General features: G+C 44.0%; 1 protein-coding gene across 1 annotated transcript; it reads left to right on the top strand.

Annotated features, from left to right (window-relative positions):
• The first annotated feature begins 20,749 nt into the window (after positions 1-20,749).
• Positions 20,750-49,166, top strand: LOC142767828 (uncharacterized). Its single transcript, XM_075870066.1, has 5 exons — positions 20,750-20,778; positions 39,954-40,176; positions 43,195-43,354; positions 43,452-43,604; positions 49,117-49,166. The coding sequence occupies exons 1-5, from the start codon at positions 20,750-20,752 to the stop codon at positions 49,164-49,166; spliced, it is 615 nt and encodes a 204-aa protein (XP_075726181.1).
• Positions 49,167-72,089: the final 22,923 nt, after the last annotated feature.

Here is a 72,089-nt window from a genome sequence, read left to right as displayed (position 1 = left end):
TGACTTTGAAGAAAACTTGCATGCACAATGTGAGATTTTGTAATCTGCCAGAGTTGCTTTTTATGAAATAATACACTGCCAGCATTTTCAAAATATGTTTCGCTGCTGTGTGGCAGGGGTGCGGTTATCACGCTGTTGTGTAGTTGCTGATGCAAGCACTTATAGTTTTGATGCGTTAATATTTCTCATCTAACTCATCAGGTGTTTGGCTGTTTCAGCACAAACAAGGCAAAGAGAGAAGGAAGACGGGTAATGACAGGACCAGTGCCGACTTTTGTTTGCAGGAGAATACCCATGTTGGTGTATTTATTGTGACAGCCTTTCTGTGTTGCTTTTTTGCCAGATTTATGCAACAACACAGTTGTCAGCAATATGAGAGACAACACTGAAATTAGCTTTTAAAGATCATGGTGACTAAATGCCTAGTAATTCACAGCGCAAAGTAACAACAAAAGACATCAGTATGATTAATGTGGACGAGTACAGTCTTGCATCTAAAAATATATTGTGCAAAATGTTGCCTAAGTAAGAAACCTGTCTATGTTTGCAAATAGTGTGACGTCACTTCTAGCGCCGTGCCAGCCATTCCCTCCCTCTGTGCAAGGGCTGGTTGGCAAGGAAGTTGTTTGGGACGTTCCTGATAGACCACTGAGATGTATGCGATTCTAAACCTGTAGCCTAATATATACGTAATCTATTGCGCAGTTACATCGCTGCATCTAACACCTACAACTTATTTGCATATTTACATTGCTCCCTTAGGACCTAACACACAAACGTGTTGTTTGCATTGTCACTTCATGAATATCGAGCGGTAAAGGCACTGAGTATATGTGAAACAAGAATCTCTGCCTATTACATGAAGACATATGAGGCCTTCGATAAAACGAGTTATACCTTTATTGGGATTGCGTACTCGTCGGGGTGATTCATACATGCAGCTTCAGCAAATGGTATCTTCCTGCCCGGTGACCATGCAATTTTTTTCTGCACACAGCGCAAACAGCGAGATGTACCCACTCGCAGATGGTCGCGTCAAGTGCATATTTACCTTGACTAAAATGTCGAATCAAGTTTTTTCATCGACCGGTCACTGCCATGTGTGCTAACGTCTTCGCAAACAAGACACATTGTTATTGACACTGCACGCACTACACACAATATTCTCAGTTCAACCAATATTCTCAATACCTTTCAATGCACACTACATGCCGCAATAAACAGTGCACATTTTTGAAGACTATGCCACTGTTCCTCGCACAGGCCACCACGTGTGTTCACTTCTTCAAGATAACCAGACAGCGTGGCAAATATTTCACCACACAGCTAGATGTTTGCTGATACATACTACAGCTAATGTCGACATTGTAACGTGAAGTGTAAGTTTTGAAAAATTAAAACTTGCCCCAAACACCGCACGACTGTACCGGGCTGAGCCACCAGCGGGAGTGTTTTTCCAGCCACACCTTTTACATGTGCCAGTGACATCATGCTGTGAAGTACCTCGGTAGGGGCCTTTCGCTGCATACTTTATGTGAATGAGGGTCCTGTTAGTGAAAGCAGGCATTGTTGATTTCGTAACTTGTTCATTCCCAACTGGACCTTCATTTGCACGAGTTGTCTGACTGATATTCAGGCGAACTTTTGTGCCATAAATTTTACAGTTGGCAGTCTGTGCTTGCTCCATACTGTTGTTACTGGTGTTTCTTGTTGTTACTTTGCACTGCTCATTACTGCTCACCTACAGAAACTATCCTATCTTGCTGCTGTTTTGGACAAGATGCAGCTGGCAAGTGCGATAGTGTTCATAACTCTAAATTCTCAAGCAAAAATTATCGTTTCATATTCAGTTAGTTGCATTCATATCAGTACATTATAAGAAATCATTGATTAAACATTAATCCGTGTTCCTTCTCATAATGCTCACAACATTTATATCAAATTGAATGGTGTTTATAAAAAACATGGGTTTTAGCTAAACTTCATGCTCTTTTCTTGAACAGCTGACAAAACGCTATTGGATGCTTACTTGCCATGAATTGGACTGTGTTTGAAATACATTGCAATTCTTCACCAACCTGCCAGTACACTTCACATTGGCGGAACATTTATTAACCATGGATTGCTTAATTAAGAACGGAAAGAAAGAAGCGGCAGGCCGGGATACTTGATATTGGCATCCGTTTTGCTGCCCAGCGCATTATCATGCAAACTTCCTATAGAGTGGTTATGCGTCTTGCATGTGTGTCTGTAAACCAAGAACTTTGGGTAGAACTATCTTTATCTTACAAATGGTTGCAGGACTGTGGAGGCTGTAGGGCTGCTTAGGAATGGTGGAATTCCTGGACATGTGTTCAACCTTGCTGCATCAGCTCCTTGGTGTTTTCGCGGCATCTTTACAGATGTGTTGGGTGAGTAAAGCAAGCAGGTTTCAACACATGGAAAAGTATAATATGGCAGCACCTCTTGTGCGTGCCTTACATCCCAAGTATATCAAATATTTATCTTGCACCTCGTGGCCTGTAATTTTTAAAGAGACACTTCTTTTTGCTTTATATTTGAGTCTTGATGCTTCGACAGCAATGTATTTGTGTTTGACAGCAAGTGTTCTTGAACAAATAACTGATCTTAATAATGACAAAACACCCTTCATAAGCTAGGTCCTTAGCATAAGCTAGCACATACCCGTAGCAGATTCAATTATTCATTTTTTGCTGGGATGATAATGGGCAAGTAGCAAAAGCAAGTTCCGATTGGAGTAGTCAATGACGTCTGTTTAGGCTCTGCCATATTGCTTTGCAACCAGACTTACTTGTGGCCACATATACAATGAAGCCACATCACGTGCATTCTAAATGAGATTATCATATCACATTTCGCTGCATCTCAATGTGTGCCAAACAAATGGAGATATCATTACCTTGCCACTATAAAGGAATACTAAACCAACACAAGGTTGAAATTTAGTCGTGGTGTTGCAGCTGTGTATGACTCTACAATGGATGCATAGCCGTGATAATTTGTCTATATGTTGTCGCATTAGTAATGTTACACACATTGTATGATACAAAAGAGGTCCTCGCTTATTTCGCTTTTTTTCGCAATGCTTCTTTCTTGTCTCTTCTTGCCATGTGCTCCTCCTCACTGTACAAGGAGCAAGAGTAGTGGGCACACAAACACGTATTTCAAAAAAATGTTGCAAGTTGAGCACTGAGAAGCTGAACACTTCCGAAAGGCTCAAAGAGGTAAAGGTATTGTTTCTAGCTACTTTTTGGGCACCCTCATCTAGTTGTGCTGCTGCAGTTAAAAATGAGTTAAATGTTAAAAATTATTTGGAGGTGGTTTGGCACTCATAATTGCAGTTACATACAGAACTAGGTACCAATGCGTAAGCAAAATCTGTTTACTCTAAATCAATCCTAATGATATCTAAAATTCAGGAAATATTCACAGAAAAGCACAGGAAAAGGCTAAGTGGTTGTCCCTTGAACGTGAAGGAGATACCCTTCTTCTAAAAGGTCAATAGACAGTCTAGTAGTCTGTGTATTACATGCGCTATAAAATATTCTGGTGTGGTGCTTTTCATGCATGTTATAATGAGAGGGGTTTTTAATAGAACTGTTGTAACTTTGCCCTGCGTTGCTGAAATTGTTCACATAGTTATAATACATGAATCACTTTATGCCTTTTGATTTTATGCAAATGGTTTTCTTACCCAGTCGGTTTACCTTGATTTGGATAAAAACATAAATGCTCTAAACTTTTTTTTAATATACAGCAGGTTTATTTTTAAAATACGCGGCCATTGATGTGAACACAGTTGGTGGCGTGCTTGATTAATCCTTCACTATCACCCCTCTAACTACACCTGCTACAGTGCATAGTGTGACAAAAGTAATGGTACTTAACATTACTGGCAGCATACACTTTTATGTCTCAAAATGTGTTAAAAAGCCTGGTAAAAATGTGTGTACGTTTTTTTTCGCTCCAACTAAATATTCTGGTCTACTCAAAATAGCTTCCGCTCTTTTAAGGTCCTCAAACTATTAGGTGTTCAAAAGAAGTATCAATGCCATATGCTTTCTTTGTCGGCCTACTCACCACTCCAATAATGATAATTACCCGACAACATTACCCAGTAAAATATAGGGATGTTATAAAAAGTAATGTCAATTCAATTGTCAAGAAACGTTGCCAAGTTACGTTTTTGTTCACTTTTCTTTTCATAATTTTGTTAAAGTTACTTTTGATAACATCCCCTATAGTTTGTTTGGCATCATTTTTGTTAGTTCTCATTAAAATGTGTTCAACAAAGCCAACAAACCCTTAAATTTATAGTTCTTTCCTTTACTCATGAATCTGAAACAGTGAATCTCAGTAATATTACCGGTGTGTGACTTGTTTTTTTTTTGATCAGTTGTGCATGTGTTCAAGTACATGCATTTAGGTGGGAGGGTGAACCATTGCCACCTCCTGTGACTAGCAGATTTTCTGAGAACTGACAGATGCATATTGCTGCCAAAGAAGTATAGGGATATTGGAAGTAATCGTAACGTAATTGCAATCGTAATGTAATTGCCAGTAGGCAAAAAAAAGGTGTCCCACACTCGCCATAATGGTAACAAGCAGCGCTGACTGACTCTTCCATGTATAAATGCACATATATACCGTACAAAATGGAAGAGGGATAGTCGCCATAGTAGCTCAGTTGATAGAGCATTGGACATGTTATTCGAAGTTCGCAGGCTCGGTCCCTGTACAGGGCAGGTTATCTTTTTTTCCCTCTACTTTTTTTTCTTCACAAGTAAGACACTTCTATTCTTCTTGAAGACTTTCTGGTGTAAAAAAGGTACCTTATAATCTGAAGAGCCAAACAGAATGTGCCAGTGCACGAGTTAGCTCTTGTAGTGGTCACAAGTAAGATATGTTTTGAAGAATAAATTATTCTGCCACTTGCCTAAAGAATGGCTACAGGACTTGGCACTGGATGCACTTTGTTATTTTTGAATCAAGCTATCTTGTATTCTATTTTTATAAATTACATGGGATACACATCACGGTATCACACACTTTAATGCCACAAAGATTATGCAGCGAACAATGTTATAAACGCGAAATTGCGTAAGGGTAAGGTGAAAACTGCACCCTCAACGAGAATGTACAGGGAGCACAGGGTGCAGGCGTCATTCCTTCTGCCCGTGCTTTTCAAGTGCGAGCTGTTTTCACCTTGTTCTGACCAACTAACTAAATTGAGATGTGTTGTTATAGTGCAAGAGGATGCTCCAGGGGAAACTAGGTTTGTCTCAAACTCTGTGTGTGTCTTTCAATCTATATGGTGCCCGGTTCAAAAGCTCATGCAGACCAGATCGTGTAAAACAGGACCGTGTAAAATGGACCGTGTCAATAAAATAAAATGGACCATGTAAATAAACAGGATCGTGTAAAATGTCGTTTTCGTGTGCAACTGTAGTTGTGGTTGTGCTGAATGACCTTTCTTTATATACACTACATAACAAACTTGCTCCTTTAGAGTCAAGTGCATCTTCGGATCGATTGTAAATGTTTGCATATGCGAGGCCTTAAGCTTTATAAGAAATTGCTCAGTGCGCCACGAGGAAACGTGTGTTCAGCGAAAATTTGCATATCATTATATACAACTCTTAAAGCCTCGTCTACAACTTTGTGCAGGTTGACCTTGAGCAAAAAACGAGGAGCGGCAGCAGCCCCCAGAAAAGAGCAAGCACCCTCCAAGCTCCCGAAGCTCTCTTCGACAGGAACATCATGGTCACTGTGTGGCATTAAAAGCCATTGCAAGGAGTGCCTTATCAGTACACTGTGCTGCTCTTTCATCGCAGAAGACGAAGTTGACCACTCCAGAGGAACTTCACGCTGTGTATTGTGAGTGCTTCTATGGTTTTGTTTTTGTCTAGCCAGCAGTTAAGAAATTATGTGTCAGATTCAGCCGGGATGGCTAGAGGGAGTCGGGCAGGCATGTTTGGACATTTGTCTAGCCAAGTAGTGCCAATTTTCGCACTGGTCCTGTTGGAGTTACTGCCACAATCACAGAAGCTACGTCACCTCTCTAAATGTACAGATGTGTCAGGGAAGATTAGCTGCATAAGGTTTTTCTATAACTGATAGCTGCCAACATTCTTCATTATATAGGAGTTTTGTTCCTCACTTATGGGTGTAAAGTCCTCCACCAAAAAATGCAACACGTCTACTTCCAGAAGGCTCCAAGGCCATACTTGTAGGTTTTTTCGGCATGTATCATAAGCACCTCGTTTGGGTGTACATGAACATTTTATAAACATGTACAACGAAAAATTTGGGTGGCCGGTCGTTTTGTCGTTATCATGTTCCTCGCAGTATTCTTAAGCATGTTGTGCATTACGTTGTCAATCTAGTTCGTGTGCATAGAAGACATTACGAAGTTTTAGGCTACAGTATAAAAAGCCTGGAAGCAAGCTATCAATTATTTTTTAACAGAGTTGCTTAATCTCTTACATGATACATCACTAAACTTTCGTGGGTATTCATCAATGTAAGCTCGTCTTAGTGTTATCCAAAATGAAGATGTGAGTCGACAGATGGAAACTTCTAGTAATCAGGGTGAACAGTGGAAGTGCCTCAGACAGGCTGGCCGACGTTGGGATAGGAGGACCTATTTTTTAGAAGTCACCTTGTCATCCTTGGAGTGTTAGTTTAAATAAGGTCAGTAATGACATCATCTTTTGGTGTAGGCGTGTGTGCCTGTTGGAAATGTTTGTCTGAAAAAAAAAACAACCTATAACGCAGAAGAGTGCAGCCCTTGCTTCTTTTCAAGTTAGGTTGCGCTGATACAAAGTGTTCTTCTGTCGGAGGTTGGGGGTAAGGGAAGCAAAAAAAAGATAAATGATAGAAAAGAAGAAAAAAAGAAAGAAAAGGGGGATGCAAAGTAAAAGTAGCGCTACACTGCTCCTACTTTGCATTCCCCCTTTTCTTCTTTTTTTTCTTGTTTTCTTTTTTCACCTTTTTTGTTACATTTGCATTGTCCCATCTAGTGCATGAATCAATGACACAAGGCTTTGCTATAGCAAAGATGCCTATGTGGTGTTGGATTGAACAGTACATTGTACTTCATTCAGTTAATCACAGACTGATCTGTCTTGCAATAAGTGCTTCCTGTCTATCCCCACACATGTTCAAATGAAAAGTTTGTGCTTGGCTCTTAGTATGCTGGTATATAGCTTGTGTCTTGGACTACTCAAATTGAATGTTATTTTGCTGTTGTTTATGGTAATGAATTTATCCAACATGAAAATATCTTGCCTTGCGAACTTTGTCGGACCTGCCTTTCTTTTTCTTTCCTATGCAGGCATTGTATGTGAAGGAGGCAGTAACAGAGAGGTGATAAGTTGAGCTTCGGAAGAATAAATGCTGGCAGTGAAGCGTTTACACATCAAACATTCCAGCCATTTTGCCAACCGTACTAAATGTATTATGAAAAAAAATATTGTGCTCGGTTACTGTATTGAAAACAGCAAAATGCTAAAATATATCGCAGAGAACAAAATATTAGGCCAAGTTGGTGCCTTCTGGACTTTCCAGGATGTCGTCTGGGTGTTGTTTGTAAAAAGTAAAAAGTGTTTCAAAAATACTGCCTCTTCTACACCAAATTCGGTCTAGGTATTAAGTAAAGGTGATCGTGCGTAGTGCATGAAGCTCATTAATATTAGTGCAATTTTTTTGCCACATCAAAAGCAAGGAAGCAGTTTTCTTTATATGGCAAGTTATATGATTACACTTTGTCTTAAAGTAGAAATGAATTTTTGAAGTTTTCTTATGATGGCTGTTTTCTGAATTTGATATACGACAGCTTCCGTTCCGAAGTTCTCCATGGCCCTCAATAGGATACTTCCAAAATCATTTTCCTCATTTAAACAAAAATTGTAATGATAACACTTGCCATATAACAAGAACTGTTTATTTGCTTTCAACTTACACATAAAAGTAATTTTCAATTAGACAAACACACAGCTCAAGTTGCATCTCAATGTGGACAAAAACGATTATATAGTGATATTTGTAATCTGTACCTAACATTATTTTTTTCGTGAAATATAACTCATGTGCAGTGAGTATTTGTGGCTCAAATATTCATACAAAGTGCAGTATTGCCATACAAGAAATGCAAACGATAAACAGTTTGGCTGAATCCTTCAAAGCCTATGTAGCGGAAAAATTGCACTAATGTTACTCGGCTTCAAACTCTTTAAGAAGCACCTTTACTTAATATGTAGATCAAATTTGATATGGCAAGAAAAAGCGGTACTTCGAAATTTTTCTCACAAATAACACCCGCAGACATTCTGCGAAATTCTGAAGGTACCCACGTGACCACTACGTTTTTCCCTTCAAAACATTTCTGCAAACAGCTATTTTCAGAAGAGTAAATTACCATCATTTTTTAAACTATACATCTGTGATGGTCGCCAGGCAGTATGGTTTGTATGTTTGGTGTAGAATAGCCCAGTGCGAAAAACAACAAATGTCTGAGCATCCTTTGACGCTCGGGCAATTTGAAAGCATTTGTTTGTTAGCAGCAATTCAGTTAGCCCTTGTCTTTATGCTTAGGCCCAGAAACAAAACACAGGTAACCAAAGTAGTCCTAAGAGTCATGCAGTCTCGCTGTTTCAAGGCTTGTGGAGCCTAATTTAGTGCAAGCTTCACCATTTTTTAAAAATTCAGATTCAACCAACAGGTTTCGGAGGCACAGTGCATTTTCAGCTAACTTGTTTCACACCAGTTACTTTGATAAAAAGCGGGAAGTAGAGGTAAAAATACCATTTTAAAGGCATTGTAGATAATAACAAAAAGGACTGCTGCCTTTTTTTGTGTGGTGCTTTGCCTGAACGCTGTGCTTTTTGTGGTATAGTTCATTCTCTAGTGAACAGAGGCCTTAATAACTAACATTAGCCATGTTGAGGTCGATTTTTTGGTTATAGTCATAGAAGCCATATTAAAAATATATGACTTCAAACTTGATTGTTCTTTTGAAGATGTTTTCTTGCATAATGGCATTTCAGAGTCTTAGTCAATTTTGTTATAAGAAAACGTGATGTCATAATAGGGTCACTTTTTGTAGAGTCGTTCAGTTCTACCTTTTCTTTTATATTCCTAATAGAGCAGTAATTTTCAATATTGGTATTTAAAATGGAATGAGCATGCTGTATGTAGTAAGGTGTAAACACTTACAGATAGCACATGCACCCAACTTTTCTGTTGGCAGTTTATTTCTGTTATTCTTGATTTATATGTGGGGTTTCACGTCCGAAAACCACGATATGATTATGAGAGCGCCGTAGTGGAGGGCACCGGAAACTTCGACCACTTGGGGTTCTTTAACGTACACCCAAATCAGCACACGTGCCTACAGCATTTCTGCCTCCATCGGAAATGGAGCCGGGATTTGATACCGCGACCTGCGGGTCAGCAGCCGAATTTCTGGTACTCTTGCTCCCCTATATGTGTGCAGTTCGGTTATAGTTATCTGGCTTGCACAGATTTTTAATGGCACCTGCCTTGTCCTGCTTGCTTTCATGGTGATTTTAACCTTCATAAGTTACATAGGTTTAACTGTCAAAATTGTTCAAGATGCCAATTTTGTGCACAAACTGTATAGTATAAAGGCAGCAGATATACATGCACACACTATTAAATGTACATTGAGAGCTTTCACTTGCAGTTTCTAAAGTTTTACTGTGCAGGAAGCATTTAAATCATAATTTCATAAGGACATAATAATGATTATCTCTACCATTGAAAATCGTGATAACCTAGTTATTTTCACTGTGATAAGCCTGCTGTTTTCTTTGATGTGGCAGAACTAATTTATACACTCATTCCTTCTATTATTCACATATGCATAACATGAAGGATTGTGTGCCTTACATTTTCAGTTTCATTCTGTAAGTTATATTTCTTGTACATGTGAACTAATGTGCTAACATGTGTCTCTGACATCATTTGTGCAAATATTTTCATTTTCAGGTGCCTATGAAGGACGCATAAGTTCTATGGCAGTGACCTTCCAAATTTACAGTGGTGCCGGAGCCTCAAGCAGCATTTCGCCGATCTCCACAAGGCGTTCATGATACAAACACAGCACCACACTTTCACAGTGCTATGATTATTATTTATGTTTAAACATTTCGTTCTAAAATTTCTGTTACATTGTGTTTTGTGCCACCATCCTGTGGCTTAGGTGGAGCTCGTGAAATTACGGTGTAGTCACCTCATTTGTGTACCATCAACACTGCAATGTCACCATTCACAGCTGGAGCACACAGACAAATAAAAAAATATATTGATTGTAGCAGGGCTGGTGTGTATAATAATGCTTCTCTATTGATAATAATAACTTTATAAGTTTTTGAGGTATTGCATAGAACACTGCATTATTGTGTTGCAATGTAACCACCATTTATGATCGCTAGCATGTTAATTTAGTCGTTTTGTAATGCATTTTATTTGAAAGGTAATTTTGCTTCCGCATCACGACAATTAGAAAGATGCCGATGATTCAATCCCTCATTAAGTAGCTTCTTAACACATTTGTTTCTTTCAAGCCTTTGTTAACTCATCAAGGCTGTTTCAGATAGCAAACATATTTCACCTTCATGCAACATATTAAGAGTGAAATATTCATATATATTTCTACACAGTACTTGCTTTTGCAAACAACGTGAATGGCCAATTATTTTTACTCGAGATCTAGGATGTCCATTTGATCTTTGCAAGATGCAGCAGATAGCTGCATAGTTTCTGCATTATGCTGATTTCCGTAAGCTGCTTATCGGGTAATTTAGCATGATATGGCACTTTCCGTAAGCTGCGGATGTCCGCAACTTTCTGCACGATATGGCGCTTTCCGTAAGCTGCGGATGTTCGCATCTTTCCGCATGATGCGGCTTTCCGTAGTCCAATAATTGCATATGTACGGATCCGTATATGCGGAACGTTTCAGTAGGGGTACCAAATATAAAGAGGCAATTAAAATTACACGGACAACACAGAGGATTATTTAAAGCTGCACTTCATAAAAGATATAGCGCACTCAACAGAGGAGGATAAAAAGGAAGCAGTTAAGCCTCAGTTCAAGTAGGAGATGCTAGGGGTCAATTAAGAAAGCACTTGTGCTTACAAACACACGTGTCACTTCAAGTGACACAAGTGTATATGAAGAGAACGACGATAGGAATATTTCGCTGCCGCAAGTTGCTGTCATCCCTTGTTCGCGTTGCACTGCGACAGTATGATTTCAAAAGCTTGATTAGCAAAAAAATTGAGAACGCAATTAGTGCGTTGTTAAATGTAGCACAGACAGTTGTCATTTCTTCATTTCCACACATGCCTCATTGATATTTTGATAATCAGTAGACTGCTTTTGTAGGTATAAACGCAATGTTGCCAAAGTAGTTCATTCTCATTAACGAAAAAAAATTAGCAGTGCCTACGATACTCTACTGGCAACAATATGCACTATGCGTGCTTCACGTAAAGCCATTACTCTTTCTTTAAATCGTGCTGCTTGATAATTAAGACACCCTGTATAAAGGAGCTTTTCAGATTCCTTGTGCTTGCTTCGCCAAATAAAGCGCATGAGAAACTTACAAGTCGAGCCCTAGCCCTGTTTCCCTCGCTTTGCAATTCGAGCTCTGACCATAACTTTCCTAGTTATTGCCTAAAAAGACGTTGTATTTCTAATACCAAGGCCGTTCAGTGTGCATGCGCAGGTACAAATCTGCTGACACAACACCCCGACAGCTGTAAAGTGTACACAGCCTAATGTCAAATGTCAACAGCCATCTGTTGAAAAGCTCCCTCCAGTGTTTATGGAGCTTCTCACGCAGATGTTCGTCACTTACCTCACCACGAGCTTCCAGTTTCGTCAATGAGGGGGAGGGGCTAAACACATTTTATTCGATTTTCAGTGACCCAATTTAGATTGAGCCATTTGCAAGAACATGTCCGCACGTCACACACAGCAGCAAAGTTCAACGTGAAGAATACCGTAATGAGGTGGTCTAGTTTAGATGGTAGCCTTGATTGCAGCTCCAGCGTAGTCTTCAAGGACTGAGGCTATTCGTTCATGCCTTGTTTGCCAGTGCTACGAGCATGAAAAAGGCGATCACAGTTATAATTTACTTTCTAGTATTTGTTGTTACGAATTATCGGGAACACAGTGCCCCTTTCCTGAGCCTGAGCTAAGCTGCTGCTTTTCTACGCATCTTTGACATTTAATTAAGTTATTATTGCTAGTTAGCTTAATAAGGCAAGTTATGATCGTACAGTGTGACTATATTGATTGTGGTGCCATAATGACTATCACAATTCAAAGCAATAGTGAGCCAATCAATATAATCCCAAACATTCTGCGATATTTCTGTACTGTACTACGCAATTTGTGCCAGAAATGTAATCGCGGAAGGGGATACTTCATTTGTCGTTCAAAATGAGAAATTTGTCGAGAGATTCATGTCGATGATTTATTCACAAATTGTGCGCTTCAGCTGAGATTTGTAGCCCCCTTTGCGTCACTTTTGATGTGATAATACGTGCCTGTCTGCAACACACTGCGACTGAACAAGAAATGCACGTATCTTCGTATTGTTTCGCATTGTTTCGTCTTTTCGTATTGTTCGTATTTTGTAAACACAAAACAATTTCTGTTGGAATTTCTGCTATGATCTGAGAGTTGCGTACTAATGTACCAAGTGTTATCAGCAATAACAATGAGCTAAAATAAACAAGTACAGTTACAATAAAGACGTGGTATTGTGAGAATATTATGTAGCGTAGTCCTCTTATTCTTACTACCACACGTTCCCTTGAAGTAATCGTGGTCTAAGTGAGGGGCTTAAGTGTATCTGAAGGCTTTGCTACAGGTTAAGACGGTATTATGCATGTACTGTTCCCTAGTGGTGCTGCTCTCTGTATAGTGGCGGGGGTACGCAGTCACAGCCGTTGCCTATGGGGTATTTATGCCGGCCCTAATGTCTAAATTGTGTAGAAGTGGACATTTTAGCCACCGTCACCAGCAGCGTGGACACCGAGTGACACCGGCATACGAAACGTCAGCATAACGCCGGAAAGACGCCGCATGTGTTTCGAGCTTAAGTCGCATCACAGTCATCAAAAAATGTTTTCCCAAGTGCGTCACGTATCGGCTACACATACGCCTGTTAGCGACTCAAATCTCAGTAAAACTTACTACTAAGGACGGAACCTTATAATATCAACTGAAAGAACCGTACTTTTCTTAGAAACAAAATTTTCCGAGCGAATGAATAGTTACTTATATAGTTGAAGCTTCGGTTAAGTGGCTTTTGCCTAAATACATAATACAATGGAAAAAACAAAGACGGAGAGAGACAAGAAAAACAAAGACGGAGAGGAGACACCTTATTCGCATATACATTTGAGTACAGTCACTCCCATACTTTCGATGTCTGAAAACCACTGCACTTGCGACCTGAAGCTTTTCGATACGATAGTGAAATAGAGGCAGCCGCTAGGCGTATGGCCCCGCGGGTAAGTATTACTGCCATCATTAAAAAATTGGCAGATGCCACGTACAGTGGGAATCGATGATATGCGAAGCACGAAGGAGAATATTCGATATGTCACTTACATGTCAAATAAGCAACACGTTATGAGGTGGAAGTGAATCATGCCATTCATGACTTCTGTGTCATGATAATCATGTTTGAATGTGTCGTTTACGTTCGCCACCTAATCGCCTTAAGTGATACCGAATTTAGTATATGTGGAGCTAGCAAAACGGCCGCGAGCACGCTATGAGCGTCGTATGTTGTCATGTTATTACACCACACGCATGTCAGGATTATCATGTTTGTACCAGTCACACACTTTGTCATCCATTGATGACACCTAACACCAAAACTGGTATATGTGGAGCTAGCCAAACGGCAGTGAGTGCACCACGAAGTGCCCAATATACTCCATTGTAGCGTTGACGCGCGCGCCCGCTGGGCACAGCGATGCTACGTTAGCAAAACGCGAGCAGTCTATAGTCTTACGCTAGGCGCGACCAGCGTCCGTCAGTGCGGCCCGACGGCCACCGACGCGAAATGCGATATGCTACGTTTCGCGCCGATGCGTTACCCAGACAACACTGCGTCTTCCTCTTTTCGTGACGATGGACATCGGGCGCACTTAAACGCGCATGCGTCAAAGCAATGCAGCGTGGAGAGCGCCTGTAAGCATATGGCAGGACCGGCGCATGGCGGTGAAATGTCGGTGTGACGCGACGAAATGAAGCCGGTGAGCACGTGCTCACGTCATGTGGAATTGTATTGGTGCCTTGACTATAGCATGTAGTCATGTTCCCACATGACACGCATCTCATAATTATCATGTTTGCACCAGTCACGTACCTTCGCCTTCCATGGTGTCACGTAATACTAAATTCGGCATTAGTGAAGCTAGTGAAATGGCCGGGAGCGCATCGACAGTGCGGCATGTAGTCATCTTGTTACACGACACGCATCTCATGTTTATCATGTTTGGATGTGTCATTTACCTGTGTCGTCCATTCACATCCCGCAATACCAAGTTTGGTATATTGTGACGCTAGTGAAATGGCCGCGAGCGCATCATGAGCATGGCATGTAGTCATGTTGTTACATGACACGCTACTCATGATCTTCATGTTAGGGTCTGTCGCTTGTGTGCGGCATGCAATCATGTCATACCCTACCAGTTTAGCAACGTGCCATGTGAACGAAACCACCGCAAGAGCTGCAGGACGATGAAATGTAAATCATGATATTCATGACATACATGTCTTGATTTTTTTGTTATGACTTGTCGAATATGTTCTTCATACGGTTATATTTTCCATATCAAAATTGGTATTGATCTCACTACCCAAACGGCCAGGAGATCTAAAAGTCGCAGATAGATAGATAGATAGATAGATACATAGATAGATAGATAGATAGATAGATAGATAGATAGATAGATAGATAGATAGATAGATAGATACGCTTAAAGTTGATGAAGTTCATGAAGAAATGCTTTGCAGTCGAAAGAAACCTCGTGTCATGCGCCTCCAAACAACCTATGTTTTTTTTTTAAAATCGAAGCATTGCTTAGCGAACTTCGGCGACTTTGAGCGTATATATCAAGCTGCCTACGACCTCTAGCCGCCACAATTCATAGACCCTAACTGGAAATTCATGACCTGCGTGTCTTGTAACAACATGACTACGTTCCATGCTCATAATGCGCTCGCGGCCGTTTCGCTAGCATCACATTTACCATATTTGGTATTACGGTACGTTAATGGATGATGAACGTCTGTGACTGGTGCAAACATGAGATTCATGAGATGCTGTCATGTAATTACATTACTACATGCCACGGTCATTATGCGCTTGCAGGCGTTTGTTTCACTAGCTTCACTTATACCGAACTGGTATTACGGGACGTGAATGGATTACGAAGGTATGATGCTGGAGCAAACATGATAAACAAGAGATGCCTGTCATGGAACAGCATGCCTACATGCTACGCTCATGATGTGCTCGTGGCCGTTTCACTAGTTTTACATGTATTAAACTCGGTATTACGCGGCGCCAATGCATGACGAAAGTACGTGACTGGTGCAAACATGATAACCATGAGATGCGTGTAATGTGAGAACATGACTACATTTCAAAGTCAAGACGCAATACATTTTGACGTTACGCGGTGCGCGTGCTCGCAGGCGTTCATTTTGTCGCATTATGCCGGCGCTCCTTCCCATGCCAGGCGCCGGTCCTGCCATATAGTCACAGGCGCGCCTCACGCTGCGTTGCTTTGACGCATGCGCGTTTCAGCACGTCCAGCGTCCCTCCATCCCGAAACGAACGAGACGCAATGTTGTCTTGGTAACGCATCGGCGTGAAATGCAGCATGTCGCATTTCGCGCCGGTTGCCGTCGAGCCCCGCCGATGGGTGGTGGTCGCGCCTAACGGCAGACTGTGAGTTCTCGCGTTTTGATAACGTGGCGTCGCCGTGCCCACCGTGCACTCGCGTCAAGGCTACATTGGAATATATTGGACCCTTCATGATGCACTCGAGGCCGTTCTGTTAGCTCCACTTATACCAAGTTTGGTTTTATGTGACGTCGATGGATGACGGGACATTTGACTGGTGAAAACGTGATAATCCTGGCAAGCGTGCCATGTAGAGGAACATGACCTTATACCACTTTCATAGCGTGTTCTCGGCCATTTCGCTAGCTCCACAAACACTACATTCGGTATCACGTGGCGTGCATACATGATGAAGGTAAACGACACATCCAAACATGGTGATCATAACACCCAAGTCATGTACAGCATCATTTACCTCCACCTCGTAGCGTTGTGCTAATTTTAAAATGACATATCAACATTTCTTATTCGTGCTTCGCATATCATCGAATCCTACTGTACTTACAATCTCATTTTTTCTTCTGCGTTGATCGTCGAACTACCCTAGATTAAGTGTTGTGCGTTAAAATCTCCAGTTAAAAACCATGGTCATATAGTTGCTGTCAGTATGTCTCGCAGTTCGTCTTGTTCAAATCGTCCTGATAACTACATGTAGGCATCAATAATTGTGAATGACGCTTTCTCCTTTTCAACACGTAGGCAGATTTATTGGTAGTCTGCATGCGGTTGAACTGCGTGATGCACCAATGCGAAATTCGTGTGAATGTATACGCAACCACCTTCCTGCGTTCCGAGCATGTGGAAGAAACGAAAGTTTCATACCCTAACGATTTGAAAGGTTTTTAGATGTTTAGTTCACACATAACAATTACTCGAATCCGATTCATGAATATGTACTGACGGAAGGTTGAGATGCGGAATCTCAAGCCTTTCGCGTTCCACTGCAGTGTCGACGCTTGTCTGACCTCGTTCCGAATAGACAAGATTGGCCGAGCGAGCGGGAATTCCAGACTGCTACACAGCCTTGGCATGGCATCCAGTAGTGTTCAGAACGTTCGGATGGCTTCTACGTCTTCCTAAGGCAGCTTGCCAGCGGCTGGTTGGAGGGGTGTGACTACCGAAGTGAACTTGGTATTTGCAGGTGGCTTCGAGTTCGCCAATGAAGGCCAAACTGATTCAACCTTAACAATGCTGTTCGTCGGTTTGTTTGGGAGGCTGGGGCGGTTGAAGAGAAGGGTGGTGGAGTCGCGCTGTCGATGCAGGGTCTGTGGTATTCTTTCACGAGAGGGGGCGACGATGAGGCCCCTTATGAGGGTCCTGGTAGCCTCTAATTGTGAGGAATGGTATCCTACCATTTCTTTCAATACCAATGTTTTCTTTTAATTTTGAGACGTTCTTTCGACGAAGCAGCGTTTGACCCATGACTATTCGAACATTTGAGGATAGTTTCTATGCAGTCATCGGCAGAATAAGCTTCCGAGCAATGACGACACACTGTGTTATTTTTGCATACGCGTCTCACGTGAACCAGTCTCAAACAGTTATTACATTGTAAGGACTTTGTTACGAAATGTCGCAGGAAAGTACCGGAAATGGCTTCCATCAAAAAGCGGGCACTTGTTCGTTTCCTGCCAGGCCTTCCGCTATCAAAACACAGCACATTGAAAGATTACAGCTTTGATGACATCAGAGTTACACTATTGGAAAACAACATTTCGAACAATCAGCGAATGGGAACAACGGGGCTTTATTTTATTTTGTCAACGAATTCAACACAATAAAAACGGAATAAACACCAACACACCAACTCCGCGTTACAATAACTAAGCGTATGCATTTGACAATGAATAATTGGTTGGCCGCTTCAAGTAAAGCGGGCACGCACAGACAAGTGTTTCCAAACGTCGTACGGTCATCTTTTTTTTTCATTACGCATCTTTTCTTTTCCCTCCCTGAAAGAAGGCAATGCATATAAATAATATCGATTGTGGTGCCAAATCACCAGCTTTTTTCATACCTTCTGGCGCCGCTGACATACACTGGAAACTTTTAAACTTGCCTCCAACCAATTCGCCGTAAATTTTAAAGATGCACGAGTCGCCCACTGATTACACCGGAAGGGACAATACCATACGCGGGTCGTCAGACTGCCCACTTGGGGGAAGGGTGGGTGCGTGGGGTGTATTGTTGTTAGTGATGGCGTGGCTTCTTTACTACAATGTTCACGCTCGCCTTACTCTTTTGAGTTGCCGTCCCTTCCTAATCCAATTGTCTTTTCTTTCTTCCTCTTCGTTTCTTTCTTTTTCCTCTTTCTTTTTTTCTCTCTTCTCTTTTCCCCCTCTTTCTCTTTTCGTTAATCTTTCTTTGTGTCTCCTTCCCTTCTATCTTGACATGCTGTAAGATGGCATGAAAAATCTGCATATATTGTTATGCCTTGAAAAAGACAGGGCTCCCGTTGGAACATCGGCTAAATAAACAGTTATGTGAAAGCGCCACTAATTTCATACTTCTAACTTGCGGGAACGGAAGTTATTCTTTAGCATACAATCTCTCTTTCTTTCTTTATATATATATATATAACCTATTTATTTGAGTGGTGTAGCTATCACTCGGATGTGGAGAGACCGACTCGATCACTTATTTTTATTTTCACGTATACTAGGCGGGCCTACTGTTAGTGTTTGTAAGAATATGTGGAAGCCGAAATGGCGAACCGCGGGCAAATTAAGGGTAGGACAAAAGTTGGCTTCGCAAAGTAAAAAAAGATGTCATATACACTGACAGTTACTGAAAAAAAAAGAAAAATTACTGCTATATAAGAAACAACGAGAAATATATGAGCTGAGAGTAGCTGAAAAATAATCAAAATATTTATACATCATAATACCTCCCATTTCAGTTCATTTGTATTTGCTTGCAACACTCACTCAACTTGCAGTGGCGCTGTAAGAGGCCCCCAGCTGATACTTTGTTGTTCCTATCAGACATATTCTGTAATTTGTAAATTAGTAATAACAGGAATCAAAATGAGACCTGTCTAGTGTACGAAGAATCTTAACAAAATGAAAAGTTCTTGCAGACAGGCTGTAAGTGTCACTAGAATACATTCGCTGAAGAATATTTTATCTCATCACTGGAATATATTACAAAAAATTATCAATATCCAATTGCTTTTAACCATTTTTATCATCATGAATGGAATCAGTTTGCAAGCCCTATTAAGGGTGCTCTAACTTTTGCGCTCATGATACGTCCACAAAGTATTACATATGCAGGCTTCATACATTTTTTAGCCATTGATTGATTGATTTGTGGGGTTTAACGCCCTAAAACCATCATATGATTATGAGAGACGCTGTAGTGGAGGGCTCCGGAAATTTTGACCACCTAGGGTTTTTTAACGTGCACCCAAATCTGAGTACACGGGCCTACAACATTTCAGCCTCCATCGGAAATGCAGCCGCCAAAGCACCTTTGTTAGCCATAGGGCAAGAAAAGCATAGATGAAAACACGAGTTAAAAATGGAAGTTGATTCCACGACGACGCTTTTTGTTTGGTCTCATTCTTTTCTATCAAGAGTGAAAAAATAAATAACGCCTCTATATTGAGCAATACCACTCGCCTGGTACATGCTTTCGTTATGAACCATATAACGTACGTCGCCTCCTACCTCAAGTGGCAGGCGACTGAACGCACCAAACTAGATTGTCTCATCCGCAAGGCGTACAAACGCGCAATCGGATTACCGGCCAGTACCAGCACGGAAAAAATTCTCGAGCTGGGGTTGCACAATACTCTAGATGAGATAATCGAAGCACACAACATCGCCCAGTACGAACGTCTGGCGAAGACCAGAACTGGTCGACACATCATCGAGACACTGGGTATCAACTACCATACGCAGCGCGGCGAAAAGGTCGGGATACCCAGACGTATTCGCGAGCGCATCGTCGTTCTGCCGTTGCCTAAGAACATGCAACTGACACATCACATCGGTCGGCGCTACAGGCGCGCCCAAGACCTTGAAAAGAAATTCGGCAATAGCAAAGACACAGTTTATGTGGACGCGGCCCGTTACGACTGCCACCACGGCTTCGCGGTTGCGATCACGAATCATGTAGGAACTTGTGTCACAAGTGCGACGATAGGCACGCAAGAGACGGAGGCGGCCGAAGAAGCTGCCACAGCCCTCGCGATAGCCACCACGGACGCCGAGGTTATAATAGGCGACTAGCAGGCGGCGATACGCAACTACGCCAGCGGCCGGGTCTCCCGCAAAGCGGCCCGCATTCTCCGAATGCACGAACGCAACATCTGCCGCAAAAACGACAGTTTCCTCGTAAGGACCCCCGCCCACACGGACCCTCCACTTGCGGGCAAGGCGACTGCCCACGCCGCGGCTCGAGGACATACACGCCGAACTGTGACGCCTGCCGACAGTCCCGATTTCTCGCACACCTCGACAGCGATGCGGGAATGGACGTGGGGGGATCGCATGACGACTTTCAGAGACATCACACAACACTACAGACTGAACAGTTGCAAATATCCACCACCCCACGCCAAACTAAACAAGAAACAGCAGGTTCCCTGGAGACAACTACAGACACACACGTACCCGAATCCGGTGATCCTTCGCCTCTGCTACCCAGGCATTCATACGTCCGACGCGTGTAAGGCGTGCGGAGCCAGAGCGACGTTGCAGCAGATGCTGTGGAAGCGTACCGGTAACGTGCAGCAGTCCCCTACGAACCCGCTAGACATGGCGGTCTCGAACTGCGAGGCGCGATGGTAGGCGGCTCTGCTCAGCCACGACCTTGCCGATCAACTGTGGGCCGTCCGGCATGCCCAGGATGCCGCATGGGTCCAAGGACTCAAGGCGGTCACCTAGACCGGGGTTCTTGTAGCCCCACCCCGCTCAATGACGCCGGACATGTTCAAAAAAGTTTTTACTCACTCACTCTATGTGCGCACTTTCTGATGTCTACAGAACAAGGAAATTATACGATGTGGGTCTGCCAACGGTACAGTCCTGCTAACGTACAAAGAAAGGCTCTCTTGTGTTTTTCCCTGATTTAGTGCTAAAGAAAACAAAAGTGTCCAATGCTAGTCTTTGTTTTGTTCTTGATTTGAACTCCCAAGAGAACACTTGCAATGGCAGCCTATAGTGCCACTATACTTCCATTATCGCGACATTTTCACTACTCGTGCACACGATCAACTCAACCTACACAAAGGTCGGAGAGCTGTGAAGTGGACGCGGTTCAACGTCATCAGTGCGCACTCCAATATCCTCTCCAATATTCGGACAGCTTCCTACCCAGATGTCCGTCACTTAAGTTCGCTTACAGGTTCCACTTTGCCCAATGAGGGAAGGGGTGGTGGCATGACAAATTATCTACTAGTGAAAGCGTGGGGACCCAATTTCAAGGAGCCGTTCGCTCGGACATGCCCGCGCGTCACACGCAGCCCCCAATGGTAACGCAAAGAGGGGTATAGCTCTGCGGCATAGTTCGGGTGGTAGGATTGATTAAATTCTCTTCCAAACATTCCAAGCTGAAAGCTGCTCATTTATTATTTGTTCTGTAGTGCTACTTGCTGTAAAGAATGTAGCCATGACTAAAGTCCGTCCTTCGGAAATTGATGTTGATTAGTTGTTGAGGACATGCTGTTATTTTCACGGCCCGCGCTAAAGTGGAGCTTTTCTCTTTCCAGTTGGAGCAACCAATCAAATATGGAGAAGTAGTCCGCTTTATATTACAAGGTATGACGAAAATGGTATGGTTATATTGAACAGGCTGCCGCAGTAACTGTTTAATCCAAGAGCAAAAGCAAAGCTTTTTGTATTATTTCAAATACTATGCAGCAGTACTTAGCCAGGAGTGGCAGAAGTATGATACCGCCCGCAAGTATTTATTTTTGTGAAATACACTATTGGCATTAATGCTGAGCGGTTATGGTCAAATGACACTTCTTAGCTGAAATGAACTTCTTGCTTAGCTAGCTCGCAATTACCGTTGTAAGCTGTTTTGTAATACACAACTTCTTACATATAATTTACTGAATTTCACTATTCTTACAGGAATTGTACCTAGCACTTGTACTAAAATTTTGAGCATCTAGCATCATCATCAGTGCCATTCATCATCATTATCATCAATTCTTAACAACTTCGTCGAGCGTGTGTGCTAAAACTACGCGCATCTTGCCACGAGCGACAGCATACAGCTTTGACGCTACCCGCAAGAGACGTTGAAGCCCCTATCTACGGCTGAACGTGCGTGATGCTGCGACGATGACCAAAACCCAGGCAGCACAGAAGGTTGGCCCAATATTGGGGATAGATCGGCATTGCCTGGCCCATGAACGGCCCAGTTTTCACAACGTACCGCCAAGATTGGCTATGCCAGCCAAATAGAACGGCGACGTTGGACCAGCGTTGACAACGTACCCCCAATATTGGTTCTGCCAGCCGAATAGAACGGCTATGTTGGACCAGCATTAACAACGTTCCGCCAATGATGGTTGTGCCAGTCTATTAGATTGGTTATATTGGGCCAGCTTTCAGAACTTTCCGCCCATATAGGCTGTGCCGGCCTATTAAAACGGACACATCGGGCCAGGTTGTATGAGTAGCAGCCAATATGGGCGGAGCCATCCAATAAGACCGGCATTATTTGCCTGCCGTTTGAACGTTATTGCCGGCGTCAGCTGAAAAGTCAACATCACGATGTCATAATATTAGAATATGAGCCGATTTCTGCGTGTGCTGCTTTTTGGCGCTGTTCTGGCCCCAATTCACGCGCCAATTTTTCAAGTTAGAGAGAGAGTAATATATGTGCCGGGCACAATATTAGAACTATCTTTTCGTCATTAAACCATGCCCCGCGGCGGTGGTCTAGTAGCTAAGGTACTCGGCTGCTGACCCGCAGGTCGCGGGTTTGAATCCCGGCTGTGGCGGCTGCATTTCCGATGGAGGCGGAAATGTTGTAGGCCCGTGTGCTCAGATTTGGGTGCACGTTAAAGAACCCCAGGTGGTCGAAATTTCCGGAGCCCTCCACTACGGCGTCTCTCATAATATTATGGTGGTTTTGGGACGTTAAACCCCACATATCAATCAATCAATCATTAAACCATGCACAGCTCGTTGAAATGCATAATCGTTGGTTGAAGTTGTACAAGGTAGACTTTTTAAGTGAGAAAAAATTACCGATCAAGTTTCTCTGTCAGACGCGACGTCCGATGCGGTGCTATCCGTACGTATGACGAAGCTGCTGCGGATACCGCTGTCTTACGCGTGCATGTAGACGTCGAATATCTGGCGCAAATCTTATCGTATCATGTGTCGGGCTAGCTATCTAGGCGACCTATTCGAATCTGTTTTGCGTTCACAGCACAGTACGGTTAACGGCACTTGCTGCTGCTTGACGTGTGGGAAGAGCGGGGGTCATCAGTTGCGTTATGGTGACTGAATCATACAACATATGCAGTTGCCGTGATCTAACACACAGACGCGCGTGCGCACGCACGCACGCGCTATATTCATGCAACGACCACACGAATTCCCAACAACATCGCAGCGAACGGTTGGTAAGGTGTTGCGGAGTGTGTGGGCGTCGTAGGGCACCCTGTCGGTGCCCAGCTCGTTGCGAACGCGAATTTTGGCGTGGAACGCATCTTTTTTATGTACTTTTTTTACGTGTGCCCAAAACGGTAGGCTGCTTGATACGAGAAGTACGACACACACAAAAAAAGAAGAAACGTGAATGCGTAGGGCAAATCGTTAATAACAAACAAAAAAAACACGCACGCTCACGCCACTGCAGTGGCGTGAGCGTGCGTGTTTTTTTGTTATTAACGAAGCACATGTGCTTCCATAAAACATGACAGCCAAGAATGATGAAGTATTCATTTACATACAAATTACTATGAGTTGCTGAAACTGACGCAAAAGAGCATAATTTTCTTCTTTGGATATTGATCGAGTGCCTTGGAATTATGCTATGTGAATTTGACACATCAACAGTGCATTATGATTCCCACCATAAGGGGCCACAAACTTGGCAAGTAATAGAAGTACTCTTCCCACCTGATGTGCACCTAACGTAAAGAGGCCTTGTTTCTCAAGTTAGCAATATATATGTATATATATATATATATATATATATATATATATATATATATATATATATATATAACCACTGGAAAAATATACCAGGTGTAACCAGAAAAAGGTGCACCTGCAGTTTTAAAGTATAAAAGAAGCAATGACACGCCAACCATCCAAAATAGAACGCCCGAGAAAGGAGCATCAATCAGTATTACAGCAGCTAAAAGCCTGCTAACAGCTGAAGGTAGTCATGCTGCTCTTCCATTCAAGTATAGTGTACACTGAGAAAAGATACTGAAGATACACCATCAGCAAATGACAAAAACAATACAGACAGAGCTTTCTCTTATAATACAAAAAGTCTTTAGCTGAGGAGGCAAATAAGTCATTGGCACACAATAAGTGCACAAAAAAAAAGCTGTCGCACGAGGCTGTCAGCGCTTAGACAACACAGGCAAAAAGACAGTAGACTGAAGAAGGGAAAACCCATAGCAAAAGTTACCATACTCCTGAGTTCTTGCTTTGCGTGCAAATGAAGCTAGCGTGAAGTTGAACACTAGATTTAAGCACCACAATCAAAGTCTGGAAGTCATTGCTTTAGGAATAATACAAAGTACTGAAGAAGCATGCAAAGAGCATTCCTGTGAAGGCAAATATAAAAAAAGACTGAAAGCTTTGTGGCCCTGAACAAGACAACACCACAACCAATCGAAGAGCCATTCGGACACACCAGCAGTTCTGGCCAACACTAAAAAGTCACAAAAACATACCTTTAATGCCTTTTTTACAAGAAAACTTCAAAAAAAATGTGCATACACCAATGCCAGAAGTATTGATGGAAGCTATTACTCATATTCAGCTCTTCATTGAAACACTGACAGAAGATACTTGTAGCTGGATGCTTAATTACTTTGGTACAACCCAAGAGCGTCGACGCCAAGTGGCAAAAAAATTATTATGGAAGACTACAATGTGATCAAATGCACACGTCAACCACCAACCAAGGTCCTATGCTAGAGTGAATATCGCAAAAAGTCTTGAACGCCTAATGTCACTGGCTCATACTCAGCGTTCTCAATCAAAATCTTGACCTCCCACACAGCATATTATTTCAACAACCTGCCACCTCTCACCATGTCATGAAACAAGCTCGAGTATACACAAACCCTCCTCACCGTTAGGTAGTTAGATAGCTCCACTAGTGCTTCACTCTCGGAACACATAGACCAGGGCCGTAACTAGACGGGTAGTGAGGAGGTTCTGAGCCCCTGAAGTATTTTCATGCTCTGACTTTTCGTCAACAATAGCTTAATCTGGGCAAGTTGGTTCATCGTGGTTGTGTTCTAGTAACAGTGAGAGAAGTTCAGGATGAGACAAAAAGGACAGGAAAGAGCGCTGACTGCCAACTAAATTTTATTGAAGGTACTACGCCCACTTTTTTACAGAGTACAAGAACAGTGCCCATGCACAACGACACATGTGAGACCATAATAATATAATCTTAACTGAGAAAAGAATACTCTCTCTCCGAATGGATGAGTGAAGGTATACTGATGCACTGATCCATAGCCTTCCTGACAAGAAAATGCTTTCACAGTCTCTCTTTCATTTCTTATTCTTGCTTTTTTCAAAAACAGTGTTTTATGAAACATAGAGCTGCACTTACATTCTTTACAGTGTATGGCCATGCGACTACCATAGCCATTCTTAACATTTTAAGCATGCTGTCTTGCTCAAACATTGGGGCATTGCCCAGTTTGTCTTATGTTTACGTTTCCACGTGTCAATAGTATCTCATACACAACATTATATTGGCATTCAGTATATCTATTCTCGTGACGAATGGTGAAATAATGGCTATTCCTGTTGCTTTTTAGTACCCACACTTTTGAAAACTTGCAAGGGATGGCAAATAACAAGATAAAATCATATCGGCTCGCTATTTTCTTTATATTGTGAAACACCTTATGTACGTACGGTATAGCATGCAAAGATCTTTGGTCATTCTGTTTTTATTTTGGTCCTGTTTTGTTTAACTTGACTTTCTGCAGGAGGGTTTAGCACACGGGTGTGATGATGCTGTTGGGATATCCAGCATCCTTTAGTCTTTTAATCTGGTTTTTAAGGCTTACCTCATCCTTGTGCTCACATGACTTCTGAAGGGTGGCCTCAATGCACGTGGTGGCAATTCCTCTGTGTAAATTGTGTAAATGTGTAATTATGTGTTATGATGTACTAGAAAAGATGTCCCAAGAATCAGAATAAGTGACAGTAGTCAAAGTTTTTGTCACTGCCTTTATACAAATACCAGTTTATTTGTTGCCTCCTGCAGTATTTTAGGGCCTCTTATATAGATAGGATGTTTTCTCACTTTTATTACATTTTTGTATTGATGATGCCATATGCTCAGGAGGTAGAATGTCGTTATGTTCTTTCTGATAACTTCTAGCTTCTGAGCAAAGATAATGTTTCAGAAAAATGAAAAAAGGCTAGCATAATATTAAGACATGAAAAGAAAGCAGAGTTTATCAAAAATGAATGCATTAGTTGGGAATGCGAAAAAAAGATGGATGACAGGACAGTAATGTCAATTAATTTATATTGGGACACATAAAATGTAGCAGAGGGTGGCAGGTGATTAGTTCCAATGAGATCAAGAAATTATCAGCCATAATATGAAATTGGCTCATACAGGACAGGGAACATTGATTGGGCTTCCACCCTGCAGTGGACATAATATAGGCTTAACGCTAACAATGAGCAAAGCCTCTGAAATTAATGCTCCATGAAATGAGCAGTACTGCACAGATTGCTGTGCTAGACTTCCCATTTTGCATGTTTTTACCAGCTTATCCTGCTCGCTGTTCAGCTTCACCAGAAAAACAATGTTATACTTGGTGAGGATAATGCCAGTGAATCCAGTGTTTTATCTGCACCTTTCCTTGCTTAAGTCCTCCTCCAAACTATACGATTTTTCTTGGAAATGTTCTGCTTACAGCACACCAACCGATCAAGTGAAACAACTTTATTGGGGTCCTGCAAGACGTGCCCTAGTATGCAATCACCATTTCACTTCACGTTACAACATACTGGTGGTAAAAATATTCTCTGGCAGGGTACAGAAGTGCATGCACTGAGCTAGCTTGTGCAGCGTGGTCTATTCCAGAAAGCTGAACCTATGCTTGGTACAGAATTTTGTAACCACACGATGCTTGCACAGATTAAATGTGGCCACACTTAGCAACTTCTGAGCTTTTTTATGAAATGATCTCGCAGTATCTGAAAACATTTGTTTTTTTGTTTACTTCATAGTTCCCAGTGAAATATTTCTCTTGTTCCTCTCATTGAATAATGGCATTTGGTGTGACTAAGGTGTTCCTAATGCCTCACTATGAGATCAAAAAAACGATTCTCCTTGAAATTGCTTCACAAGCATTTCCTAAGATATTGAATGACACTGCTTGCACATGTACAAACATTTGCTAGTTTTATTGAGGGTTGATGATAAAGGGAATCAGTTGGTGCATCCAAGCCGGACAGAGATTGACTGGCCCTGAAAAGGGCCGTTTAGTTATATATCTTGCAGCTTGTTCCAGGTAGACAGGGCTTCATTCTGTAGAAATGGTAACTCATCACACTGGTTCCCCAGCATGAAGAACATAACTTGATGCTAACACTGCCTCAGATGTTCTGAAATGTCATGGAGGGTACATGAAGGCTGGGTACATGAAGGTTGCAGTTATACTAACTGTACAGTCAGCATGCTTGTGTGATATGTGCATAGCTGCATCAAAGCCACGTGTGAGAATTGCGTGAACAGCTGAAAATCTCAATGGCAGCATAGCTTAAGAAGTCTGTCATCCCTTTTTTGCCAGTTTCCAATATCATCCTTCTCTTTTCAAGCATCTTCTTTCAATATATCTGGGGTTTTAATTCCCAAAACCACGATATATTAATGAGAAGCAAATTTTGAACATTCGGTGTTCTTCAACATCTTCACTTGTTTGCAGCGCAACACCAGAAACGCAGGACAGGGAAGGAGCAAAAGAGAAAGAAAAGACGGCGCCGACTCTGAAAAAGACGGCACTGACATCATGACACGCACATGTCGTGATGTAAGCTGCCCAAAGAGTGGCCTCCCGTGAGAATAGTGAAGAATTGGGAATACGATCTACCAGTAAGGGCTTTGTGTGCAATTCACAAACAGTGAAAAAGATCCACCAGGGGTGAACCACAGGTACATGGTGCACTCTGGTTGAGAGAGAGCAGAGTAAAACAGATGTGCCAAACAGGAGATTATAAATGGTTTTGTCTGGAGCTGGTGCCAGACCGAGCTCTGATTAAGCGTAAGGGAGTATTGAGCGCCAGGCCAATCTGATCCCATTCCTGTGATGGGGTGCAATATGATGACAGGTGCGAATTCCTTTTTCTTTTTTTTCCATGGGTTTAGGGAAATAATTTTTCAGGGATCAGATGAAAATACCTCCGACATGCATAATAACATGCTTATTATTGGGCGTAGTCATGCCTAGCCACCAGATTGGGAGAAAAAGGAATGTTTCCCGAAATGTGCGATAAAGTGTTTGGTGCTACGCCTTGACGGAAGTATTGATAGGTGCTTTGGAAATCGGTACGCCATTTCTGTAATCGTTAAATATGCAACTGCATGTGCCACTGCTAGGGATAGCGTGACACTCCCAGCCATTTCGGGGTAAGCCGTTTTAATCTACATGAAGATGTTAATGAGCCTGTTCTCCATCACAGCAGTAACTGTGGCCATTCCTTCAACTAGGCCTACTGCAGCGCGAACTAAACGTCTGCATGAATTTAGCGCTAGTACCGTACATAATAATCAGCACGTGCCTTGGGTTCACTTCGATCGTGTTGTGAATTCATCTTGCGTGACAATGGTTTAAGTTGCATGCGTGCCTTAATCATTATTGCAATAGGAGACCATGATTTATCGTCACGCATGGTGTTGCTTAGCTCGGTCCTCGGTGTTCGAAGCAGGTTCCGCCTTGTGAGTGCATGAGAGAGGCACAAGAGTTGATTTCTGCTCTGTGTTTCTATAATTCCCTAGCCTGTATTATACAGGAAGCGGATAGTGCTGGTGCGCGTCAGCTGCCTCGGTGCGCTCTCAACCGCCTGCCTGGTAAGACTGATGAACGCTGCTCCCCCTCCCCTCTGCCGGCGCATACCTAGAGAATGAGGGCATGACGTGCGCGTATGAATGAACCTCATTCTATCAGCGCCTTGTCGTACTCCCTCCTCACACTGCGACATGTCCTCCACTTGGAGGACATGATGACGGAACAAGATGATACGAAACCCAAAACCGCAATGTTTGCAAGCCACAACCCGAGCAAACAATTCAACGGTGAGGCCAGAAAATCTACCTGACTAGGCCTGGAGCAACAAGCCAGAGAGCATATTTTTGGCTGGATAGATGGATGGATGTGGCTGTACCCTTTAGATCGGACGGCGGCTAACGTCACCTTGCCGTAATGCTTAGTGAACTAACCACTAGATTTTTTTCCCCTTTAAATAGTAAAGTTGGACGGGTACTTTGAAGTGAAGGGTTTAATTTTCAATCGTGCCTTGACTTTAGCCACCAATCAGATAACCTCCTTCTAGTTAAGTCTACCCGCTTAAAGTCTATTTTGCCCTCCCTGTCCCTAAATACCAGTGCTTTGAAAAACTCTGCGCCATCATCTTGAACTATAAGGTGAAGCCCTTTACACAGCATTGTCAAGTGTTCGGCAGTTTTTTCTTTCTCTTCGCACGCACTGCATATTGTGTCTACCTCTTCATATTTGGCCCGATATGTCTTGGTTCGCAATACTCCCGTCCTGGCCTCAAATAGTAGAGAACTACCCTGAGTATTATCATAGATTCTTTCTTTGGCAATTTTCTGCTTAAAAGTTCGATAGATCTCTTGTGCGGACTTCTTAATCATGCCAATTCTACACACGTCAGTCTCCGTTTCCTGCAGTTCCTTTTTAACCGATAGTTCTTTCTGGTTTGGCCACCTGCTGTTTTCTAAGTATTTACCAGTCAATTTCCTGGTTCGCTTCCTCCATTTTGTATTGACATTCTTCATGTACAAATAGCTGAAAACCTTCATAGCCCAACGCTCCTCCCCCATTTCTCTCAATCGCTTCTCAAATTTTATCTTGCTGCTAGCTTCCCTGCCATCAAATGATGTCCATCTCATATCACCTTGTACTCCCTGGTTTGGTGTATTCCCGTGAGCTCCTAAAGCAAGCCTAAATATTTCACGTTGCCTAATTTCTAATCTTGCTTGAACTTCTGACCTCATGCACAAGACCGCGTTGCCGAACGTCAGCCCAGAACCATGACCCCTTTCCATATTCCTCTCACAACATTATACCTATTGTAATTCCACAGTGCCCTATTTTTCATCACTGCTGCATTCCTGTTACCTTTCGTCGTCACGCATATTTCGTGTTCCCTCAGGTGCTCGGTCCCATTGCTTATCCATACGCCCAGTTATTTGTATTTATCTGTAATCTCTAGCGTGACTTCCTGTATTCTAAGCTCACTACCTTTGTTATCATTAAAAATCATGACTACTGATTTTTCCTAACTGAATCTAAAATCTAACCTATCTCCCTCATTACCGCAGATGTCCATCAACCTCTGCAAATCTTCCTTGTTGTCGGCCATTAGCACTATATCATCTGCGTAGGTTAATGCTGGTAGTGCCTGATCAATGAGTTTTCCTTGTTTGACTAAAGAGAGGTTGAAGCCAAGTCCACTTGCCTCTGATTTGGCCTCTAATCCTTGTAGGTACATCATGAATAAGAAGGGTGACAGTGGGCACGCCTGCCTAAGTCCACGTTTCACCACTGTGGGCTTGGATACCTGTTTTTCCCACTTTTTAACTACCTTGTTAGTTTTATAGATTTTCTTTACACGATTAGTGACTCCATCTTTTACACCCAGTGTGTCTAGTATTCCCCACAAGTCGTCTTGAACCACGCTATTGTACGCTCCCTTGAATTTCTGCAGGCCGGTAGGAAGCTTCACAGGACAGCGCCTGATCTTGTGAAACGGCGCAGCCATGCAGGCAGGGCATTCAATTCCCTCCCTATTTTTTGTATACTACTGTCCTTGTGTACATCGTAGAACACATAACAGTAATGATAGCAAACAGATCATTGATTCGGGTAGGCTTGGTGTTTTTATTTAAAATGGAACAACGAGGAAGCTGCTGAAGCTCGTGCCTGTATACAGCTGCTTTATATGGAGATGAAACTTTAACGAAAAAAATTGTAATGATAAACAGTAGGCTCATAACAAACAACATTTCTCTGAGGGTGCATGGAATACATGTCCCATGCAAGGCTATGCATTGCAGTCCTTACTGCATTAATTATGTACACGTACTGCAGGGCATGCAAGTGTATGCAGACACACGCTGACGAAATGACATTTTTTGCTACATACAAACGTGCACCACACCAAATAAGACGCACGTGTTTGTATAGTCAGAGAACACTCGTGAATACTGATGAAATCACACAGCTCGCTTACAGTATAAAACAAACACAATTGCGAACAATAAAATGCGACGCTGTTTAAAGAGGCGGACCCAGGTTACGAGGAGAATTATCAGTATGGCATACACACCACGTGTCAAGCTTTTGCAACATCTAAAGAGACTAAATATGGAAAGTTGCCTTGTTAAGTTAACATGACAGTACCAAATGGAGAAGCCACACGAGAGAACAATTCATCGTGGGCTAAAGAATGTGTTTTAAATATTATACACAGCTTTGCAAGACAATATCGACGAGTTTTACTCGTCTAGGTGTGGGAGGTGTAGGCCTGATAAAATGCGATGTTGCTTCAGAGCCTTTCTTTCGTAATATTGCAATTTTATTCAACTCTTTCAAACGCGGCCCCGTAAATTTCTACTGGGTGCTCGAACACGGCAAGCAGGTCGCGGGGCAAAATCTTTGTAACATTTTATTACCGAAGCAGCGATACTAGCAATGCTTGAGCTGCACTTGCTGTTTTCTAAATTGTAACCTCCTCAATCTCATCACTGTGATCAGGAAACAGAGAGGAAAAGTACAGCAGTAGTACGTAGAGAAATATTTAATTTTAAGCCCTTTAGCAATATCATCTAAACAAATTGCCAGTTCACTGTTGAACTCTCGATGGAAACAAACAGCTGATCAGGGACGCAAGCTTGGCTTGGCGCTGGCTTGGCCGTCCATACAGAGCCAAAAGCCGCTGCAGGAAACTGGATTGCGGATCATATTGAGACAAAATATTTTATACATTTTTTGTTTTCTTTGTTTCATTTCTCTAATTGCTCTTGTGATGGCGTGGACCGCGCTTCGTGATCTCATGTACCGGCGCACTGTTTTTAAGTTTAGTATGGCGCACGATAATACATGATTGCGTGCTTTAATTTAAAAAGGTTCGTGAGTATGGCAGCAACACTGCAATGTCGGGAAGAGGCACGGGGAAGAGGATAGTAGTAGAACCAGTAGCAGCTGCATGCCCGGGTGGAGCGACTGATGCCCAGATGGAGGAATGTCAACCCGATGCCTTTTGTGTTGGCCGTTCTGGCAGTTCCGCCGACTTTATAGAAAGAGACGACCCCGTCGCTTGTCCTCTTCTCTTTTCCTTCGGGCATCAGCGACAACATTGACGGACGACGTGTTCGACTTCACCGTGCACGTGAGTATAGGTTGGTTTTTCATTCGAGTGAATTCTTGTTCAGATTTGCAACTTGTCGACTTCATCCTGATCACCTGTCACCGGCAATAAGTCACATACGTGTGATATTTAGGTGAAATAAATGATAATGCACATTTTCTGCTCCATTTGCGTGACTTAGCTACACCACGACATGAGGTAAAGCCTTTGTCGCCTAGCCACTAGCAGGCAAGATCGATCACTCGCATCCTTCAGTTCACGAATCAACGCGCCTGCCTTAAAATTAGTAAGCTGCTCGCAAAAAAATCTTACCGAGGCAATTTTGTTTTCTGTGAACAATGCACCGTAGATTTGTCTTGAATAACAAAAAAAACTTGAAAAATAAATGTCGCGACCTTTTAGAAAACGCCGTGTCTAAGAGCTAGACGCGGCATTCTGTAAAAGGCTCATTAAATTCAGTATGTTTTCGTAGTTTCTGCTTGAAATTATTATTGTCTATGAATTTCATGGCCCAATCTTTTGCTTTGGCTGAAAATCTCGGCGGCAAAAACTTTGTTCAGTGTCCCTTTAAGGGCAGGTGTAGATGCCATCATTTCAGTCGCAAATCTCTTTGCTAGTCGGTCGGCTGGTTAACAATAAGGGTACTAACTAGAGTTCCAGATTTCATCAGCAACACATCATCATGGCTTCATCAGATGCTGCATTATATACATTCTATCCTCGTTTTTAAATAGGTGCACCGTATGGTCCACTGTTACAGGAAACAAGCGAGCTCATGGACAGTGAGCCATGTTGTGCTAACTGGAAGCGAGGCTTGTGAATGGGACGCATGCGCATAGAATCGGGGTGCGCCCAGTTTTGTCTGCCATTTCTCCGCATGTACGCATGACAGCATTGGAAAGCGCATCCGTATTTTAGCTGTGCAATTTATCTAGCCCAGTGCCTCCTGCTTCAGGGATTTCCTGTGAGCACAAAAAATGCATGATTTTAATCGTTGCTGCAGTGTTTTGCAAGTTGTCACCGTAAAGCACATCATATTTTTCACATAATGCTCGCTGCAACTAGCAAGTTTCAATGACTCAAAATGCTGTTCAGGTCTGATGTAGCAAACATTTTGAGCTCGTCCTCATGACCATGAAATATTGGTTTATTAAATAATGGAAGGCAGAGTTGGTATCAGTTGATTTACAGTGTGAAAATGAAAAGTGCGAAGGACCGTGCCTCGCAAGTAAGCCCCGAGAGCATGAGCAGAGAAGTAGCAGATGAGGATGCTCATCCGCTGCATTTCCAAATCTCACCAGCACTAATGCTTGACGGACTGCTGGCCACGCACCAGCGTGATCTTTCTGAAACAGGACTTTAGCCCTGTAAGCATGTTCTTGAAGGGCATAAGTAAAACGTAGAATGGGCCCCCTAAATGCACCCATCCTTGAACCATTGGGCTTATAAATTAGTGCCCTTTTCAAAATACAACTATTCTGAGCTATAAATTGTGACAGAACAGTGCACGAAGTTCAAAAATGGGAAAAAAGTCTTTAAATGTCCCCTTTATACATAGTGTTCTTGTGATGTCACTTCTGCCTTTGTCGCCCTCTCCCGCCATGCCCGGGTAACTCTCTGGGTACCTACGGCAGTTCACGTGCTGCAGTGCGGTTTGTTGGGGGCTCGTCATCTGTTGCTGTGAACGATGTGGAAGCATTGTGGTTTTTTGTTGTCTTACTTTAACGAGTTCATTGGATTAGGAAGGCCTCGCTCGTTCACTCGATACAAGACCAGATAATCAAGATGTGCGACACATATACCAGCCACGGCGTACACCGGCTGGCCGCCACAACCTATGAGAGCCTATTATCTTGCTTTCACTGCAAATTGCCTGGCCCAAAAACAAGTGAAAGCTCAAAATCTCTCGAGCCGCAATTTTAAGAGTGGATGTGCGAAGCGCAGCTGCTCCTATCGAAAACTAGTCGTGCAGAGCTAGGCAAGTTTACAAGAGATATAATATTATCAATATATTGTCACGGCCTACGCCACCAAAGTAGCAATGCCCCCCCCCCCAAGTGTTTTAAACAGTGCTGATGTTGAGCTTGAGCCTCTTTGATTGCAATTTGTGGAAATAGTCGAGGAAAATATTATACAAGACAGATAGCGACTTTGCGTGGTGTGTGCCGCAGTAATGCCAGTCATCACTTTATTTTTCGCGTATGCTTTAACACACTTTTCACTTTGTATTTTGCTTTTGTTGTACGCTAATGTACAGTGGAGTCACTGAACATGATAGAGACCGTGTATAGAATTATATGACTAATAAAAAAAAATCCTGACGCCCAACTTGAACCGATCGGCTATACTTCAAAGTGAACTAATATTGTTTCCCATTCTTTATAGTTTGTTTCAATGCAATACCAAATCTTCGCGATCACCATCACGATTTTAACCACCTTCCTCACCATCATGATTTTAACTGCGGACAAGTTTCTATGTACACTATCTTGGTAAGCTATATCTGTTTGCAGGTAAATACTTGGCTATGGCACTTACCCGTAATGAAGTTGCACCTGAAGATGCAAATATTGCAAAGTTTTTCAAGTAGCTTTTGTTAATCTGCACCAGCCAAATACGCTGGTACTTTTAGGAAAATCGGAATGTGCGTTCTCAATTTTAGGTTATAACTTTCAGCGAAGAAACATCCTAAGCTCTGCTCCCTCTGCGTGGACTACTAAATCAACTTGCCTCATTAGCAGCTCATAATTTCTCAAACTTGCATCGTGAGGCAAAACTAAACGGGTGCAAGCACGAGGAGACAACATGGCAGTTGTAGGCGATAGATTCGGTTGGTGCCCGGGCATGTTAATGGCGCATTTCGGAAGTGACGAAAAGGCGCTGCGAGATGCATGCGCACACTTTGTATAGTTGCTGTATTGGACAGCAAACTTTTTTTCTTATCTGAGCAGTTTTACCAAAGGAAGCTTCATCATATGGCGTGATAAATGAAGCGAATCCACAGGTTGAACCACATCATAGCCTCGCTGTGCTTTTGTACTTTTTTTAGCTCGCAAAATTTATTGACGAATAAGGCAGCACTTGTTTCTTTACCATATGATCATCTCCGGCGTGCTGCTGCCTCAATATTTCAAATTCTAAGCATTTACACCATTGTATGCTAACTTTTCCTTCAAAGTGAGACAAGCCACATGTGTATCGTAGATCAAGAAGCATGCCAGTTTCACGTAATTGCAAGGTAAACATCAGAAATGCACAGTTGATCAAAAATACTAGTTTAATGGTGCATCTACATAGCAGAGCACCTGTGGCACCTCGGGAACAAGATAATGCCACACATGTTACAAGAGATAATTAAAAAGACAGGGGACGTTCCGTGAACAAATAGAAACAAAAATAAAATGGCACGTGGCAGCGAGCGAAGGCGGCAAGGGGGGGGGGAGCCCGTGGGACTTCAGCGGATGAACGTAAGGTGTGTGTTTAATATGTGGAAGAAAAAAAAATTCAAAATTTTGGCGACTGAAATGAGGGTGACTTAGTGAGTGCGCTCATGACGAGAGTAATCACGGTTATTATTTTTTTTTTTGAAATCTCTTTTGAAAGCCACAAAAAATCTGTATGTGGTGCAGCCTAACAGAAGGTCCGTGAAGGCAAATTATGCATTCGTCGTTGTACAAAGGCTATTTTTTTTTTGATGCGCACCGTCCCCGCCGCGGTGGTCTAGTGGCTAAGGTACTCGGCTGCTGACCCGCAGGGCGCTGGTTTGAATCCCGGCTGCGGCGGCTGCATTTCCGATGGAGGCGGGAATGTTGTAGGCCCGTGTGCTCAGATTTAGGTGCACGTTAATGAACCCCAGGTGGTCTAAATTTCCGGAGCCCTCCACTACGGTGTCTATCATAATCATATAGTGGCTTTGGGACGTTAAACCCCACATATCAATCAATCAATCTTGTGCACCATAAATAATGCTCAAAATTTAATTGCATGTGTTGTTTTCATCCTCGCTGTATTCCGTGCTGTTTATGATGTAAAAAAAAAGTAGCACGCTGAAGTGGTGCTGCTTTTGGGCAACAGTTGAAAATGGCGGGGTGCATGAATGCGGAATACTGCCGCTTACACTCAAATCACTCTTGTGGTCACCTCCCACTGTTTGCAGCGTGTGTTGTGTATACACAGCTGCATATTTTCTAGCTAGAAAAATTTGATTTTAGGTGTTTCACGCCATTTTCCATGTAACTATTCCACAATTGCACACACTGATCAGCAGGCTTTCAATTGCGCTGAAGGACACAGGTGCCATAAAATTCATAGTCGATTCTTTCAAGAAACCGTATGTAAAGGCTGAAGCTTCATGCGTACATACACACATACATACCATATTGTTTTTTGTACTTTATGAAAGCTGTGAAGGTCTCATGTGCCTCCAAGCGTAACCTGTCTTATTTATTCTCCATCACCACAAAAGTTTTGTGAGTTTCAAATAAAAGTACTTTGCGCATGGCCACTTTTGGGTAATTTTTTTGTGTAGGTGTTATTTGAGCAGCCTACAGTGTTTACTTTATAAGCCTGTATGTATATGTTGCATTATAAGGATGCAGAATGTGTGTAGCTGTACAATATAGATGAAGTGTAAAAATTAAGTGTGTCTATTGTAGTTTTCTTGCAACCAATCTTACCCCCGTATTCTAGAACGTCCCTCCACTCAACGCTTCACCTTCACTTGAGATGGCTGATGGGAGCGCCGTCTCTAAGCAGAGAAAATTGCTGCATGTCAGCAATAATCTGCTGTGATTCTCGAGTAGCGCAGCGTCGCTTTCAAACGAGCAGCGGCACAGTGCTCAACTCTGTCAAGTGAAGGGTGAAAGTCGAGGCGGGGAGCGTTTATGAATATGGGGGTTAGTTTTGTTGTCTTGTTAACCTGCCATTAACACTGGATTGATGCTACTTTGCTCTAGCTGTACAGTGCTCTCCAAGGCTCAAGGAGGCATCGCACAGGGAAGGCTCGGAGCAAACCATGCGTGAGTTTCCTTTCATTGTTACACTATGCACGTATTAAGTGATAGACTTTAATGTATGCTATTTGTATTGTGCAAGTTTTTGGGGACATACAACTTCCAACACTTATATGTTCTGACGAAAATCACGCAAGAATGAGAGAAGCTTGTGCAAAAATTATGCAAGAGTGTAAGAAGCTTTTGCAGAAGTCTGTGAAATGAAGTTTTGAAATTTTGTGGCAATGTTTCATTGTACAGTGGTCAACAGTCTTGCTCAGCATGCTTGACTGCAGGGCTCCCGGCTGCACAGGCGCATCTACGGAGTGCCTGATGCATGATGGGCCAAATGTCAGCCTGCACACTGGTGCCTCTTATCCCCGTTTGTCTGTTACATCAGTGTCTCTTGTAAAGGGGATCAACTGTGCTACCTTTTTTTTCGAATGTAATGAGTTCTTTTTCCAGATTATTGTTGTTTTAAGGTAGAGCCTCACATTTCTATCAAATACTGAAGATTCTATTTTTCCTTCTAGATGCTATGAAGTCACTCCTTGTGTTACAATAGAGTGAACACTGTTATGAGAAAAGCTACTTGATGGAGTTAACTCACTCCATATTGACTTAACACACAGAATTGGTGAAAACTACACTCCATTCCTGCTGCATTAGGAATAATATTCATTTGCATACTTCTGTTTCTTTTGTTTGTTTGTTGGCTGGAGGTTTGGAGTATAGGGTGGCCAGAGGGCACTGTGTAGTCTTTCTTCATCTTCCCAATTTTGTGAACATCAATTGATAGCCGTATGGGAAGCAGCCAGCATGCTGAAACAGCGGTGCAAGCATGCAAGATGTTCACCATTGCATGCAGTCAGTTGCTGTGAGCAACCTACTGCATACAATTAACTGCGAGTGGTGCTGCACTATGTGTGCCTCCTGGAAAGCTGCAATGGTAAAGTGCCACAATCGTATAGTAACATGGATAACATCGCAATTTGTTTGTTGAATAATTTTGCAACAGAATCAATGGAGTTTTGGATAAATTTGTGTATTTGCCTGGTTCATCAAAGCTACAGAGTCAAATGTGGTATATACTCGCGTATTATGTGTACTTGTTTTGTCAATCCGGTCATGTGCGAAGCTAGTAGGAATCGCTGGCCTAAAAGCTCAACTGGGAATATATGTTGCAGGCGCTGTCACAGCTGTCTCAAAGCGGATGGTCATTTGTTTGCTAAGCCTGTTCAAATGCCCCCATTTTCTTGAAGTTCTTCCGAACAGTGCTCACAAAAGCCAGTTCCCATGACAGGGTTATACCAGAGAACATAAGTACTCTCCAATAATTGTCGGGAACCCAACGTAAAGTAAGATGCAGACAAGGAAGCGCGATGCCAACACAGTGCTGTGTGTGTCGCCCTTCATGTGTGTGTGTGTGTCCATTCCTTGTCCCAGTCTTCTATTGCGTTGTGTTCCCTCCGATATCTAACCAACACACCCAAGCTTCTATGCTAAGTCTTATTCAACGCACTCTTCTGCTGGCTCCCATACTGAATATTGCATGTCGAAGAACTCCACGCTGATGTGCTTAGCGGTAGCACGGTTTCAGTTTTCTTCGGTAAGCTTTATAACAGCAATCTGCCTCGTATATAATTATTGTAGCCTATCACAAGGAACGGTAAAAACGCAATGGCCAGATGGCGAAACAGAAAAAAAAAAGAGTGCGAAAACCTGCCTCATCTAGTTGATGTGACAGGTCCTCGCACGCGTTCAACATATCTGTGCTGTGTCTCGGGAATACATTCTTGCCGTGAAAGAGGTGGGAAGATAGGAGGCAAACCTTTAGGCATTTCGGACTACACATAAACAGGTTTCGGTTTTCAAGTTCGATATTCTAGGGAAAGCATAAAAGTTAATGGAAGAAGGGACCTTACACTCAGTCCATTTTGTGTAAGACTGCACTCGCCTGCTCGACAAGAGATGTGCCTGACCAGAGCATCATGAAGTCAAATGTGTCTGTGTGTGTGCTGGCAAGGTGGCTCGGGCTGGTTGGGGAGGCCAAAGTATGCGAGCAAAAAGTTTCTTGTAGTAAAGCAGGCTGGCTAATTATACTGGTGAGCAAATTATGTGAGGATGCAAATTGTGCGAGTAAATATGGTATGTACTCTTGTATGTTTCAGCTCTATTGCTACGGATCGGATCCAACTAGGCATCCGGCAGCAACAAAGAGAGGTTCTGCAGGAGGTGCGACAGCTGAAGCACGAGGTACGGCTCTTGTCCGTGCCTCAGCACGCCCAGCCAGCACAGTGCCCCTCTGACCTTCCCCGGCTGCCTGCTGATACAATTGGAGAAGTGGAGGCAGCAGAGGCAGCTGTGCAGAGTAAAGCTGTGGCTGTGGCTTTGGTGTATAATTCTTGATTTTTAATATGCCTATGTAACATGCAGAAATTTAGTACTGCTTTAAGATACTGTGTTTCGGGAAACAAACTAGTCAGGTTATCTCATGAGCCACTGTACTACAGTCGAATATGAATAATTCGTAGTCAAAGAGGCCAGAAAATTTGTTCAAATTAAAAGAAGTTCAAAATAATGAGTTACCATAATTACTTGAATCTAACACGCACCTTTTTCCGGTTAAGAGAGTTCATAAATCGCATGTGCGTTAGAATCGAGTACGACAAAAAAATGAATATGGTCATTCTACAGCCATCGCCACTTACAAAATGGCCGCCCCCTACGTGCGTCGGCATGGCACGTCGGTCATTTCTGCCTATGTGTTTGCCATGCGCGGCACTTCATACGTGTGCTGAGGAGTTCGTCATCTTGTAGTACATTAGCATCGACGGCATGGTAGGGCCGACTCCAAAAACTCGACGAGTGCACCACAATGCTGCTTCTAAAAGAAAAGTCGTCGCGTGTGCCGGAACGGACAGAAACCGGGCCGCATCGCGGTCATTCGAAGTTCCCGAAACGTGCGTGTGGGACCGGCGGAAACAAAAGCAGAATATTGTCGACAGCAAAGATTCACGCAAAGGCTTCAGTGGACCACAGCAGGGTCGGTTTCCATAAATTGAAGACCTGCTCGGCGAGTATGTGATTAAGCAGTGAGCGGCACAGCGGCCCGTGACGACAGAACTGCTCCAAGTGCAGGCTATGCAGTAAGCCTTAGAAAAAGGGCTAATGCAGAGCCATTTTAAAGCGAGCAGGTGCTGGCTAACGAACTTTATGAAGATAAAAGGCTTTTCCCTCCGAAGGCGAACGGGCATATGCCGGAAGTTGCCGGAGGAGTAAGAAGAAAAGCTTCAGAGTCTTCAGAGGTTCCTCCTAAACTTGCGGCACAACAACGGCTACCTGCTTTGGCAAATCGGAAATGCCGATCACACGCCCCTTTACTTCGACATGCCTGGCACCACAACCGTCTAGGAGAAGGGGGCGAAGCAAGTTTGTGTACTGACATCGGGCCACGGTAAAACTAGAGTGACAGCAATGCTCTGTTGCACGTCAGATAGGCATAAGCTTTCCCCGTACTTCATATTTAAACGGAAGACGCTCTCAAAAAAAGTCGTTTTCGCGAGTGGTGTGATCAAGCGGGCCAACGAGAAAAAAGGGTGCGCGTTGCAACCGATGTCTTAGTTTTTTTTTTTTGTCATGGAAATTGGGCGCGTGTTACAATCGAGGGCGCGGTAGAATAGAGTAAATACGGTAAACGAGCGGAGGGCTCACCATGCAGTGATGCATGTGCATGGAGTTTTATTCACAAATTACAGGACATCCGTCATTGATTAAAGTAGTCAATACATGTCTGTACAAGTTGGCCTTGCAACGAGTCAACAAGTTTTGCGTGCAGTTTGCAAAGCATTTGTACTTCGGCTTCAGTATTCTACTGGCAAAAGAAGTTGCACGCGGCAATGTCCAGTTCTGGCACTCTTCGAAGACAACTGTGTTTCCACTGTTACCATCTGCGCTGCAGCCGGAGCGTGGCCAGCACATGATGAGAATGGAGGAGCGTCTCCACCTGGAGAAAAGCAGATCGGCATTCGAGAGAGAAACACTCCGCGGCAGCTTTTTTTTTTCTCTCTTCATGCGCGGTGTTGAAAGGAGAAGAGTCTCTACATAGCAGGGACGGAAAACAGGGAAGCGTGACACCGGCGCGTTGCAGATTGGCATGAGAGAGCCAACTCTCTGCGACAGCTTTTTCTCCCCTCTTTCTCTTCATGCGCAGTGTTAAGTGGAGAAGGGTCTCTACGTGGCAGGGACGGAAAAAGCCGAAGCGTGGCACAGGAATGTCGCAGATTGGCATTTGGCAAACATTCCACCGCAGTCTTTTCTTTCCTTTTCTTCATTTTCTTCTTCAAGCACAGTGATGAGGTGTCTGAAGTGCCACCGCAGGATTGGGCGGGGTGCTGAGAGCATTTTCGTAGCGCGGTATAGCTTTGATAGGACCACAGCGTCAGTTCGAATTAAGTGTGTTGGAATTAATGAGATTTGACTGTATTTACTATAGTCTGTGAAGTCCGAGTGAACTGTCCTAAGCTAGCAGACGATGTAGGCGGCATTGTGTGTTTGATGGGCAGTGACTAGCAATAGCCTGCTTAAAACAGACATTCAGTAATTTTGTTCATTTATCACCCTATTTCGTGTCCACTGCGGCTCTCTCTACTTTGAGCTACAGTTCACCCTGCCTTGTGTTAGCCGATTTCTTACTTTTTTAAAAATCTAACATGCACCCAATTTCGCAGTGTGAAGAAAAATGCACCTTTGTTTATTGTGATGAGATTTTTATAGCGACATGCCTCTTTGTTGGCTATCACAAAAAAATATAAACAGCAAATGGTGCGACCATCTAGTGCGACCTTTATTTTTCTATCAGTTTCATCTATGACCAAGATTTGGTCGCGCTAAGGTTGCCTCTTAGTACGCCTTGATCATGTTCATTTATCTTGTTGTGCTCTGCTTACAATGCATTGATTAAAAACATGTCCAAGCTTCTTTTTGAATTCCACATATTTTATCGTTTTTCACGTGTAGAAGCTACTCCTGGTCAACATTCAGGCAAAGACATTGTAACCACGAAGAAACGTGTATTGGAATTTGAGCACTGTACAAAGTAATTATACTATTTCATAGCTAGAATCAATATTTATTAAGGGTTATAACAGTGTTGTATTTGATTTCATAACAGCGAAACTGCATTCAGAGAAGGACTCTGAAAGGTTCTCACACTGAGTGTGAGAGGGCTGATGTGGAAACTATTTTAGGTCAAGTGAGTTGAATTTAGCGTAAAAAAACAATGAAATGTTATGATGCCCAAAAATTCAAGGTGTTGTTTTCAGTGTCCTCTTCTTGCAGATTTTTATCATGAAAACATTTCGATGTGCTGTTGCGTTTACCCCATCTATGCTTCTTGCATTTTTTTTACAGCGCAAGCACCTCCTGCAGATTGGGGGACGTGGCCTCCGAGAAATTGGTGTGAATGCCATGAAGGCTGTATTGGCACATGACGTGCAAGTGCTGTACAGCCTTCATGGCAGAAAAGGGAAAAGGGCCTTTGTGAACCTGAGGCTCTGTAGATTAGTGACAGGTTAGACTTGTTCATTGTTTTATGTGTGTGTACCCTTGTGTATTCTCTGTACTGCAGTGCTTCATATGTACTATGGTATTTCTGTTCTTGTATGCAGATGTCATCTGCCAAAAAACAAGGTGCGACCAGGCGGAGGCCCTCAACTTTCTTAAGAGGTGGCTGCCAGGGTCTGGTGATCGCTGTGGGGGCAGGAAGCGGCACTTCAGAGAAACATTTGTTGTGGAGCAGCCTGATGATCCCCACTCTCAGAGTGCAGATTATCGGCTGCTCGCGGCAGCTGGCTTCCTGCCCAGCCACAGCAGCCAGGGCCTTGACAGCACCACTGTCACTGTGTCCCCAACGCAACCTGACCTGCAGTAGAGCGGGCCTTTTTTAGTTGTGTATATATATTTTTCAATGTGCACATTTTTTGTTGTACCAAATAAATAAAAAAACAGAATAAATAGTCTGCAGACTGTCGGTGGTGCACTGTTAGGCTAGCTTATGCTGATTCGGAAGCACCATCACCATGTTTTAGTTACAAAAAATGCTCTAAACTATGAATATTCTCGATTACCATGTGGGGGACATATGTGGGGATTGCAAGTGGGGGACATACGCTTTCAGCATTTACTTCCTAACGACTTTTTTCGATCTGCTGTACCAAATACGAGTACCAAATAAAGCACTCGCTATTGCAAAAGATAAATTGGTAAAAAAATAAACTACACTTCAAGTGTTAGCAAAGGGAACGAGGTATAAAAGATGAAATAGATCGAGTAACTGCTTTCAGTTCTCGGCATTCAATTTTCTGTTGCCCCAAGTATACAGGGCTGCAAAGCTACAAGAGCGGGTCACCGAGGCATATTGTTTAAATCTTTCGGTAAGAAAAATTCCCTACTAATAATGGTTACATAATGGCAAGCCAATCAGTAGCCAATATTCGTCGTGCAGGAAACATCGGTGCAATAACGGCATTCGATTGGCTGCAATGTGGCCCTGGATTGGTCCAATGTCGGTCGTACATCCTTAGCCAATATTCGTCGTGCAGCAAACATCGGCATAAAAATGGCATGTGATTGGCTGAAATATGGCCCGATGTTGGCCGAACATTGGCAGCTTTGTCGGCAATACGATGGGCCTTCGTCGGCCCAATGTTGGTTGCATACTGGCTAAAACATCGGCAAAACGTCGGCCCATCATTGGCTTGAACGTCGGCCCGACATTGGAAGAAGTTGCACTTCCGGCGTCGGCCCGACGTCGGTGCCGATGTTAGCCGATGTTGGTCCAAGAATGGTCCAACGGCGGCGTGCTGCCTGGGAAGTCCCAGCGACCGCCCACCTGGTTCACCGGAGGAGAATAAGGTGGTGTATTCCCTACCAGACATGCAGGCAAACTACCCGGCTGCCACACTGGGCACATGGTCTAGAATTTCAACGCAGTCCACGGCTGCTGTCAACTGTGACGTCCCAGACCCGTCGTGTGATCCCGCATTGCATAAAAACGGCTCTCGCTCAAACACCGCTTCGAATGATCGACGTACGCCTACGCATTACACATCGTTAAAAGCCGGAGAAAGCCATCTGTCGGCGCCCTTCGAGAAGGCTCGCACCTACGCTAGCCATGTCACACCACGGCTATCCACAGCCCACGACTCGCAACTCGGTCGCCGTCTACACGACCGACAATGTGACTGGCTCAGATGTTGTGGAGCCACCGACTCCGCCGTTACCTACACCGTCGACAAAATACCTGTGTCACCCGCTTAGCCCGGCCAGGTTCTTACCACCAGCAACAACTATGCCCATCGAGAGCTACAGGCCGGGCTGAATGGCGCCTGCGCAAGAACCAGAACCACAGCCGACGCTGTGTGTTCAAGTTCAGACGTGCTGTACAGCAGACTTACTCGGTCCCCTACTGATTTCCACGAAACTCGGCCGTCTCGCTCGCTACTCCCAACAACGTGCAACGTGTCTGCGTCGCTACCTCGTCAGCTTCGCAGTTCCTATTGTCACCCGCCAGAGACCTACTGGTTGCCGATAGTCTGTTCGCGTTGAGGACCTGGACTGCTCACGGACCCTATTGCTTCTCGACTTGCACACTTATCTATATACGCTCGCATTGTTTTCCTTCGTGTTCATTTCTGCGGCAGGAAGAAACCTGTAGCATCATCATCATCTTCTTCATTAATCATTATCATCATCATTATTTATTAACCACCAACCAGTCCACGCGCCATGTGTCTCGGATGCTGGCAGCCGCAGCCACTCTGCTTTAGCCCTACGAATAAAGTGGCGAGACTGGGACGACCCCACCGGCCGCCTTCAAATCTCTTCTCGTCTCACTCTTGCTACAGGGCACATTTAGTGTAGTCTTTCTACTAACGCACTGCAATCTATGATTATGAATTATTTTGCTATAAATGGCCGACATGTACAAGTGTACAAATACAGTCAACTTGTGTGAGTGATCTACATTGTCATTCATCAGCTAAATATCTACCGCACATGTGGTTAAAGTGCATATGTGGTTACTAAACAGATTAGAACGTATCTGGAGCTGACCTACTTTGTTCAAATAATTCCACACAAACAGCCTTCAGGTGCAGCTGTGTTATTATGGAAAGTGTATGCAGCAATCACCTTCCTTTGCCTGACATTTATACATAAAACCAGCAACAAAATTTAAATAATCGTAAAAGTCTCATGATTGCTGGAGCTGCACCTGTTAGGCACCCTTGCTTTAGTTAAATTAGGTGTTAAAAAAAGCAAGCAAGACTAGCCCCTGCTAGTATTGAACAATGAAAGAAAGATTTAATATGCACGAAATTCACCTTTTGGCAAAGTTTTCTCCAGATGTTTTACCTAGGCTACTCTTTATTGCTTCCATATTACGTTTTTATAATATGAATTTGATCAAATCGGCTCACATTTTTAAACGAGATATGTACCTAGACATTTATTTCAAAGTATTCACAACATCCACAAGTCTCTGTTCATATAGAGGCAGCATTATCATTTGATTTATTGCTCTTCATGTTTCCTGTGAAATATTTAGGTAGTTTTGTCTCTAACTGCTGCAATATTGCTGCAATAATGATTGCTACATTCTGTACATTACTCAATGGTGTTATGCTGTCTTGTGTAAAACTTTTCTGCTGATATTAGCCCCACCATGGCGTTCTAGTGGCTAAGGCACTCGGCTTCTAGTCCACGGGTCGCGGGATGAAATCCCGGCTGCGAAAAATGCCTTTTTAGTGAAGGTGAAATAGCTGTAGGCCCATGTGTTCTGATTTGTGTGCGTTTTGAAGAACTCCTGGTAATCGGAACTTCCGGAGCCCTTCCCTACGGCGTCTCTAATAATCATATAGTGTTTTGGGGACGGTAAACCCGCATATTGAAAAAGAAAGCGTTAGACTGAAACTACTCATTGGAATAGTCGGCACAATATAAGTTCTATAATGCATAAACAAACTTGTGTGTGTGGGTAAACGTTATCTTGAAACTGCTCAGAGAAAGACTGCAAACTGTTTGGGTCACACAGAATTCACAAAATCAACACTCCAGAAAAATACATGCCACAATGCAAAGACCTGATTCCAAAAATAAATATGTAATAAGCTTCAAGCAAAACTCCTCCTAGTTTTCAAAGTTCCACCATTATTTCTTAGAATCACAAAAAGCATTGCAAAGTGCATGGCTTTATAAAAGACTTGAAACAGGAGCTGCAGGTAGTACATTCGAGTATGGAGCCAGCCGGCAGCATACACGACACCACTACCTGATGTCTGCTTCTGTCTTCTGCATAAATTTTACAATCGTCAATGCTATTGAGCTCTCATCTAGAAAGACTTTTTCGAGAGCTGTTGCAGAGCTCACCAGCAAAAGTATTCATCACACTTTCTCGCAACAATATACGGCTGTGTTTGCAGGAACGTCGAACGTTGTCGTTTATGTAGTTTTTTGTGCGATAGCCTTTATATAAATATTCTTGGCAGGCTTTTGCCTCATAGTCAGCATAATGTTAAGAAATAAATAAAATTCATACCTTTTCTACTGGTGGGTATTAGGGCGTGAGCGGACGCAACAAAGGCGGTTGAAGCAGAGAAAAAACTTCATAAATCTTTCAACCGCAAAGGGGGGGGGGGGCAGGTTGCGGCGCATAAGATAATATCCCATGGCGTACCAGGTCTGCCTTTTATTGCTCCTTAAGCAGACGAAACGCCCCGCTAATATTTCCTCGGACGAAGGAGTGTGGACACCGCAGGAGGAAGGGGTGAACTACTCAAGCATAATTTGCGCACTTTCACATAGGGGCGTGGGCCATAGCAAGCACTGGTGGGCTTGCTATCTACAGATATATTACCATACATGAAAACGAAAACACTGAAAAGTCAAGTGTTATGCGAGAAGGGGCAGATAGCTGACCTCCGAAATGCGTCAATCAGAGAAGGGGTCAAAAAATTACCACGCGCACACTGAATCACCATTAGGTCCAACGTGTTGCGGTTTTAGATGATAAATTTATTGACTGTAGGGTAAATCATCAGTTTCAGTAACGGGAAACCACACAAAAATGAATTAATGAAAAGCTTATCAAGCAGATTACTGTAAGTAACTCTGTGGTTCACTCCATTAACCCACTGCTCGAAACTCATGTCTAGAGCATAGCATCTCACTGCAACCAACGAAGCACCAATGATTACTCGTCAACATTCCATGAATACATAGTAAATGCCTAAGAGACCATGAGAACACAATGCACGACCATGAAATCTGAAATGGTTTATTTATAGAACAAGCTAGGCCCATCTGCGTCGTCAAAGATGCCCCTGGTAGTATTACTGAAGAAATAAACACCAATTAGGAAGACGTAGAGGTCATGACGACATTCGTCATTGAAAGATCTAAAAGAACACAAAACTATCTAATAAAAAAGCAACGTGTGCTGTGCAGGAAGGCGATCTCTGCTTCAAATCCTGATTACTGGCCCATTCATATGCTTATGACACTTGTTTTTTTTTGTGGAAGTCTCGTGTGATTTCTTTCTTTTCATTCATTTGGTCAGATGACAGAATACGTGATTATACAATGATAGTATATAACTGCTATAACAACTGTGATCAATCAAACGCACCCGCAAAACTTAGAGTGAACGAGCTCTTACTCTCTCGTCTTGGTTCTTACGCTATGGGCACTTGTAGAATATTACATCTATCGCAGCTTGATTTCTTGCCAAGCCCGTACCTCAACGCGCACTAAAGTTCTGGGACAAAGTTACTATAGTCACCTCATGGTCACCTTGCGGGCATTATCGGCTTAAGATAGACGAGTTTAGCTAAGGTGTTGTTTGTATGGCAGAGTGAGGGCAAATGGCAGTTGGCTATTCGTGTATAGGAAAGCTAAGCTAACCGCAAAATCACATGGTATACGCGGTGTTTACTCGCGCACTTCTAGTGCTTGGGGCATCTGCCACAACAAAAAGGTTAGGTGCGCCATGTTTTCTAAACAAACCTGTCATTCGTAGTGTCTCGATAGTTTCCATATTGTAGGTTGCACGTACACTACTGACACCACGAACTGACGAGACAGTGCTGTGTAGCTGTTATTCCGCTTCCCGATTTCACCGACACATAAGGATGATGAAAAAATGAGATGGCATTCAAGGGAAAAAGGAAAACTCACAGTCCGTTATTCGTTCTCTTAAAACGACTGGAATGCAAAAACCATCGTCGTCTATCTCAGCAGCCCCGGCACAATTCAAAAGCTTTCCCCATTTTACAGGATTTGGCACGGCCTCCAAGATTGTCGAATCCCCACCCGATTCCCTATGATCGGACGAACTTTGACTATAGTTCAGGATGCGTTGTGGGAGCGCTCCGTGAGCCCGTGGCGACATCATTATAGGTTCGGAATTTTGGCTATCTGTGCCATTATCGGTCCTCATAAGGTGACGTCATCATGTCAACATTTTTCGCGTCCCTCACATCTGAAACCGCGGATTGCAAGACGCCGCTGCACGAAGACAACACCAATGGTTAAATTCCAGTTTAATGAGGAATTCTATGCCTTCGCCTTCAAACGTGCTTCAAGCATGCTGATTATTTTCTACGGTGGATGTAGCTTTGGCAGCTCTAATTTAATTACCAGTCCAGCTTAGTGGGCAGAAAGCCAGTGTGACCGGAAGCGCCTATTGCACCCGCCATTTTGAGTTTCTTTTATTGATTGCGCTATGTGTCCTGAACCTGCTCACGCAGCTAAAAACTTCAGTACAAGTTGTCTATAGATGCGACAAACCACAATTCTATAAACTACGATGTATTAAGGGCCTAGGTATTTCATTCCTAAGACGAATGCTAACGCTAGCCTAGAGGTTCAGGAGGAGGCGCATGAGGAGGAGGAAGAATTTTATTAAGAGAAAAAAATAAGTACAGGCAAATACGCTCGGGCTTCCGTCCTCAACTTGCTGCAACTAGCAGCTCGCTGGGCCTGGTCAAGAAAAAATGTTTGGCTCTGTTTCGTCTCGTCCGCAAGCCAAGCCTTACAAAGCGTGAGTAACGTGTGCGTGGTTGTTTAGTAATATATGGGCTCTCTATCTGTACGTGCCTCACGGTGCACTCGCATGCTATACGGCAGTATGTTGGTATGCCTGAACACCACAAACAAATTTAGGTAAATTGTGTGGATATGTGTAGGCCTCATGGTGCACTCGCATCCTATACGAAAGTGTGTTGGCATGTCTCAACACCACAAACACATTTAGGTAAATCGTGTGGAATATATTTCACCTATACAATAAAATTTGGAACAGCTATCGGTTTGCATGCGTCTCCAATCATGAATATGTTCGCTATCCAACTCCTTATGTGAAAGGTCATACTCTCTTTATCGCTTCCCTAAAGGCCGCAAGAAGGAACACTGATAGATACTTATGAACAACTTACTTAAGCCTTGCATGGTTCACATGGATGACTACTTGCAATATTCGCAAATATGGGAGCATATGAATAAGTCATACACGTGAAAACGTACGAATATAGCTCTAAATAAATGTCCACAAAGGTTACCTCTATCGTTGTGATTCATTGCTATAGCGCACATGTCAGAAAACAAGGCACCATATAACAGAGTCTCAAAAAAAACACATATGTTCAATATTTCGTGGGCCTATGTGTCGTACTAAATAACCGATAGTTAAATGACAAAACGATTGCCTCAAAGCATTCCTTTTCGAGCTGCTGTGGAATTTAGCGTCAACAAAAAGACGAATTCCAACAATGAAACGTAATAATGGCGTATTCAACTAGCGGGGGCATTGTGCCAGCATTCTGACGTATACTGCAGTATGTTGCGCTACATAGTCGTGAGAGAGGAGACAGTAGCGGATGCACGAGATACACCTTATAAAAGCGCGAAAACGGCAGAAAAGCAGCATTTGTACGAAAAAAACAATAAAATAAGGAAAGTATTCAAGCCTATATCATGATATATGGTGAATTTGGCGCATTTGTAAGCACTGCAACTTTGTCGCACAGCGAAGTATAAATTGAATTCCTTAGCGGCACACTCCAGCGCTAGCAAATATGGGCGAGCTTAGGAGCGCTGTGCCTCATTCGGACGCACACCATCTGTGATGTCAGTTTCACTTGTATCATTTATCACAATTTTATGATCACACTTCAACCGCTTCTCTTGCTTTCATTCATACTGTCGAGTAGCAGCCCCGAATAGTGTCTCACAAAATACTTACTCGAGAGTTTCACTCACAACTTGTGGTTGCGTTATTAAGACGATAGTCTCTTTTGGGGACCTGCAATGCAAAACCTTTAGTCTGCATGTGTGTACATCTGTGTGTTTGTCTACCCTTAACGGTATTTTAAACGGCACCAGACGATACCCCAAATCGCAGCACCCATCAATATTGCTCAAGGTTCAGCATTCATACTTGTGGTATTGTCAAGTACAAAGTAATATTCGCACATATATAAGCCACCATAACAACCCGTCGATATTATGTATGTGTGTCTTTTACTAGAAAAGGCATGCATAAGTAATTTTAAGGACGGTAGCGCTTATCACGCTGTGCTGGTCATGCAACGCTTGCACGAAAAGGCAAGTGTTTCCAACACTTCGCTAAAACGACACGGTGGCGGCACCTACCCGTCGCTTTGCGTTCTACACCTTATCACCTCCAGGACGGGCGCGCACGCTGCGCGCGTCGTTTTCCAAGATAACTGCCAGATGGCGCTCATGTCTCACGTGTGACGTGACTTGATGCGCTCATTTGCCTCCGCTGCGCGCTCGTGGCACTGTAACGCAGCGCCTCAAAAATATCACTCAGAGATTTTCTTGCGAAGCACATCAAATAAATGTCTTATTCACTCTCTTCAAACTAAAGACTTTCGTGTTTTGACGATATTCGCAGTGTAACATGCTGATACGAGGTGAATTTTTCTTTGTCTTTGTTGGTGATCCCTTTGTCATGCGGAGTAATGCCGAATATTACGCTCATGCAGCGCTGTGTCAAGCTTGTAGCAACTAGCCCAAAGCATTGGTTTACTGAGCATTCTTACACTACACCCATCTGAGTCACATAGCATTATTACTCTTTTGTTTTCGCACTCTTATTTTGTACCCAGGGCCGGTGGAGTGGGCATGGGGTGACGCTGCGAGGGCGCTGGGACTTATCTGATTGTGGTGTAGCATGCAGCCGCTTCGTGCCTAAGTTAGTTATGGCGCGTTGATCAGCGCTACAACTTTGTGACTAAGCGAAGTAGAAATCGATTTCTTGAAGGACACGCTCCAGCGCAAGCAAAGACGGGCAATCTGAGGAGCGCTGTGTTTCATTCACGCTGTGTTTCATTCACCATCTGTGATGTCAGCTTCACTTGACCTGTTTCATCTATAACATTTTTATAGTCACACTTTCACCCTTTCTCTTGTTTTCTTTCCTACTGTCGAGTGGCAGCCACGAATGGCGCATAACAAAATACTTACAGTCGCGAGTTTGCACTCACAAGTTGTGGTTGTTTTTTCCTTGTCTTTGTTGGTGTCCCCGTGTCATGCGGAGTGTTGCCGAATATTACGCCAATTCAGCACACTGTGTAGCTCGTGGCAACTTCCCCAAAGCTGTGGTTTACAGAGATTTTTCACACTGTACCCGTCTGGGTCACAAAGCATTACTACTCCTCTGTCTTTGCAGTCTTATTTTGTAGCCACGGCCGGTTGTGTGGGCGTGCGGTGACGCTGCGAGAGCACTGGTACTTATCCTATAGCACTGCCGCATAGAGCCGCTTCCTGCCTAAGTTATCGATGTCGAGTTGATAGCTGCGTGGATGTATCCGCTGATTGTGTTACCAGATCTCTCCCTTTCGCCCCCAAGATGTGCAGAGCGTTAGCTTTGGCCTTTATGACTTGCCTTCACGTAAACGCGTAAGACATTGCGCCTGAGCCTTCCCTGATTTCTTCCGGGTCAGCGCTCTCAGAGAGACGCCAAGATTGGCGAGAACACGAAAGTTATTTGAATTATCCAAGGCCGGCGCCTTTTGTAAAACTCTTCGGACACGCCTGACTGACTGACGGATTAGGAAGAGTTGTTGGCCGTCGGAGTGGCTTTCTTTGTACGTCAAGGTGCCCCGCACAATGTTCCAAGGGTCTCAGATTCATGTTGCTTAGCACTCCCCACGTTCTACATGGTGCATTCATGCCGGCTTCTCCTCCAACCGTGGTTTGCCCGGCGCCACAAAATCATCGCTGCAACAAACTACAGAGCTCATTCGAACGTAGGACTCAACGTCTACGTGCTGTGCTGTGTCGTGCATGTTGTGCAGCGCTGTTATCCTTTGCCAGGGGACGAACTAGGCGTGCCTCTTCTATCATTCTTGGGTTGAGAAGGAGGTGATGTTTCAACTTCCGCTTTTGAAAGCGAAGGTGAAGATGGCATTTTCATTGGACTGCCATGGCCCCCATTGTTTCTTTTTTTCCAGCAGGGAATTCTGGGCAAACAAGAAAGAAAAACGCGTGCGTCCAGACGCTCCCGACAAGCTCCTTGAAGCTCCCTTGAAGATTCCACCGAGAACTTCCATGTTGTTACCACCAGCACATAGCAACCCTACCATCAAAATGTAAATATTGTAAATAAAAGTTACTGTTAACAGCTGCGGCCTCCTTTCTGCGACATCTCCCCGAGACTTAGGCAATCTCCGGTCCTCTGGGCAGGCCCTTGGATACATCAACTGGTGGCAGCGGTTGGATGGCCCATGCTTGACTCGGGCCTCAACATTATGATGAGTGATTGGCTTTCTTTGAGTTTTGTCATGTTTCAGCTTTTCGAGTTTTTTTAAAATTAAGTCTTTAGCTGCCATGCTCCAAGCTTGCAGTAATGTTACCGTGCGTGTTGCCTTCGCTCGTTCGCTTCCACGTCACAGTGGGTAAGAAAGCCCTCACTCGTGAAGGTCATAGATTTGGTAAAGAAACTAGAAAGACCAGACCTTGTACTACTGCGTGAAGAGCTCGGAATTAAAGTGGGGAGAGATGAGAGTGAGTCGCAGATGATTGGGGCGATTCGGGAGTACGGTGCAGAGGTTGACAAAATTCAGTTATGTTGAGAGGAAGTGTAAAGACTGGTAAAAGAGGCCGAAAGAAAGCGAAGATGGGCTGATGAAGACATAATACTTGTGAGAAAATTCGGCAGATCCCACGTACCTGGCAATCGACGTTATGCGAAGCATGTGGAGAGAAGGTGACCGTGTTGGAATTTTTTTATGCAACGACACGTCATAAAATGATGGTAAATATAGGTACAAATATTGCACGCACAGACAAATGTTGAAGGGTTGCAGATGTTTTATTACCAGGTGTTCGCACTTGCGCAACGATGCCAACTTGAACGTGCGTATTAGCAACACCAGAAGCTTATATGAAGCGCTGATTTTCAAGAACATGCTGACGTGTACATTGCTACATAAATCAACTTCAGCGCTTATCAACTCACCACAACTGACGTTATCCCGACGTGATGACTGCATTAAAACAGTACACATATAATGTTTATAAAATTGAGTAGGCAGCACTGCGAGCACTATTGACGTTTCCCGAAGATTAGCGTATATTTGAAAGGTAGTTCCAAGACCTGGCTTAGCTCTTATCCCGACTTCTGATTAAGTATGTTCTGTGTACTTACTGGTGATAATTTGATTTATTAAAGAAAAAAAAACCTGGCTTAGCTCTGTGGTAAAATGCTTCATTGCTACGCAAAATGCGTGGGTTTGATTTCCGCTGAAACCCTGACATTTATTTTTTTTTGCATTTCTCATGTCGACACTACAAATTTCGGGTATTTCTTAACGCTTATGCGTTAAAATTGTTCACGCGTGTTCTCGTCATTCCTGGGTAAATGCTAAGTGTCAATCACCTGCGGCACATACCCTCATACCTGCTCGTGAATATGTGCCGCTTTCTGGCGAGAAGTGTTTGATGACGAGCGCTACGGGATTGTGACATTATTGATGTCTTGACCAGTGCGTCATAATTGTCAAACCATCTTACGCCCGCATGCAACCATCTTACGCCCGCACCGTCTGGCCCAGGAGCTGTCCCCCGTTTCATAGATTGTAGTACTGGCTTTACCTCTTCAACTGATGGAGGGACGTGCAGAGAATCAGCAGCTTGTCGAGGAACGCGAGGCAAACCTCTAAGCATAGGCGGTATTATATCACAGTTTGTGACAATATTGATGTCTTGACCAGTGCGTCATATTTGTCAAACCATCTTACGCCCGCATGCTAATTTTGGTACACGCCAAGTTTAGGAGTTGACCACGATGGCACACAAACGTAAATGGCTAGATAGATAGATAGATAGATAGATAGATAGATAGATAGATAGATAGATAGATAGATAGATAGATAGATAGATAGATAGATAGATAGATAGATAGAAATGGTCAAAGTCGCCGAAGATTTCTGAGAACTGCTTCGCATTTGAAAAAAAATTAGCATTAGGAGTTTATCGGGACGGAAGTAACATGGTTGACGGTATAATATCCTCCGAAAAGGTTAGGTGGGCAGATGAGATTAAGAAGTTTGCGGGTATAAATTGGCACCAGAAAGCACAGGACTGCGTTAACTGGCGGAACATAGGAGAGGCCTTTGTCCTGCAGTGGACGTGGTCAGGCTGATGATTATGATAATTATGAATATTATGATTATCTTCTAATAATATAACGAAAGACAGTCCTGCCAAATCTACAGCTACAGTGTGCCGCTCAGACAGCGACAAACATAAGTTGTTTAAGGCTAAGCCGGTCATGTGCCACCGTTCCCAAGAGCCGGGTCACATTGCGATTGGCTGCTGAAAGCCCAAAAGCGTTCTGTTTTTGATGGACGGCTGCGACAGTGATCACGAACAATCGATGCTGCATGTTAAGGAGTCAGTTGAGGACACCGCAACAGTCAGCCGCAACACTCAATACTGTATATCCCTCCTTCGTGACAATTGAGGTAGACACAAAAAAACGTGACTCCAACAGCAAGCAGCTGCTAAGAAAAATGCCTGTTTGGCGTTAGCCCGCGTTGAGAGTGTGGGACCATTCATACTCCTCGCAACAGAAACTGCGGTGTCCCTAAACCTGCCCGAGCATTGTCCCTCTCAAAATGACGCAGATATGCCTTTAAAGGGCTATTGTTTTGGTGACAATACGGTAAAATCTCTAACTCGTCCAACAGCCCGTTCTGCTCATGAGATGCTGGAAGTAGAAAGCGCTAATAAAAGTGAAGTAAACTGCCATAATATAGATGATGAAGCACTGAGCTTAAAACGTGAGGGAGAGGCGCTTAGCATAGCGCGAAATGACGATGCACTTAGAATAGCACGAGATGAATAAATGCTTAGATTAGTGCGATGTAATGAGTCTCAAGGAGAAACATAAGAAGGTGAGCCGGCTAGCTGAGAACGTGTCAGATGCACCATTGCGTTAGAAGCGCACACGTGTAAAAATGACCGCGAGGAAAAGCTAGTTGTGTCGCCTGCAGTTTTGGCATTTAATGCCAAAGTTACCATACTTCCTAGTACTAGTGGCAAGGCTGTGAGCGTTCCGTGCCGCCACGACATAAAAAGGCGCTGGCGAATACGTAGGGGGAACGCGAAAGGTTAAAGTTGCCTCGAGCGGAGGCTGGAGAAAGTGCGTTAGAAGTGAAAAGTTGAGGCAGGCTCCGGAAGTTCTCAAGTTCCAGGAATCGTGGTAGAAGGCGAAATAGTTGACCATGGCGAGTTCCACCTAATCGCGCGTATAGGTGAACTACTTACTCTTCTTTTAGCGTTCAGATGAGGTAGTGTGCATTTTCTTTGTAAGGGGCACTCAACGCGGCTAAAATTTTTATTTTGAGATGAACCAAAGTACCGTTAGAAGAGTAGATACTACGTCGTTATTCATAAAAACTAGGGGAAATGTTTTTTTGTTATTTTGTTTAGAGCAATTTATTCTCACAGACAGTGAACATTAATTATGATTCAACAGAACAGTGCGACAGAACACAACAACCACATACACACCAAAAGTTGTTACAAAACCATATGTGAACAGTAAACGGAACACCACATACACAACTTACCCAACTACACAGGAATTGTTACAGTAACAATGATTACATATGCACAATACATGGTAAACTAAGAACACACAAATGAAATGTAGAGATCAATATGTCAGATATTTACATAGTATTTACAAGGTATTTGTATCAGTACTAAGCAAAGATTAACCTACCAATACCAGGCAGGCCTGAAAACAAGCCTTACAGGTCTCTCACAGATGAACACAAAACGGCAGGACCAGTGTCGAAGGAATTCCTCCTCACCCAGAAAGAAGAGTTCCTCCGACAACACAGATAGTATTTCTTTGAACAGTCGCTCCAAAATCGGGAAGAGAGCACGGCGGCGACGACCTGCTGCAACAGCTTCACAATGGTTACGCCAAAGACAGTAGGCACCAGCAACAATAAGAAGGCAAGCAAAGCGGCCTCGAGAACAACGTCCAGAAGAAACAAAGCGGTTTACTCCGAGGCCACGAAATCCTGCATGCACAGCCCTCCATAAAACACGAGCAATGACACATTGCCTTAACACATGCTGATTTGTTTCCCGTAGGGAGCAGTTTGGACATGTTGATGACTGGACCATTCTCCATCTTTCTAGGTGGTCAAGGGTAGGAAAAACGCCCAACCCAAGCCGCCACATGAAGTCCCGGAGGTGGCCAGGTAGAAATTATGCTGTCCGTGTGCTCCAAGACACACGACTAGAGCGGGTGCGGCGTATCGGAGGAACTAACGGGAGCAACAACGCGGCTGTTGTGTCAACGATAGAATTGTCTAACACATCTAAATCAGGGCAGGTCGATTGGATATGACAAAAAACGCGACAGCTGTTGCATAAAACGAAGGAAGTACTAATGATTGTGGGTCCTGATTAAGGCGCACACTAGGCAATAAATACCGAAGGTGAGTGCCTAGGCAATAATATGCCAGAGTGCGCGCGGGGGATTCCTCTCCTTGTACGAGGCGCAACAGGAAGCGCAGGGCGAATTGCCGGCAGCGTATTGATACCGAAGGGAATACAAAACCTCCCTGGGAACGCTGCTGTCCTAACGCCGCACGAGAAACCAACTCAGTGCCGCCATACCAAAAGAAGGAACACAAGGCAGACTGCAGTGACCTCACGATGCGTAAAGGCGGCTGTTCCACGTGAGAAACGTACCAAATGCGACCGCACAACACAGTCTGCGCAAGGTACCTCCGCTGAAGAAGTGGGAAGTCGAATTCCTGGGCGTTCTCAATTTCTTTTTTTACTTCATCGAGGGCATTTGACCAAACGGAGTTACAAATGCCGTAGTGGTTGTATAGAATTTCTAAAATGCGAAGAGACGCAGCCGGCTGAAGAAGAGATGTGGACCTAAGTGTGGAGTTGGGATAGCCGATGAACAAATACCGGGATATAGAGAGGTTTAGCGCGGCACTTGAAATGTCCCCATACTGGAAGAATAAACGCAGGCTATGAGAAAGACTATCTTCATCTGAAAGGTACAGGGTTATGTCATCAGCAAAAGCTGTGACTTTTACGGTACTGCTGCCGGGAAGCGCAAGACTCCGGACATGCGAATCTGCTTCTAGAGCACACAAAAATAGCTCAAGGCTGAGGACAAATAGAACAGGAGACAAGGGGCATCCTTGACGGACCCCACTTGTAATAGAAAAGGCAGCACTCTCCCAACCATCTGGAACTAGTGCGCTTTTTATACCAGAGTAGGTATGTCTAATTATTTCGACAAAAGTACCAGGAAAACCAAGGGCTGTGAGCACTTTAAAGATATACGTGTGCTCTAGTTGGTCAAATGTTTTCTCTTGGTCTAAAGACACAAGGAGACCACGCGCAGATCATGACAGAGTATAGGCTATGATATCCCGGGTGGTAAAGGACAAACTGTGTATTTTCCCTCCAGGCATAGATAAAGCCTGGTGATGACCCACCAGGGTGTTCAACAGAGCCTTCAAACGTTGAACGATCACCGTCGCGAATATCTTATAGTCAACGTTAAGAAGCGTGATAGGTCTCCAATCTTCAGGATTAACAGAAGAAGCATCACCTTTTAGAATAAGCACAATGCGTCCATCTCGAAAACTTGATGGAAAGACACCATCCCCGAAACATCGCCGGATAACCGCGGTTAATGCAGTACCATGCTCATTCCAAGACGATAAGTAAAATTCAACTAGAAAACCGTCTGGCCCAGGAGCTGTCCCCCGTTTCATAGATTGTAGTACTGCCTTTACCTCTTCAACTAATGGAGGGACGTGCAGAGAATCAGCAGCTTGTCGAGGAACGCGAGGCAAACCTCTAAGCATAGGTGGTATTATATCACAGTTTGTCCGCATGGCCGAACATGACATCTCTTCAAAATGCGCCAAAAAGAGAGATCGATCACTCTTAGGAAGCGGCTGTGTAGGTGGTGTCTGCATGTTCGTAAAAACAGGTGATTGTGACTGCCCAAAACACGATTGCCTTGCTTAGCGTAGCACCTCGGGGTGGGCACAAGGGTTGTGCCTGCAACGTCATGCAGCCGCCGCCAGAGACGAGGTGGCAATCAAACGCTGGAAGCGTTCACGTAATTCATGTTGCCAAGCTCGCATCAAAGGAGACGGCGTTTCAGCGCGCAATGCAATGCGTAACTTCGCTGCAGTATCGGCCAGCTCCTCAGAAACGCGACGTCAAAGGGAACGCCCTTCAACTGAGCAGTGCAGGCGCCACTGCGTTTTAAGCGCATTCCAATCAAATAAATCAGACGCAGCGAGTGACACGCGTATTGCACGGGACAAATTTGAGCGAGAGCGCGCGTCCTGGAGGACACCAACATCAAGACGTCATGGTTTCTCCGAAAAAGAAAATGGAATTTTTAGTTTTAATAGAATCGGACGATGGTCAGAGATGTACACAGGCGAAGGTGGGATGGGCGGAACACGTAAGTCGGTGGCAAACGTCTCTAAAGCATGTGGAATATAAGCCCAGTCGAGTCTGCTGGAGGAGTGTCCGCGGCGCCATGTCCAAACAAAAGTATTCCCGTGTATGACATTATGCGCATCCAGCACTGAAAAAAGTCTGGACAAGGCGTCGCAGCTCACGTGAATTCCAAGCAGACCGACCCCAGCCAGGACCTTGTACATCGCATCGCGTATTTAGCACACAGTTAAAGTCTCCAATTAGAATTACATGACGACCGTCTAGGAAAAAACATCCAAATTTCGAAAAAAATTATTAGACTGTCCGGTTTGTGCAGGCGCATACACACATAGTATCCTCATTCGAAAAGAAAAGTAGGTACAATCTAGAGCAATAATTCTGCCGACGCCGTCATAAACAACGTACGTGGTGACCACTCAATAAAGCCCGATTAAATATAATGATGCCTACTCCCGTAAAACGAGTTGTAGCGAAAGAAAAATAGCAATCTAAGTTAAACTTTTGTTTAAAAGCTCTAACGTCGGATAGTTAACAGAAATTAGTTTCCTGCAGGCATAAAACATCACAATTTGCAGCACGAGCTATACTAATCACCTCGGCCTGCTTTACTGGACTGCAAAACCTTTTACGTTGAAGGAAGTAATATTCAATGCTGTAGCCACCGTAAACAGCAAAGACAAATTTGGATACAAGACTCACAGTTCTGACAGACGCGAGAGCGGGTGCCCCGCAAGCAGCTCAATCACTTCTTACGACCAGGCGACCCATCGGAAGCGCGGGGCTTCCGGGGCCGCATCGAAGTCCGCAGGGGACTTCTGTCTCTGCTGGGGGCCTCCGAGTCGCTGCTGGATATTCGGTGGCGCTTGGTGCCGAGGCTCTTGAGTGAAGATGGCACAAGTTTGTCAAAACTGTCCCGACTGATCTCGCTTGAAGTGCTGTCGGTGTCTATCTGCAGGGCCGTGTCGCTCCTAGTACTGCTCGTGTCCTCGTTGATGGAAACCTCGTCACCTAGGGACAAAGTCTCTTCAAAGATAGGAGGACTAACAGACTACTGGGCAGCCATGGGGTGAGCAACAGATATCACGTCAGCATCTGCGACGCGTTCGCCGAGTGGCGCCTCCTCTGGTTAGAGCTCGACCTGTGGTTCTATGGGAACCACCACTGGTCGCGGGCCGCTAGATGAATCATCCGCACCTTGAGGGGCTGCCTTGTCGGGGCTGGCTGGAGACGCTGTGGGCGTTTGGTGTGGCGTCTGGTGTGGCATTGTGATGCACCCAACTTCGTCTTGGCAAATATCCGGGCCTAGCGTCAATGATACGACGTCCTTATTCTTGCCTGATTGAAGCGGTGGGTAAATCTTGGAGGCCGCCTCGGAATACGACGGCCTGATGGTGCAGGCGACGGTGGCATGCGGGTCACCACACCGGTGACACGGCAGCGAGCAGCCCTTCCCGTCGTGGCTGTAAACGCCGCACCTTCCACAAAACGGAGCTGTGCAATTCATGCGGAAGTTCCCGCTGTCTCCACATCGACGGCACACTCGCTGGATCCCTTTAGAGTCACAGGTCACTCGATGGCCAGCGATCTTGATGTAGTTGGGCACAGGCGACGATGTCTTCATTTCCATCCGGACGAATCGCGTCCCAATGGTCATGGGTGGGCGCGATCCCATGAGTTCTCTGCTGATGTGCAGCACCTTCTCATAGAGAGACAATGCCTGCGTGAGGAGCTCGCAGGGGACGCGGCACGGCAGGAACATAACGGTGACTTGAGTGACTTGGGGTCCCAAGGGTACGACAGCAACGCGCTCTCCTTTGGTGATGAGGTGGGACGCGTCGACGATTTGAGCCAGAGCGGCTTCACTGTTAACAGTGACTTGGTAATTCGGGCCTCCAAAGTGCTGTACACAGTACTTTGGAGGCTTCGATTCCTACTATTGAAGACGTCGCGTCAACGACATTTTCAGGACAAGTCCCCTCGGGGACGACTACGTCGAAGGCTGGCGCCTTCTTTGGGGGCTGGCTTGCCATTACGAACGTCCGCCAGCCCAGGGACGCCCTGAGACGCTAACGACGACAACGAGGGAACACAAGCACAGGGCGAAGCTCTTTATAGCAGCACCCGTTCGTCTTTCATTTTTACTATTAATACAAGAGCGGTTGCTTTTTAGGGTAAAGTATGGAGATTACCCAGAGGCTCAAAAAGCAGTAGGCCGTTGGCATTGATTGCGTTTCTGTCAACTAATTTGTTTGAATCCCACCACGCTTAGTCGCGGTACTTTTTATCGATTGGCATTACAAAGCTCAGTTTTAATTCAGCTTTGATACCTCAACGCGAGCTTGTGTGTCAGTCTTTACGTGCCGCTACGAAGAACCGAGCTTGTCTAAAGCATGTGAACCATGTCAGCTGCTGTGCTTCACCGACGTCTGGCTGCGCAGCTTCCTGTGTGAAAATTCAACGCCGGCAAATCACTTGGAGACTGCCTGGGAGCCGGAATAATCATGCGGAATGTGGGCGTGCTCGCCAATGAGTGGAAATATGCTGCTTTGCATTCAAACCTGGCCCATTTCCTTCGTAAGCGCGACAGTTTTTGTCATTTCACAAGGCTTTTCTACTTGTACAGCTAATGAGATACACACCTCTGGAACGTTTCTGATTGCTTACCTCGTTGTCACATTCACTGAGTATATAATCACTTCTAAACTTTGTAGCACAGCTCAAAATGAGTCTGCTGCAATATATGCTCGAATTCGTAGTACATATACGCATTTGTGCATTTTTTGCACATTTACAATCAAGCATATTGCATTTGAATGAACCATATAGTCCACCCAGTTGGGCAATTACATAGCTTTGTTTTTTGGAAAACATCACTCAAACAAATTCATTGGAATGCCATTCAAACTAAGAATTCATAAAAATAGCAATGTTATGCGTAGGCTACCTTTTTATACGCAACTTTCTGATATACATTATCTTTAGTGATGCATCACAAATACGTTCACGTTTCTACCAGAGTAACCAGGACCAGTTTTTGCTTTTCCATTCCAACCGCGGCCTCCAATGAACTGCTCATATTGATGTACGTTGGATGCTTCATCGCTGACCCTACCTCAAGTCAGCCGAGAATGAGTCATCACTGAAAGCAAGCTTATAGGCCAAAATTTTCTCAAGGTATGGTCGAAGTCACTTCATTCAATGAACCTATTTTTGTTTAGCGATTTCTGCCTTACCCTCCTCATGACACCACTTTTTTTCTTCTCAGAAAACCAGACAAAAGAAAGACCATTGATTACCAAGCTACTCACCTCTAGTCGTAAGGAGCTCAACAGTAGCCATAGTGACAACCCCATGTGCTACCCGTTTACAAGAGGGACAAACGGAATCCTATACAGAAAATCAGTGATAGTGTATCGTATGGTAAAGGTGTACGAAAGGGGGGTGTACATGTTGTTTTTTTGCGTTATGAATTACTCAGTTTACAGTAAATGTACAGGCTTAAACTTTTTTGGACAGTGCATTTGATGGAGCGCAAATAGTGTGTTTCACTCTACGCGTCCAACTTTACATGAAGTATCACAAAAAACTTGGTAACAAATGAGCCGCTACTAGTGAATATCTAGCGGCACTTTCTCTTCACATTCGGAATAGATTTCTGTGAATGTTAAGACTGTTGCAAGACAGTCGCAGGTACAGCTAAAGATGTGATTAAACAAAGTTACTGATACCACGTGCATGTTGGGAGTGACACTGTCAAAGTTCTAAAAGATATAACTGCGCAAGAACTCATCCCTTTATTAAGCGAGACATGTCTTGCAGAAATAGACACCGTGGAGCCGAACTATGAGAGTGAAATGATTAATGAACTGAACACGGAAAGCAGATGAGTAGGTTTGAAAATTAATACGCACAAAACTAAAGTAATGTGCAACATTTTGGCAGAAAACAGTGCTTGGCGGTAGGCAGACAGACGATGGAAGTTGTAAAGCAATATGTCTACTGAGGGCGGGTAGTAACCGCGGAGTCGAATCGCGAGAGTGAAATAACTAGAAAAATAAGGACTTGATGGATCACAATCAACAAGCATTCTCAAATAATGTGTGTTAATCAGCCAGTAACCCTGAAAAGGAAGGAATAGAACAGCTGAATCTAGCTGGTACTTACCTACGCAGCAGAGACCTGGAGGCCTACACAGAGGGTAGACCTTTCATTGAGGGCGACGCAGCAAGCGATCGAAAGGAAAATGATAGGTGTAACTTTAGGGGACAAAAAGAGATCAGAGTGGGTGAGGGAACCAACCGGGGTTAAGGATATCATAGTTGAAATCAAGAAAAAAATGAAATTCGGCGGGGCACATAGCCCGTAGACAGAATAAGCGCTGGTAATTACGGGTTACCGACTGGATCTCCAGCGAAGGCAAACACACGAAGAGGAGACAAAAAGTTAGGTAGGCCGATAGGAGGAGTCTTTGCTCTGCAGTGGGTGTAGTCAGGATGGTGATGTTGATAAAGTTAAAGCAGTGTCAAGAGAGCACCTAGACGTAGGCGGCTAGAGCACGTAAATAATTTATTCATAATTTATTTGAGACAACCAGTATTCATAGTTGCCTAGTGTATAGTCGGAAAGGCAAAGAAGGCCTGACAAAGCGCCGTTCCTTATCTACACGCATAAATAAGTTGGTATAAAAAGTAAAACGAAAATGATTGTACATAGTAGAATCCAAACATTAGAAATCTTTTTAAGACAGCAAGTCAATATACTAAAGATTGTGTACATATACGTGATTATCACATAACTAATAATGAGAAACTCTTATGGACAGCTATGGCCACCAAAACAAACAGAATACAGGCATCTGCCGCATACAGAAGTTACACTATATAGTAAAAGATATCGAAAGTGGTATGAAAGAGTGAGTTTTTAGTGTGAATTTGAGTACCTTTGTGCTGAGGACATAACTGAAAGAACTTTTTTCAATTATTGCCATCGTGGTGGAGTGCTCATTAGGAAGTGAGGAATTAGGTAAGTTAGTTTTTGTAGGCTTTGGTTAGTGCGAAGCGTATCTGTCTTGAAGCGAGGTGTCGTAAATTATGGCGGTGGTCCCGCTCGTAAAACTTCCTTAAAAATTCAGTTCGGTTAGAGTTACCTTCATGATCACGGTTAGTGCGAAGCGTATCTGTCTTGAAACTGAGGTGTCGTAAATTATGGCGGTGGTCCCGCTCGTAAAATTTCCTTAAAAATTCAGTTCGGTTAGATATACCTTCACGCTATATGAGCATTGGTAATTTTTATATCGAAATATATCGGAATAATTTATATCGAAGAAAAGACGACGACGAAGTGTATTTCTGCCGAACGCTGCCTATTTCGTTTGGTGTTTTTTGTGTGAATTTACAATTTATCCGAGGATCATCGCTCTCCTGCGGGCAGCGATGGATCCAGACCCCACCGTAATTAATCCGGACTTCGCGTCACCTTCGACGTCAACCTCAAGGAAGCGCAACAGCCGGGAGGACGACAGCACCAGTGACAGAACTGAACTACACACGGTCAGTAGTGAAGACAGCGACGACGATTTCTTCCCTGCAGTGAAGCGTAAAGCTAAAAGGAGAATGGGCGGCGCGTCTTCGCCAGCTAGCGTCTCTACTGTAAAGGCGGCATGGAGTTCTGAACGCCATACCATGCTTTTTTGTTCCTGTCGACTATTCGATCAACCTGAAGAACATGAACAGGCAAGTGATATCAGCGCGTCTCGAAGCTATCGTGCCTAATGAGGTAAAGAAAATTAGACTCAACTCAGGGGAGAATATCTTGGCCATAGACGTTGAGCACCCGGCTGCGCTACATACCATGCGAACTGTCACGGAGCTTGGAGGCATCTCTCTCAGAACTTACATTCCGCAGGATAGTGACACGACGACTGGCGTCATTTATGACGTTGATGTTTCCATACCGAACGCAGACCTTCCTGTTCTGATAAAGCCAGCTACTGGGGCAACGAACATATTGTAAATATGCCGACTTGGCAAATCCCGTTGCATCAAGGTGACCTTCAGAGGTTATTGCATCCCATCACATGTAAAGGTTGGTCATTTTCGTCACGTTGTCCGACCATACATCCCAAGAGCACTACCGTGCCACAACTGTCTAAAACTGGGTCATGTTAGTGCAGTGTGCAACAACAAACAAGCATGCCCACGTTGTGCCGGACCCCACAAAGCAGAGGCTTGCCAAGCAACTCTCCTAAAATGAAGCAACTGCAACGGGAACCATGAGACCTCGTCCAAAGACTGCCCAGTACTGAAGAAAGAGAAGAGCATTCTGAGACAAATTCTTAAAGACGGATCTTCACGAAAGGAAGCGGTAACGGTTGTTCAACGACGGCGTTCCCGTCGACGGCGGTGCTCGAAGAAAAGAAAAAGCAGTCCTGTGCCGAAGGTGCCTTCACTTATCCCGCCACCGCCACCGCCGCTACGACCACAGAGACCCCCACCACCCCCGCCACTTGGTGGGGTACGTCCAGAGATTGATTGATTGATTTGCGGGGTTGAACGTCCCAAAACCATCATATGATTATGAGAGACGCCGTAGTGGAGGGCTCCGGAAATTTTGACCACCTGGGGTTCTTTAACATGCACCCAAATCTGAGTACACGGGCCTACAACATTTCCGCCTCCATCGAAAATGCAGCCTCCACAGCCTGGATTTGATCCCGCGACCTGCGGGTCAGCTGCCGAGTACCTTAGCCACTAGACCACTGTGGCGGGGTGGGTACGTCCAGAGGTGCCGGAAGACTCTGTGACACAACAGAGCTGGCCTGACTGTCTCGCTTTACCGCGGGTACACGTGTCTACGGAACCACAATATCGACAGTCAAAAACGAATATGCCCCCCGCCGGCAGTCTGTCCGCCCAAGAGGTACAAGTTTTTTCTGTATTGAGGTCGTTCATGAGTGTTATTCGCACTCTATTGGATAGTCTACAGATACCTGCCGCTAAATGCGCGCTGCAAACCTTGAACACACTAGAACCAGTTCTTGCCGGACTTCAGTAACAAGATGGTGCACCATAGACTACATCAGCCTTTCCGAGAAAAAGCCAAGCGTGCTTCCATAAATCAGTGGAACGCAAGAGGTCTACAGTCAAGAATCATTTTCGAAAATAAGTTTCCCATTATCATCATTTGTGAACCGCATTTTTCAAAAATACCTCGACTGTCCGGCTATGAATCGTTCGTTTCTTCATCGTGCATTGAGCAAAGTCAAGTTGCTGTGTACATCCGTAAAGAACTCACTTACGTTCTCCAAAGAGTAGAGTCTCACAATGGAAATCACTACGTGTGTCTATAAGTTAAAAAGAAGAAGTTGTCGTTAACGCTGATAGTCGCATATATAGCGCCATCTCGTCGGCTAGACCAACAGATATTAAATGGTATATTTGCAATGCCTCCAGCACCTTCGATATTGACGGGTGACTTCAACGCCCATCATTAATTGTGGCGAAGCATCAGGACAAATCGAAAAGGCACGAACCTAGTTGATCTCGCATCAGAGCACGGGCTTCAGGTGCTGAACGACGGCAGCCCTACTTATCTCCGAGGAGTAACTTACAGCAGTTGCCTGGACTTGAAATTCGTGTCGCATAGCATTGTCATGAAAGTCCAATGGTTCACAGATATTGAAACACATGGCAGCGATAATATCCCCACGCACGTGACAGTCAGATGTCTGAACGATTCTCCTTCCCCTGGACATTCAAGGCTTATTGACTGGGAAGAGTTTCAGATATCAGTGGAGAGCAAGGACATGCACGAACCGCCGGAATCCATTGAAGAATTAATTAGTTGAGCAATGGAGACTTTCACGAAGATATGCTCAAAAGAATTGAGACGCACGACACTCGACCAAGAGTTAGAACAACTTCGAGCAGTCCGCCGACGGGCCGAAAGAGGATACAGACGAACGAAATCTCTCTGACCTCATAGAATCCAGACGCAATCAGAAAAAAATCCAGCGTCAAATGCACAAACTTCATGAACAACGGTGGAAGAATTTTTGTGACTCACTAGACCCTCGAAAACCTTTGTCTTCTGTATGGAGGACTCTTCGAGGTATTCACTCGCATCCACAACAGCGTCATCCCTTCGCCGCTCTGGCGCTACTATAACGTCGCTCACAGCTTGATGTTTCTGGGGAATTTTGTGCAAAGATCGCCGGCGACATCTCTTTACCAATCGATCTATTGCCACAGGGTGTACCAGTCGCACGAGATCAGCAAATGGAGGTTGCATTCACCATGGAAGAACTTCATGCGGCATTGAGCACATGCAGACGCTCATCGTCCCCAGGTCCGGATGAAGTGACCTATACTGCCCCACGTCACCTAGGCCCGAAGGCACAGCGCTGTCTCCTGGACATTTTCAATAAGTCTTGGCATGATGGAATGGTGCCTGATGAGTGCAAGCGTAGTCGCGTGGTGCCTTTGCTAAAACCCGCAAAGTCTCCATTCGATTTGGCATCATACCGGCCTATAGCACTAGCAAGCTGCGTTGTCAAGGTCATGGAGAGGATGCTGCTTACACGCGTGGAATGGTACCTGGAACATTATAACATCTATCCTGATGCTATGGCTGGTTTTCGACGAGGTAGGTCCTCAGTTGTTAGCGATATTCACTTAGTGACCTCTGTTCAGCATCAGAAAGCTCAGAAGCGGCTGTCGGTAGCTCTGTTCTTAGACGTGAAGGGTGCCTATGACAACGTGACCCACGAGGCTTTTCTCATTGCTCTTGAAGCAGCTGAACTTGGAGGTCGTGTCTTTCGATGGGTAAGAAGCTACCTCACAAAGAGGTCAATGTTCGTTTTAACTGAAGATGGGTCTATGAATAAGTATTTCACAAGTCGTGGGGTGCCACAAGGTGGTGTTTTAGGTCCAACTCTTTTCAACCTGGTTCTCGTGGGGCTCACCGAAATGCTGCCACAGACGGCTTATATATCTCTCTACGCTGACGATATCTGCATTTTGCCGTCCGGCGTGACACGGCCTCAAGTGCGAGCAAGAATACAGAAAGCGGCAACAATGACATCGACAGACCTTCGCCATCAAGGTTTGACTATCGCCACAAAAAAATGCGCAGCGGTGGCGTTCACACGCAAACTGATGTCTTTCTACTCATTGTGCATCAATGGCAGATCAATCCCATATAAGAGCACTCAAAGATTCTTTTGTGTCATGGTAGATCATGACCTAACCTGGAGCCCGCATGTCACATACCTGAAGAAAAAGCTCATTGGCATTGAGAATGTATTCAAGTTCGTCGCCTGAAAATCATGGGGCCCAATCGTGCACTCCTTGTAGCAGCTTTACACAGCCCTCTTTCTCGGAACTCTCCGGTACAGCCTTCCTGTCCTGTCCAACACGTGCAAGACTAACATCCGTGCACTGCAAACCGTACAAGCCCAAGCACTTCGGACATGCCTTGGCCTTCCAAGATGCTCATCGACAGTGTCAACTATTGTTAATGCACAAGAACAACCGGTCACAACGCATATCATTGTCGAGAAGCTGAGAGCGCACATTCGGCATTTATCACGGCTACCATCACATCAATTAGCGTGTTTGACAGCTCGGAGGCCCCATTCTTCGTACTGCGGTATCGTGACAAAACATCAGGACATACTACCGCCTGGCTTCAAACTTGCGATGCATGCAGCAACTGCGCCATGGAGTCTTCGTTAACCTGACGTGCGCTTGTCAGTTCCTGGAATCTTTAAGAAGGCACGCATGTCAACGCTAGCCCTGAAGCAATTGACTTTGCGTCTGTTGGACGAAAGGTACATTGCCCGCATACATGTTTACACCGATGGCTCCACTAATTCCAAGAGCTCTACAGGAGCAGTGGTTGTTCTATCTGAAAATGACTTGCTTCAGTACATGTTTTCTCACACCATGACGTCGACAGCAGCAGAGCTCGCAGCACTTCAAGGTGCAGTAAAGTACATTCTTCAGCAGCAACCTAACCGTTAATGGGCCATCTTTTGCGACTCCAGGTCAGCCTTACAGTCACTACGGTTCGTTATGCAGCACGGGTTACATGAACAATCAGTATATCAGATAAGGCACGACTACCACGAAGCGCTCACGGAAGGTCACGATATTGTAATTCAGTGGTTGCCGAGTCATTTCGAAATCTTCGGCAATGACCGCGCGGATGAAGCTGCTCGATCGGCTCATGACCAAGACCAGCGCACGCCCATACCACTCTTGAGAACGGACGCTGCAAGGCTACTACAATCACTTTCTCGCCGTATGTTTCTCCTTCAATGGAATACGCAGGTTTTCTCCAACACGCAACTGTATTCGATCGACCCAAACTTGCAACTTCGTTTGCCATCCAGGCTCCCACGATGCGCTGAAACTTTACTGTGTCGCATGAGGTTGGGCGTGGCATTTAAGAATTCGTACACTCGTCTCCTTGGAATGGCGAGCACTTCGGCATGCAACATCTGCGCCTGCGAGGAAACGCTTGAGCACAATCTATGTCATTGCCCAGCATACCAGACCGAACGACGTATTATGCAAGCCAAGCTCTGTCAGCTGGATTCACGGCCGCTTACAGAAGAGAAGATTCTGGGACCTTGGCCGACGGCTTCCCATACGCGCAAAGCCACGAAAGCCCTCTTGTACTTTTTAAGGACAACCAGACTTCACGACCGCTTGTGAAAGAACTGTGCGAGACCGTGCTGTGTAGTATCGAGCTGACTATTCATGCTTTTCTTTCTCACTCCTCTTCTTTTCTATCTCTTTCCGTTCTATTATTCTCCTTTTCCCCCACCCCAATTGTAGGGTAGCCAACCGAGCCAAGCTTGGTTAACCTCCCTGCCTTTCCTCTCTATTTACCTCTCTCTCTCTTTATATCAGATAATATTATTGACTAGCAGTCCATGATTTTCAAAAAAAGGGGGCTGGGTCTGAACGAAACGGCAAGAGTTCAAAGATTTGCATAGCTCATTTTCGTCATCGATATAAATGAGTAAGGTTAGCTTTTGTCGTTGTTTTTCATTTTACAAGGCAGTCATGAACGTGTGACTTTTTGTTTTTTATCGGTAATAGGTCAGAATGGTAAGAGGTAGCGTAACGTGGAGAGTATGCCTACTGCTCGAGATATAATTTCTCGCAAGTAATTTGTACGAATAGACCAGTCTTAATATTCGAGAAAGGAGACACCGTGGAATCAGAGAGACGTAACGCGATCTATTGGCTGTCCATGAAAGCTGATAATTTTTTGCTAGTGTATATTCTGGAGGTCTACAAAAATCAAATTTGTTTTATAGCATCTAGGTCTAACCTGTTGTTCCTAAGCCATATAGGTAGGCATTGTGCGCATAGATTCGCTTTCAACTTAAGGTTGTCAATATCTTGTCCAGACTGCAATCCACTCGTCATTGGTGTACAAAATATTGTCAAGTGTTAGGGGTATGTTAACCATGTCGTTTATGCAGATAATGAACAAGAGTGCGCTCAGGATTGACTCTTGTGGCACCTCACATGTAAATTTACCACATTCCTATTTCGCATTGCCAAAGTTGCTGTACTGCACACGGTTTCAACTTTTTACAATATCTAGAACTGTACCTCCAACCCCGTAACTAGATAGTTTGAGCAGTAAACTTTTATGTTCAACGGAATCAAATGATTTTTAAGTCAAGGAAGAGCCCCACCCGGTATACTTTTTTTTATATCCTCAACAATTTTATTTTTAATATTAAGTGATAATATTTCTGTGGCTTTTTTGCTTAGAAAATTTTGTTGGTTTTTAACATTATTGTTTTTTCGCTGAAGAAACTGAGTAGGTCTGAAGTTTATTATTTCTTCTATAACTCTAAAAGCATACGGAAAACAGATATTTGCCTATAGATACCGAGATCGTTTTTATTTCCCCCTTTAGAAATGGCTGATACCTTTGCAATCTTCAGTTTGTCGGGAAACGTTCCAGAGCGTAAAATAAGATCACATATTAGCGATGTAGGTAAACAGATAGCACAAGCGACTGCTTCGAAATGCAATGCCTTTATTTCGTGCACACCAAAGGCAGTGTTGTTTCACTTTTTTAACAAGCCAAATGTTTCTTGTGCTGTTGTTGGTGAAATAAAAATTGTTGAGTATGAGGTGTGGATGTAAAATATGCAGCTGATATCATCGGTCAGCTAATACGTGGGAACACCTGCCTTCAAAATGCTCAAAAAGTTTGTT

This window comes from Rhipicephalus microplus, chromosome 7 (genome assembly GCF_043290135.1).
Source record: "Rhipicephalus microplus isolate Deutch F79 chromosome 7, USDA_Rmic, whole genome shotgun sequence".
NCBI classification, from domain to species: Eukaryota; Metazoa; Arthropoda; class Arachnida; order Ixodida; family Ixodidae; genus Rhipicephalus; species Rhipicephalus microplus.
This window is presented reverse-complemented; position numbering and strand designations above follow the sequence as displayed.

What these genes read in the sequence shown, in the direction of transcription:
- LOC142767828 (XM_075870066.1), top strand. Translation starts at nt 20,750, where the DNA reads ATGGCGGTCTCGAACTGCGAGGCGCGATG. An exon ending in AAGCTGTGGCTGTGGCTTTG is followed by an intron (nt 40,177 to 43,194) that starts GTGTATAATTCT and finishes TTTTTTTTACAG; the next exon opens with CGCAAGCACCTCCTGCAGAT. An exon ending in GCTCTGTAGATTAGTGACAG is followed by an intron (nt 43,355 to 43,451) that starts GTTAGACTTGTT and finishes TCTTGTATGCAG; the next exon opens with ATGTCATCTGCCAAAAAACA.